At 36.7% G+C, this 60,948-nt stretch overlaps 5 protein-coding genes, 1 non-coding gene and 1 pseudogene across 6 annotated transcripts; 3 read left to right on the forward strand and 4 right to left on the reverse strand.

The window, feature by feature from the left end:
• Positions 1-7,164: 7,164 nt before the first annotated feature.
• Positions 7,165-8,302, reverse strand: LOC132310479 (probable 2' cyclic ADP-D-ribose synthase BdTIR). Its single transcript, XM_059808651.1, has 2 exons — positions 7,478-8,302; positions 7,165-7,364 (listed from the first exon to the last, which is right to left on the reverse strand). Exons 1-2 carry the CDS (start codon positions 7,927-7,929, stop codon positions 7,253-7,255), a joined length of 564 nt encoding a protein of 187 aa, XP_059664634.1. The 5' UTR covers positions 7,930-8,302; the 3' UTR covers positions 7,165-7,252.
• Positions 8,303-19,814: 11,512 nt separating this feature from the next.
• LOC132308532 (uncharacterized) lies at positions 19,815-23,177 on the forward strand. The gene is made up of 3 exons (XM_059806636.1): positions 19,815-20,030; positions 22,286-22,491; positions 22,657-23,177. The coding sequence occupies exons 1-3, from the start codon at positions 19,941-19,943 to the stop codon at positions 22,922-22,924; spliced, it is 564 nt and encodes a 187-aa protein (XP_059662619.1). The 5' UTR covers positions 19,815-19,940; the 3' UTR covers positions 22,925-23,177.
• A 196-nt stretch (positions 23,178-23,373) lies between these two features.
• LOC132310525 (U1 spliceosomal RNA) lies at positions 23,374-23,533 on the reverse strand. The gene has a single exon (XR_009482614.1). It is a non-coding gene; the product is annotated as a U1 spliceosomal RNA (small nuclear RNA).
• A 12,181-nt stretch (positions 23,534-35,714) lies between these two features.
• On the forward strand, positions 35,715-37,971 carry LOC132308534 (protochlorophyllide reductase, chloroplastic). The gene is made up of 5 exons (XM_059806638.1): positions 35,715-35,881; positions 36,025-36,123; positions 36,425-36,962; positions 37,190-37,548; positions 37,657-37,971. Exons 1-5 carry the CDS (start codon positions 35,828-35,830, stop codon positions 37,810-37,812), a joined length of 1,206 nt encoding a protein of 401 aa, XP_059662621.1. The 5' UTR covers positions 35,715-35,827; the 3' UTR covers positions 37,813-37,971.
• Positions 37,972-38,216: 245 nt separating this feature from the next.
• Positions 38,217-41,905, reverse strand: LOC132308533 (lanC-like protein GCL2; annotated as a pseudogene).
• A 2,789-nt stretch (positions 41,906-44,694) lies between these two features.
• Positions 44,695-51,447, forward strand: LOC132308535 (ribosome biogenesis protein BRX1 homolog 1-like). The gene is made up of 9 exons (XM_059806639.1): positions 44,695-44,832; positions 46,366-46,569; positions 46,667-46,808; positions 47,199-47,277; positions 47,485-47,609; positions 49,033-49,134; positions 50,224-50,292; positions 50,379-50,477; positions 51,049-51,447. Exons 2-9 carry the CDS (start codon positions 46,379-46,381, stop codon positions 51,178-51,180), a joined length of 939 nt encoding a protein of 312 aa, XP_059662622.1. The 5' UTR covers positions 44,695-44,832; positions 46,366-46,378; the 3' UTR covers positions 51,181-51,447.
• On the reverse strand, positions 51,426-52,986 carry LOC132308536 (stem-specific protein TSJT1-like). The gene is made up of 4 exons (XM_059806640.1): positions 52,530-52,986; positions 52,166-52,406; positions 51,873-51,993; positions 51,426-51,774 (listed from the first exon to the last, which is right to left on the reverse strand). Exons 1-4 carry the CDS (start codon positions 52,739-52,741, stop codon positions 51,584-51,586), a joined length of 765 nt encoding a protein of 254 aa, XP_059662623.1. The 5' UTR covers positions 52,742-52,986; the 3' UTR covers positions 51,426-51,583.
• Between the last annotated feature and the right edge of the window lie 7,962 nt (positions 52,987-60,948).

Below are 60,948 nucleotides of genomic sequence, written 5' to 3' on the forward strand. Positions count from 1 at the left end.
ACATTAATCCAACAACAGAACTAGTTATATTGGGATAGAACATATCTAATTTAACTTCTGCATCTGGTACTTAACCTCAACCAAATCAAACTCAACCACTACTCAAGAAGAAGAGAAACCTTCCTGGCACTCTCAAATCCTTGTCCAAATTCTAATTTTTAATTTAATTTGATGGTTTTCTTAATTATTTATCAAAATTCTGATTTGGGTTTTAGTTTATTCTTGGTGAAGAAGAGAAACTTTCCTGGCACTCTCAAATCCTTATCTAAATTCCAAATTTTAATTTAATTTGATGGGTTTCTTAATTATTATCAAATTTCTGATTTGGGTTTTAATTTTTTCTAGGTTTTGACTTTGAGTCAAATCTAGTGGCAAAATGATAGCTTTGTCACACAAGACTCTGATGGCAACCAACAGATTCATATGCGAGATTTGTAATGAGGAGTTTAAGAGAGATCAAAATCTACAACTACACCGAAGAGGCCATATACGCACAAATAGAGGGAGGGAGAGAGAAAGGTTTAGGTTGACAATTTTTTTTTTTTTTCTTGTAAAAAATGTGCGAAGAAGATGAACAATGGTACTAAGGATTATATTTGTGTCTGTAATAGAGGGATAAGGGCGTGTTTGTGTGTAGGAGTGAGAAGAGAGTGTCTTTGCATTTAGGTGTCAAAATAAGGAGTAATATAGTATTTTCACGTTTATAAGGGTATTATGGTCTTTAAATTAAATATTATGGGTTTAACGGCGAGTTTTAACCGGCGCCGTCGCCGGATGGGTCATCTGCAACAAAAATTATAGTTCAGGCGGTTTTTTGTAGTTTTTGTAGTTCAGGGGGGTTTGTTGCTAATTAGCCAATAGATCAGGGGGGTTTTTTTGCATTTAACCCCATATAAAATATATGTGACACAAACATGATATACATATACACATATATATATATAGAGAGAGAGAGAGAGAGAGGGAGAGAAAAGAGTTACTAGCAGTGACTGTAAGAGAAATGCAAGAAAGAGATAGATAATGAGCTTGGGGGCAGAGATAGTGGTGGCACTGGTGGGACTATGGGCGGTTTGTTTACGACCGTTGATGATACGCTATGCGGGAGAGATGATGGAAGTTATGTGGTACGCGACGCATCAGATCATGACAGGAAGGCCTTCTTTTGCTGTCTCAACTTATCTTCCTTACTCAACTTCTTTCCTTCCTGGCTTTTACTATTGAGCAGATATCAGAGGCTGCTATATATATATATATATATATATAGGTACGTAGGCTATAAAGAAGCAAATTAGAAAAAGAGCAGAAGATGCTGAAAATGAAGAAATAAGAGAAAGCCATTTTGGTGTTTTTTTCTATTATGCTTACAATTCAAGGTCTTTAATTAGCTAGCATGTTTTTATTTTCCATTTAGAAAGTTGAATTAATTAACTAACTGCAAAGTCCATGTGTTTGTGTGTGTGTTTTGATGTTTTGTTCTGTTTTTATTTTGTTTTCTGAGTAGAGAGGGAGTACAACCTATTGATAACTACATGCTACTGCTGATAAATTATGTCCTTAATTGTTAGTAATTAGTTCAAATTAAATATATCTGGTATATTATTATATGGCAAAGCAGAACCTGCTGATATATATATACTCGATGAATTATAGGAATCCTACGTTGCTGTAGTGGTATCTGTGATGTACCACATTTTTCTTTCCATGGGAATGTTTTGGATATGATTATGGTGGGACCTGTAATGCTATCAACTTATCCTCGTAATAAATAATAATACATTTGTGTTTGGAATTATTTTTTTAATTGGATATTTCCGCATACTACAGTTTCATTTTTATCGAATATTATCTTTATCTTAAAAAAAAAAATATCGCGTTTGGAGAACCGTAACTTACAAATCTTTTTGGGACTAAGGGAGTAATTCTTTTTCTTAGGACAACCGCAACTATTGTTCTCTCACCAAAAATATTGGGTGCAATGAGAGCAGGATAATCACTTAGCCCAACACGTATGATGGGGCCATATGGTCCACTACTGCAACAAATAGCATGCCTCTACTTCTATGTTAAAGACTTTATAATAAAATAAGGTATGGCCCACTACTGCAACAAATAGCATGCCTCTACTTCTATGTTAAAGACTTTATAATAAAATAAGGACAATACTTGTCTACTTATGAGTGAGTAAAAAGTACATATTTATTCCTATTTGTGACAAGTTTCCTAAAATAGAAAATAATAAAAAATTAAATACTTATCAGGTCAACCTAAATGAATGCAGCTCTCTCAAACTAAAACCTTAATCTACTAACAGGGAAATCCTTATATATACTTATCAATTATTTTTTATCTAAAAATACACTAAATTATATAAAATCTGAACAAATATTTATGTATCGTTACAGTTATAGTTAAAAAGGAGGACTGTGGATACATTAAGTTCGAATTTAATTTTGATATTTGAACCTGGTTTGACTTTTATAATCAGGTGGGATAGTGAATCATCTTGGGACTTGGCCGGCCGAGCAGCCTATGTTTCTATGTGGGTTACATTGATGCCCGTGTCTTCGGTGTTCGATGTATTTAAGTGAATTTCAATGCCCCTCAGTTTCCAAGTTAAGTTTGAACATTATTTCCGCATTTAATTTCCTTTCCTTTGTGGGTGGAAATAAAAACTACTTATAATTGCATACTGATTTTCAACATAATATGCAATCTGGAAAACTTTTTGAGTTTAATTCGTTTTACCGAGTGTTTTGATTGATACAGTGGCTAAAGATTAGGTCAACAGCCTTTTGTGCAATGATATACAATTGATAGACTTGTTTCAGTTTGTGTGGATGCTCTTAAATCTAAGTTACACAATTCATAGACTTGCATTTTCACATTTCTAGTACTTTTGAATTGCTCAGATTCTATTGCAAAAAACCAACTAATGGTGCGTTATTCGTTAGGATGTGGACATGCTTCTTGTTCAGACTTTTCAAGAGATGTAATATTCCAATGACAAGTCAAAAAACCATTAATGAAAAAGGACGACTGTATTTCATTAAATTCGAATTTGATTTTGATATTTGAATCTGGTTTGACTTTTAACCTCTCAAATTTTTTAAATTTTTATTATTTTACATTATAGGAACACGTGTTACACTAATTTTGACTCACATCAATGTAAGTATGAATTTTCTACTCACTAGTGAGTAGGTAAGTATTATCTATATAATAATTGACATTAAATTTTGCAAGAGTTTTGCTCTTAAGAGAATTCCGTCACCATGAGCTCTATATTTTAATTAATAAATTAAAACACTTATTAAATAATTTTTTATAAATTTTTAAAATTATCTCAGTGACTAAATTTAAAAATCTTCTTGTGAGGGAGCTCTCTTGACACCCTTACTCGTTCTACACATAAGATATAAATACGAATTTGAACTATGATGCAATATTAGAATTCAATTGATTCAGATTTGATCTCAAATATCGGAATTAATTAATAATCAAAATCAAATTTTGAACTGGTCAGACCCCATGGAGTCTGACTTGGTACATCTATTATATAATATATATATATACACAATGTGTTATATAGGCGTGGCCTGCATTTGCATGTGCTTTTAGCCTTTTACCCTTGGTCTGGTCAAAGCTGAATCCGCTAACGATGCACTATTCCAAAACTAATTCTTGTTTTCCAAGAAATCACCATCTGGAAATTAAAACCATTCTCGTCTTAATTCAAACTGATCATTTTTTTTTTTTTTTCGATAATTAAAAACTGATCATTTTCCTCTTGACTCAGTTGAGTAACATTAACGTCCGTCTTGAATATGTATATATGTGGGTTATAAAAAATATATGTACATATGTCCGTACAGTGCTTTAATTTTATTCATATTGCATGTTAATTTCACTTCCATCTTCTAATGAACTTTAAGGTAAAGTACAATAATATTCTTGAGGTTTGTTATATGGACAGTCATATATAAATTTGTAAGTTTTTGGACAGTGACACCTTTGTTAGAATTGTCATCCAAACAAGGCTTTAAATGATTAGAAAAGATAAAATTGCCCCTTAATATTAAATAAGTTTTATTGTAAAATATCAAACATGTTGAATGTTGAAATTACCCTTGAGTTAATATGAGTCGCAAAATGACGTCAATTTATTTTGTTGAAATTCATTAATTTCTCTAAGTTATTGTAATATTCTTATTGCTATGAAAATTTTACCAAAGGTTCCTCTGCATGTCTAGTTATTCTTTGAAAAATTTCGTATTTTTATAAAAATTCGACAACGGCTGCTGTCTAGAATTTTTTATTTTTTGAAATCAGGTTTTTAATTTATTTATTTGACAGCCTTCTGGACATCAAATCGTCACCAAAAAATTCATTTTTATACTTCTGTGAGTCTACTTTCCACATTTTGTTTGCTCCGTTTTTATTTCAAACAAATTTTCTATCAATTTTTTATTCATTGCTGTGCAAATTTTTTCTCCAATTAAGCACTTTAACTTTTTTGCATCAAATGTTAATGGTGGGTAAATTAGTCCAATTCATTGAGTTGTAAAGTTAAAAGGTCCACTATATGATTAAAGGGTAAATTAGTCAATTTCTCATTTGTCATATGTGACGGTTATATAATGCCTTTGTCAACTTTTTTTTTAACTTAAGAGATGTCATTATTCAAAAAAACAATTACCTTATATATTACTGTGGATATGATATACGTAAATTGTGTCATTTACCCTAAACTTCAGAATTCCTTTGGCTTGAATTAATCAAACCTCTCTAGTCTTGTGGTAAATTTCCTCCCAACAGACATGAAGGCCCCATTTGTACGTACTATGTTTCGTACATTATGATCTATTTTTTATTGGAAAATACTTTGGCCTTTTTATTTATTTATCTTTTTTGCAAAAATAGTTTGGCCAATTGGATGGGTTAAATTAACAAGTTCTTTTTTTTTTCTTTTTTTCTTTTTTCACAGTAATTTGCTTGAATTAGAATATCACTTGTCAGCATATTTAAGAAATGTCGATTTAACTGTCAATCTTCTGGTTGTTGTCATTCTTTAATTAATTGTATATTTCTGGATCTCACATATTATTAATAAATAAAACAGACATATTATTAGCAAATAAAACAAATACATGGTTCACAAATTATCCAAGTCCACAGTGGACTATTTTTACTTTAAAAATTGATTACACTGTTTTTTTAAATCTTCCACATCTTTATACACAAGTGTGTGACTTTCAAAATGGATTAGAAAACTCATTTCGCACGTATTAGATATGTTGGACTGGTCCAACTTCACCATAGCAACATCCTCGCACATGAATTCAAGCCACAAACCAAACAATCTTCACCTTAAGTTGAATTCGATTTTCAAGCGCTACCCCTATAGTTCCACCTTTGATCGGAAATTCCGCAACCTTGAATGTAGCATTTTCTTCCTTTTGATTCGACATTAATGTCTTGAATAATCTATGTCCGTACAAAGCTCAAACTTTAATTCATTGCGGCTTAAATTAATCAAACCGTACCACTAGTCCTAGTCCCGTCCTGTGGTAAATTTCCTCCCGAGAGACCTGTAGGCCCTAGTTGTAACATTACGAACTATTCTTAATTGGAAAATAGTTGATTTGGTCGTTTGGATGGGTTAAAATAGCAACTTCCTTTTTAATTTGCTTGAAACAGAACATCACTTATTCAGCATCTTTAAGAAATGCCATTTTAACCGTTACAATCTTCTACTATCACTGACACAGCTCACATAGGTATATCATTGATAAAATAAGTATTGTAGTATCCTATATTTAATACAATGATCCTTTGCTATAGAATTGTGTTTTAACACTTTTTTAATATATTATTTTATGTGTTGAAATACAATTTAAGTAGGTTAAAAATTTATAATCAACCTAAGATTCTTACCTTCTGTTTTTTTTTTTTTTCTCTCTTTATTTATTAACATACCTAGCTGGACCCACTCAATCCTCTCTTTATTCTTAGCCACGGTACTTTGATTTCTTTTGCCTATTCAATAGTATATCCGTGTGTGTAATTGTTGTACTCTTTCCAAAGGAATACATACTACTGTGTGTATGATGCTTCCCAGATCCATCCACATTACTTTGTTAAGAAATATATACGACTGTACCTTTCAATATATATATATATATAGACACACAACTATATATATGGTGCTTCCCAGATCCATCCACATTTCTTTGTTAATGCCTCACCAACGTGTTGGAAAAATAACTATAGAACGCTTTTGGACTTGGTATTGGTGTGTGTATATATATATATATATATATATATATATATATATATATATATATATGTTCATTGCTTTTTACCATTATCTTAATTATTTGACTAAAGGAATTAAAGTATTCCAAAAAATATTAGAACAGCTTGTAATTAATTTGTGGTTAGTTTGGTTAATTTATATATTCTTGAGAGTACAGAAAACAAGCTTGGTACAAATTAATAATGTATATAATGGAGCTTAAATTAATTGTATTGTACATAGTTCCACCATTGCCTGAGTACAGACGAGGAATAATTAATGAACAAATACGGGGGAGTTTCTGCATTCTTATTGAACAATAATCTACATCATACAACATCACTCAAAGAACTATAGAACGCTTTTGGACTTGGTATTGGTATATATATATATGTGTGTGTGTTCATTGCTTTTTACCATTATCTTAATTATTTGACTAAAGGAATTAAAGTATTCCAAAAAATATTAGAACAGCTTGTAATTAATTCGTGGTTAGTTTGGTTAATTTATATATTCTTGAGAGTACAGAAAACAAGCTTGGTACAAATTAATAATGTATATAATGGAGCTTAAATTAATTGTATTGTACATAGTACCACCATTGCCTGAGTACAGACGAGGAATAATTAATGAACAAATACGGGGGAGTTTCTGCATTCTTATTGAACAATAATCTACATCATACAACATCACTCAAAGAATTGGTAAGTACAAATTAACAATATTACAATGTGTTAGTGTGTGCTACACTTTTGTGCTTTTTGACAAAAAGAGAACACATAACTAACAATGTGATCCTAAAAGAATAATAAAAATAAAAGACATTACATGTTTATTTATTAGCAAATTGAAGAAATGGAATGAAAAGATTGAGCAAATTATAGGTGATCGATGAAAGGAATGATCAGGAGTTGGCATCTTGTATAATCCTTCATTATTAGTTGATGAATGCAGCTCTCAATTAGGGATTTGAGGAATTTGGTGTTGAATTCGGTCTTCGACGTCCTCGATCTCTATCAAGCTCTCTGTCACTATGTCTGCAGCATTTGTTACCACATCTGACCAGTTCCTACATAAAGAATGGAAAAAAAAAAAAAATTAATTAATTAATTAAGAACGAGAAATTGAGCTAGAATAACAAATAATTAAACATAAACATATACTAAGGTTGATTGATTTTACCCCTTAAGAGAGTCGAAGGCGAGTCCAACAGTGTACTTGGCTTCTTCAAGTGCCATAGTGAACTTCTCGAGGTCCTGAGGTGGACAAGTACCATTGTCCACCACTCGAAGCTCGGAGGGCTTGACATCACAGAAGATAGGTATAACCTTCTTCTTGGACTCCATCATGAGAGCCAACTCATGGAGGCAGAAGTATGACTCACAGTAGCGCGGCGAGAAGACGGCCACACCTATTTTACAGCCATGAATGGCATTGTTTATCTTCTCGAACAGCTTGTCCCCGGGTTTCATGTTCTTGTTGTCCAAGAAAGGATGGATATCGAGGCGGACAAGGTGATCATAGAGCAACGAAGCCACGGTTCGCTTCGTATCAATGCCTCTATGGTTAATGAAAACATCGCATGGTTTAATGATTTTTTTCTGTAGCATATTCATGACTGCATAGCGATGCATGGTTATGTTTTTCTTGGAAATCCTAATTAACTAGGTAGTACGAACTCTTTTGCTGATTTGTTTGGTATTGATAGTGATATATGTGGGGATATATTGTACGAAGGTAAGTGAATTGGTTTGTTGGGCGTTCTATATATAGGAGCTTTTTTTTTTATTTTATTTTTTTTTAAAATTCATGTTGTGTGTGAATCTAGAATTTTAAATTCACTAAAACTTTAACCGTTGATTTTGGAAGAATTTAAGAAAGGACCATTATTCTATGAGGAAAACCTTGAACTGATGACCGTGTGATTTGACACCCGACAATAGCGACAAAGATCTTTGACGTTTGGACCTTTTGAATTTCTTTCACCCTTCAAACACGTCCATTGAAGTCCGCCTCCTCCTCCTTCCTCTCTCTCTCCCTCCCTCTTCTCTCTCATCTCTCTTATCTCTCTCATATTACAAACCTAGTGAAATGCAACTGAGACTAATTACCGGCAAAATATATACAGACAAAACTTTAACATTTTCCAACTTACTGTCGGTGGGCTGAAATATTTGTAGAGCTCTCCAGAACTGGATTGAGTAATGTTACAAAGAGAGTTATGAACTCTTTAAATTTAATTACTGAATTTATATAATTTTTAAAATTTGTGTTATTAAAAATTAAATGAATCATTTAATATATCTTTTGATTCAATAGTTAAATATGAAGAGTTCTTGATTTCTATGACCGAGAAAACTTCCACAATAACATTACTCATGTATCATGTTTTACACTTTTGCATCACTTACATAATAATTATATTATATAATTATCTTATAATAAGAGTTCTTGATTTATATGACCGAGAAAACTTTCACAATAACATTCCTCATGTATCGTGTTTTACACTTTTGCATCACTTATATAATAATTACATTATATAATTATTTTATAATATTATGGTTTGTTATGACCAAGAGACATAATTAATCACTCAACAGGAAAGGATTCGAATTCTTCTGTGTAAATGTCTGCGAAGCACTCTCTCTTTCTAATACTACTGTAGAATTCTACAATACATAGTAAATGCAAAGACTCTGTACCGCCCCTGTTCAAAGACCAAGTCAATAAACAAAATAATATATATATCAGAAGATGCTGATATTAATATGAAATTAGAGTGAGATGAATGTGTTTACATATCGTTTTTTTCATACTACTTTCAATTAATTTAAGTATTTACTTATCCTCTGCATGCGTAAAAAGCTACAGTATATAGGAACGCACTTGAACTTTTCCCACTAAACGCTGACGGTCTGAACATTATTTAATATAATATAATATTATTTCTCTGGAAAACTATGACATCTCGTGCCTAATATATATAATTCTTTCCAGGAAATTTGCCGTGAATTAAAAGGAAAAAGGACAAGTGTGAACGTACACCCTCTTCGTTATTGATCGATTCAACCAAATATCTTACTATATTTAATTTCCGGTATGCGCCCATATATTGTTCGTGATAAAATACCAAGGGGGCAATTGTTGTTAGTAGACTTGTCAATCCAGGAAACTTTGATCACTATCTGCAGTACGTCTGATGACCAGCAGATTGAAGATAACTGATATATATAGTTGTATGTATATATATATATATCCATGTTTACAACTGGGGTAATACTTGACTTAGGGAGAAAATAAAAATCCGAGTTCCAACCCCTGAAAGAAGCAATACTTATACAAAGTTATATATATATATATATAGAGAGAGAGAGAGAGAGAGAGAGAGAGAGAGCAATAGTTACATAGGACATTTAGAAAGAGGTTCTTAAACGACCCTATTTAAAATGGGCAGGTTCACCGCATGAGTTTCCAAACATGCATCTTAACTTGTCATTTAGGAAAGAGATTTCATGATAACTGCTGGGTGGGTCATTGTCTGGGGATGATGATGGTGCTCGATCTGGTGTAGACAAGGGAGAGTTAGGAATTATTTCGTTTGAGGAGGTACCATATTAAATGGGATAAAAATAAATAAATTCAACTAACAATGCAGCAAGATATATAATAAGCCAAAGAATAAAGTGCTAATCAAAGTTCATATACACCAGTATTTAATAATTTAAAAAGTAATTGTTGTAAAAGAAATTCATAAACATATAATACAGAAATTAAAGGTCGTTTTAGCAACAAGTTCTATTTTGCATTTTCGAATTCATATGAAGCAAAAGCAGTAACTTTATTTTTTATTTTTTTGTGGTGTGATTTATTCTAAAGCAAAAAAATATTTATATTTGGTAACTAATTTTGTTACACAATATTTCAAATATATATATTTGAATTATTTTTTAAAAATTCTATTTATATAATATTGGTTTTTCTTTAAAAACCTCATTATAGTTATTCAACTGCAATAACAAAAGCAAATGAAAAATAAAATTTAAAAAAAAAAAAAACAAAGAAGAAGAAAATACAAAGGATAAAGTATGAGAGAACTTTGGAGGGAAGAAAAAAGAGTTTGATTGAATAAAGTGAATGAAATATTTTGAAAATAATATACAAAAAAATTGAAGAAGAAGAGTAAGAATGAAAAGCAAGATTAAATTAGAGAGATTTTTAGAAAAATAATAATAATTTGGGGGTCATTTTGTATTTTTTTCATAAATTATGTCTAAATATAAAAATAAATATTAATGGGCCAACATAGGCCCGGTGGAAAACTTGCCCCCACACCCATGCTGATTGCTGACTCCACCCTCCCCCTTAATGCAAATATTTTTTAAGAGAATAAAAAATAAAAATTGAAGAGGAAGAGTAATAATGATAAGAAACTTGAAATTAGAGACTTTTAGAAGAAAAAATAATAATAATTTCAAGGGGACATTTTATAATTATTTTTATAAATTATATGCTTAAATATAAAATAACTTAAAATATAAATAATGGGGGCAGCAAGGGCCCGAGGGTTAATTGATACTCAAATTTTCATTTTGGACACATTTGACCTCTAGATTGATATATCTCCGTCCTCTAAAAATTTTATGTACTGCCATCCTTATTATTACCACAAGTATTCAAGTTCTGTTGTAGCCTCTTCCTTGTGATACTACTTAAACCCAAAAATCAGTACATCAAGTGAGAAATTCTCCAGATGATGCACGTCCGACGTCTAATACATCCTGCATTAATTAATGTTGTTCTCATCCTAGATAGAGACTGCCCTTTCCTCCCTATATTTGTATGAAAAATGATATTTAAATTGATAATTTAGGCCCAAAGATAACACATTGGTTAGACGGGTTTTGACCTAAGTCAAATAAAGTGGGAGTCAGAGTAAGAGCAAATTTAAGAATAAGAGCGAGAATGTGAGAGCGGCAGAATTAAGTCATGAATAATAATAATTTAAGTCAGAGCGCGCGCGAAGCGTGAGAGTAGCAGTATGTTCGGAACGTAAAAGCGACACCCATTGAGAATGATTGTGTGACTTAGGTTTTGACTACTATGACCACTGACAATTTACCTAAAAAAGAGCAAAACCTTGACACCACAACTAAGTCACCAAACTTCGAGGGTCACCCCCATGTCACTAAATCCTGGCATCTCACCAAACCTCGAAGGTTTAACCCTCAAGTCATTAAACCTTCGCATATAAGAAGGACACAAAACTTCGAGAGTCTAACCCTAAAGTCACAAAACCTTGATATCTTGTCAGGTGACCAACCCTCGAGGATACCACTTTTAAATCTCTTGTACGGTTCAAGCAACAAATCTAACTGCCAAATTAACCTCAAGCTCATTCAGAACTCGGCTCAGCATTGTTAAACAAAAAGCGAGATAAGGGTCAGGGCTTTTCGCATGTTTACAACTTTATCATCCGGACAATTTGAAAGATCTTAGATTGGTGGATGAAAAGTCAGAAAATGCCCAACACAAGCGAAAGGGCATGACCAAGTAAAATGATGGATGTATATTATGAAGAACCTTAATTGCCATCATCATTAATACTTTGACAGAATCATTAATAACCCAACCATAATCCTCCTCATAAAGCTAAATGCATTTAATACCTAGTATCTTGCATTGTATAAGAAAATAACTCGAGGATGTGATCTCTTAAGTACTTAATAGCATTATACCTATATGCATGATATGGACCGCTGGGTAATTTCTAGATGGGCCAATTGCTATAAATACTAGATCTCATCTCTTGTACCTCAGTTTGTGTTCTTGATATCACCATATTTATTCATATTTTATTGTGTTACAAAAAGAACTCTCACAGTATGTTTCAAGGGAGACTTACAATTCTCACTTAAACATATTAAATGCATAAGAACCATTCTGTTGATATTTTAGGCCTGAATTATACTCGCTCCATCTCACAAAAAATGTTCATCTTTCTATATTTTGGCTTTCTTAAAATAATTATTTCAATTCAAAATTTAATATAATATTTTTTTAAAATATTCCTAATTTACCCTCCTTGTCTTGAAGTTACAAAAAAAATTGAAGCTTAAAATAACACTTATGTAGACCGGCCTAATTCCATAGGAAGGTATATTGGAAAATTCATTTTGTACCACTATGATTAAAAAAAAAAAAATGATATTAAAAGGTTAAACACCTAAAAGGGACACTTTTTGTGAGGCTAGGAGGGAGTAATTAAGTAAGAGTAGAGTAGCAGTGTTCTGGTTGTATAATTGTAGTATTTTGAGTACTGATCGATGAGCATTCGTGCAGAAATATCCATATGATGTAATCAAATATAGTTAGCTGAGAACCAAAATATATATTGGAAACTTTCAGTTACAGTGCTACTACCTACATATGAGATTCTGTGATCACTACTACATTGCAAAAAGAAGACGGAAGTTGCAATGAGAAACGGACATACATACATACACATGCATATATGTATAGAGAGAGAGGGAGAGTAGTGTTGATCATGGAACAGGATAAGACTTGCCATTGCACATGCATTTATAGGCCACGGGACATGTCTCTGCCTCAGCAGGCGATGTACAAGCAAATCTCACCACCACTAGTCGACATGGCGCGCATGATCCACAAGCGTGTGAGCAATCCGGTATTTTTGAACCAGCAACTCGGAGTGTTTCAGCTCTACTCAGTTTTGTAAGCCTCCTCTCTACAGGAAAATCGGCCTCAATCGTATGCTGATCATTTCTTGCTTTAGGCCATCTACTGTGTTCATGTCGACCACCACTACCTTCACCTTCAACTGTAAAAACAAAAAATAATGTCAGTGAAGGTTTCAAATATATATATATATTAACACAAGATCAGATGGATATATAGCACACTTGGATTAGGCTGGTCTGTTATTCGGCTCGCGAACATGGAGGATGGAACGAGGAGGAGGATGGATACCACAGCAGCAATGCAGGTGGAAGCTTTCATGGCTTTCATTCTGCTCGTTCAGCTTTTAACTTTAGGAGAGAGAGAGAGGGGGGGGGGGGGGGGGGGGGGGGTGAAGAGGAGAGTGGGAAGTGGATAAAATATATAGATGGTGATGTGAAGAAGAGGTATTGAAGCGAATCACAAGTAGAATATGGGAAGAGATGTAATGGTGAAGAGATCACATGAAAGGGGATGAAGACTGAAGAGAAGACTGCTCTCACATGGTTTCATACTTTGCACTGAATTGTACACATCAAATTAACATGAAAGACATTGTGTGTGTGTATATATATATATCGAATAATGAAAGACAAACTCATGACTTCGAACCAATTTAATGTGCAACAAAGATACACAGGTGGTTGTGCCTTAGAATGATTGGCCCAATGAATTGGAAGAAAGGAAAGTAAAGTGACTTAAAACTAAAAACTGTACCCAAAAAAAAAAAAAAAAAAAAATTTGTTTTAGTTAAGTTTCGTGCTAGCTCTTTTTAATTATCTTTTATAGTTTCTTGAAAAAAAAATTATGTTATTTGAATTCTTAAAAACTGTTACAAATCAGGCTCTCCTTCTCTCATGTTTGATTTAAAATTAACTAAAAATAATTACTTATTATTTTATTGAAAATAAATAATATTCTCCTTTGGTCGGATAATATAATGTTTAGATACCTAATTTTCTAAATAAGAGAACTTTACGTATAATTTCTTTTACATTGTTTTTTGAGTAAATTACACTCAGACCCACTAAGGTTAAGTCATTTCTGACATAAATGAAGATTTTGATTTTAATTATCATTTATATTTGAAAGAGTGATTTCGCATTTCACTTACATTCTAAATATCAATTTGTAGTAATGTTAGAGTACTTTTAAATATACAATGACTATGCTACCCTTTGACCTCCTTATTAACTTTTTTTTTTTTTTTACCAAACACGCCCCGCCTAATTCTCTCTCCTCTCCTCTTCTTCCCCAAATCCACCCATCCCCAAATCCACCCATCAATCATGCTCATCCCTCACCCAAATCCCACCTCACCCAATAAAATAAAAAATAAAATAAAATAAAATAAAAACTCATTTCATAGTTCATTTATTCGAACATTTTGCTTTCATCAAAATCCTGGGACACTAAAAGAACAATCCTAAACCAAGAGGTGACGTATCTACTACACATAGAAGCCAACCTGAAACACATCCTCCCTCTCCTCTTCGCTCAATATCTCATTCTTCATCTCAAAGTTGATTTCATGGATCTTGTAGAAAATGAGAGGGAGATAGAGCCTGTTGTAGAAATTAATTGTCCAAATTAATTCACTATAATACTTCCTTGTCGACCAAATTATAGAATTTCGTTTAATTTTTTTTTCATTTGTTGGAATATATATTTAGCAGTGAATCTACTAATTTTCTAAATCAGATATGATCTCTTTCAATTCTAATTCATATTCTACCTCCCAACAGTGTTATAAACTACTCTATTAGGAATCTGTGTGTTGAGCTTTAGTACATCTTTGGTACCCATGTAGTTAGAAATTATCTTTGAAAAATTCAAAGAAATCATTTGGATTATGTCAGCTTGATGGGGGACATGAAGGCGGATTGGATCTTAGAGTGCTTGGATATATACATACACACACATATGTATATATATAGGGGCTTTTTTATCATTTAAGATTACAGATGTTTTGTATTAAAAAATTGAGGATAAAATGATCAATATATTAAAAAATTAAGGATAAAATGATCAATTTGCATATATTAGTGGCCAAAATGATGTAAGTAAGAGTTAAAATCAAAATCTTTATTTACCTAAAAAATAACCTAATCTCAAGAGGTCCGAAAGTAATTTACCCTTGTTTTTTCCTGTGTGTTGGTGCCCATTTTTCTCTTCCATTGCTCTCCTACTTGCCGATGAGAGGCTTCCTTTTTATAAATTGGGTCCCATCCTCCTTGAGGTGGGCCACTAAATGGGAAGGTTGACCAAGACAAAATCTTTTTAAAGCAGGCCGCAATGTTAATTGGGCTTGGGGTATAAATACATTTATGGGCTCCAGTCCAGTGACTTTAAACACATGGTAGAAGAAAAATATCTTTGTAAAAATATTTAGAGGAGTATATACTATATACATCATCAGAATTGCCCTTGTTGTGAATCCAGCAAGGACCAATTATTTTTATTTTTTGATTAGTGCTTGAATACATACATACACACACACATTTCATAAATTATCCACAGCAAGTTTAAACCCCTCACCTCCTTTTAACCCCTTATATCCTCTTTGATTGGCTCCGGCCTAACCCTTGCTCCAACATACCATATATAAGTATATATTTTTGTTATATGCATATACTTATATGGTAATTTTAAATAGTGTCTTCCCTAAAATTTTTAAATTGCTCTAATTTTCTTTTGAAAAAAAAGAGTTACATATATCCCCCTTCTTTAAGTACACCATATATTTTTCCTTTTTCCTTTTTAAAAAAAATTCTTTTTTCACTTATATATAATTATGTATTGTACCATTTTTTCCTCTTCTTTCTTTTTTTGGATGACATTTATGATTGTATTTAATTAAAATATTATCAATCAATATTTTGATTCTTATATTTGTCAACTATATTTTTTTATACAGTACTTATTTAGCATATTATTTTACAACTATTTTTTTTTTTCTTGTTTGCCTTTTGATTTTAAAAAATTATATTTGTCATACTTGTTGATTTTTTTTTTTTTTTTTTTTCAATAAGTGCATTGTACCCCGTGAAATAAAATCCGCCCTGGTTGGGGGAATGATTGAGGAGGGATGGATGAGAATGATAAAAAATAAAAAAAAATAAAAAATTGTGTTTGGTTGGAGGGAAGGAAAAATATGAAGGAAGCAAGAAGAGATGCGTTATCTCTCATTCCTTTGTAATTTTTCATCAGCCCCAAATTAAGAAATTAGGAGAGAGAAAACATGATAACAACCAACACGTTTTAAATTTTCATTTTTAACATCCTTGTTGCATAATTTGGAACGGAGATATAAATTTTACAATTTATATAATTAGAATATTTTAGTAAAAATAAAATCTTTTTCCCTTCCTTCAAATTAAAAACAAAATGTGTCACCACATTCATCATTAGACAATACTTGGGTCCTAAACAAATTTCATCCTCCAAACTAAGGTGGTCCAGTGAAACTTGAACACCAGCTAAAAAATTTTAAAAATTAAAGTTGGATCATACCCATCTTTTACAAGTAATCTGAAAGATCGATGTGAGCGAATTCATCATCTCCGATCCTCACGTTTGATAATGAAGGATCAATGAGTGAGATTAATGAATTAATGGAATCTGTTGCAAGTTTGAATTTTTTCACCTTGGGTCTGGCGGAGTCCCGTCGGACATAAGAATGGAGATCATGTAATGGTGTTCAAACATTTTTATGTAGGACAAAATTCTGAATAGTTCGATAAATTTGTTTTGAATAAACCAATACTATTTTTTGGTAATTTATTATGAGTCCTGTTAAAATAAATAATTTATTCAATAAAAATAACATTCAATTGATGGCTCCATCACCGTCACTGCCACCACTGCCACCGCTATCCATGTAAGCATCATCCCTCGCCTCACCACCGCAGTCACAGTCCCTAAGTTTCAAATATCTCTCGTATTTATTTATGAATATACGTGTTTATGTATATTCATCCATAGAAGTTAATTTTTACACTTATTACATTCAAATCTCTCCCTCAGGGTGAGTGGGCAAAACTACTCTAATTATTAGAGTATCGGAGATTCTTTGAATTTCAAACCCTAACTTAAAGTTTAAGGTTTATTTACTCTAATGTGCACGTATTAATTATGTAAGGACAATAATAATTTTACTCGAAAACTAAAGAAACAAAATCATGGATGGTCATCTTCTCCCCTCTAAATTCACCTTCCCCACTCTCTCTCTCTACTTTCTCTCTCATAACACATTGAAGATGAAGGAGTTCTAGACCACAATGGAGATTTGGAGAAGAAGAAGAGTGAGAAGGGAAGAAGAGAGAGAAGCGGAAGAGAGAGAAGGGATGAAGAGAGAGAAGCGATCCCTATTTCTCGGATTAACATGAAAGATGGGTACTCTAATTATTTCCTAAAATTTAGACAAGTGTTTATATTTTAGTGGACACCTGAGAATGACGTTTGTCCAGGACCAAAGTATTGTTCTATTATCGATTCTATCTAGGGATGGCAACGGGGCGGGTTTGGAGCGGGTTTCCCTAAATCCCGCCCCGCCCCTTTTACTTTTTGGCAAGTCCATACCCGCCCCGAGACCCGCGACGGGTTAGATTTTCATGTCCAGCCCCACCCCGTTAAGAAATACTGTGCCCTCGTGCCCGCCCCGCTAACAAATTTTTTTCTCCCACTTTTTCGAACTTAAACTCCTGCTATTTAAATATGCAAAGCCTAGGAATGGCACAACATAAATAAATTATGTATCCCAACAAAAATAAAAAAATAACATGCACATAACATAATTCAGAAAACATAATAAACAAAAATAAAAGTTTAATACAACCAAATCACAAGAAGTTCTAAGCTCTAACTTCCACCATAACCAAAATAAAAGCAAATTTAATACCAAGTTCACATCCCAAATTAGGATTATAAGAGATGGGTAATTGGGTAAGCCACTAAAATAACTTATTAATATATATATATATATATATATATATATATATATATATATTAAATATAGTTATATGCGGGGCGGGGCGGGGCGGGGCGGGGTGGGGCCCTTAGGATATGTATATTGAACCCTTACCCGCCCCGTGACTCTCGACGGATACAAAATTTGTATCCATATCCGCCCCAACGGTATAAAAAGTGTTCGCATATCCGTTATTAACGGGGCGGGACGGGGCGGTAAAAATTGACATCCCTAATTCTATCAAACTAGATATAAAATAAATGAGACATCTTCCTTTCGTAAGGAATGTCTTATTCATTCATTTTCCTCTCATTGTTATTCAATTCCCAATCCTCCAGCCAAACGGAAAATTAAATAAGTATTGTTTAACAAATTGATAAGAATAGTATTCTTCAATTAATTATTTTATTAATTACCAGATAACAACAACCAACCGAAATTTATATCAACTTTCTTTCTTATTTATCAAGATGCAAATTGGTAATTTCAAATTTATCATTTAACTCAGCTTCACTCCACTAATTTCAATTTCAACAACCTTTACATTTACCCATCACGTCCTACCCTTTCCGGGGTGGGAAAGACCGTCCCTCCCATGGTCCCATTTGCGTCCACCGTTAGTTAAGGGTGGTCCTTGCTGATTTACACACACTCGTTCCATCTAAGTACATATTTTTGTTATATACATAGATTTATATGGTAATTTTAAATAATATATCTCCTAAATTCTACTAATTTTCTTTTAAAAAAAAAAAAAAAAAGTTACATATATCCCCCTTCTTCAAGTACACCATATATTTTTTCTTTTTAATTTTTGTTTTCTTTTTCAAAAAAAATTATTTTTTCACTTATGTATAATTATGTATTTTTTCTAATTATTTCTTTTTATCGATGAGATTTGTGATTGTATTTAATTAAAATAATAATATTTTGATTCTTATATTTTTCACTATATTATCAATGGGCTAATGGCCTAGCGGTATCAGCCTTTTCTCTTCCAAAGGGAGGTCAGGTACCAACTAAGAAAAAAAATTATTTGTCACTATAACATATTATTTTACAACTCTTTTTTTTCTTTTTGTCTTTTGATTTTAAAAATATATATATATTTGTCATATTTATTGTTTTTTTTTTTTCAACAAGTGTATTGTGCCCCTTTGAAATAAAATTTCGTTTATGTCCACCATAACATATACAATATGTTGGTGACATTTAATTAATGCCCTAAAATTGGAATAAGAAAGATTAATCTAGGATTTAAATTAATTAATCTCAATTTCGATTTCAAAGATTTTAATGGTTTCATCCAAATAGATTAGACAAACGACGACCCTAACCAATCACCATACGTGGGACAATAGCGACAGTAATAACAGGTCACCGTAGTACAGCTCATATATATAAATATGTATTTTAAATATTCTAAACAAACAAGGAACGCTAGGTTAGCTGTCGTTTTCATTCGGCCCTTCCACGCATCGCTAGGCACCGTGGGATCAACCTTCCGATCTGTTACTTTTAACAGTTGAAAGTAGGTGTTCGCACACAAATTACGCCACCGACAACTACTTTACCAACACCAATACCCGCCAGAAGTAGTTACCTTCCGCAACGAAAATACACAATAACGTAACCCTCCTAAAATCAGAACAATCCCGCTTTGTTTGCTGGTACACTATGCTTCAAATATGATACATGGACTTTTTGGTTATAAAATTATTTTACGGGGCTTTTTTGTAATAATTCGGTAGTTGTGCTGTCTCCAACGGTTGAAGCATCTTAATCGTCGTTGGTAACTCTCTCTCTCACTAACTTTTATCATTAAGTTCGTCCGCTTCCTGAATACTCGAGAGTTTCTGTATATGTAGAGAGAGAAACTGGAGCTAGAGAGAGAGCAGAGAATCACTGAGATCTAGATCTGTGTGAAACTTCATTCCAATGGCTTCGAAACTGTTGCTGAGTATAATCTTCGTCTTTGATCTCATTGCTTTTGGCTTAGCTGTTGCCGCCGAGCAGAGAAGAAGCACTGTGAGTATTCTTTCTCATCCCTTCCCTCTCAACTGTTAACTAATTTGTGTTTATTTATCTCCTCGCATATACACAGAATGTGTTTCTGATTGATGTATATAAGTCATTATTGGATAGAAGTATCAATTTTAGTAAGGATTGGTCTAGTATAGAGGGAATCGTTGAAATTTGCTGCTTGAGATCGATCCTTTTTTTCTTACCGGAAACATAATGCTCTGTTTGGTTCTTGGGAATCTGTAGGGAAGAAAATGAAATTTTGAGAATTACTAACATTTTTATCTAATTGAACATAACTTCTTTCACTAATATGTGTGTATTTATAGCCACACATATCCACAAATTTTGTCTGTTTCTGATTGATATATATAGGTGATAGGTCAGTATTGGATAGAAGTATCAATTTTAGTAAGGATTGATCTAGTATAGAGGAAATCATTGAGACTAGCTGCTTCAGATCGAACTGTTTGTCTTACCGAAACATAATGCTCTGTTTGGTTCCTGGGAATCTGTAGGGAAGAAAGTGAAAATTTGAGAATTACAAACATTTTTATCTAATTGATCATAAGGGAGCAAAACTATCCGCTCACTTGAGCTTAATTATGTTTGTAGTCCACCATAATATGGAACATAATTTTCAATTTTTTCTCCTTTTTCTTCAGCTTTCCTGGCAACCAATCAAAGAATAAGCCTAAAAAATTTGCTTGTTTGTCATGGAAGTATTGGATCTATTACTATACTCTTCCAGTAAGACAAATTATACATATCTTACAATGTATCAAAGAACTAATCTTTATTTGTGGTAAGCGCCACACAAAATACACACTTACTGAAGAAACCTGTTGATGGATATGATTACCAACATAGAATAATAATTTGAAGTGGAGCAATGGTCTTCAAGCTAAAAGTTTTAACCAACTAAACAATGCGGAAAGACCAGTAGATTTATTCATGTGGAGTCCACATGATGCCATCTCCTCAATGTCCATTGGTAACTTTTTATTGGCATTGTTTAGTTGGCTAAGTTTTTCTTTTTGAAAAGAGTTTTCCTTTGGAGTATTGTTGGTAAATTACCTAGTTCTCAAAGAATTTAGTGGTTAATTGCCACAAAATTGGTAAGATCCAGAGAAGGAATGGGAATTTGCTTTAATTCATCATATTATACTCAGAACTTCTCCAGAGATCTATATGGCCGGCAGTAATATTTATAGACTTCTTTAGCAGGCAATGAAGCTCTATATTTCTATTTTACTAACAATGGTATATGACACAATCCAGAGGTACACTTTCTTAGAACAAATACTTTGATTTGGAACTTTATTCTCGGATTTGTTTATGAAGAAATTGAAAGGAAAGAAAATAAAATGTTGGTTTTTATGTTGAATGCCATACAAATGAAAAACTCCCCTTTACTAAGCCAAATAGTTTCATTAGGCTTCAATGTGTTCTTGTATGCTAAACTGATTATTTAAGATCCGAATATAATCCGTTGCCTTATCTTATCTTATCTTACCTATTTTAAGCAACCAAACAGAGCATGAGATTTTAATTTTATTTTAAATTTCTCAAACTGATTTGGAAGAGAGAAGAGTAAGCTTTCCCAGTATGGAGGTTGTGTTTGATGCGTGGTATTGGTTTTGATTCAAGATTCTTAATTTGTAGAGAAATTTTTCACTTTGGAGCTTATCCTCTGATTGGTTGCTGAGAAATTTGAGAAGGAAAGAAAATGAAATTTTGGAGTTAATGTTTGATGCAATTCAAATGGAAGACTCCCCTTTAATAAGCCAAATAATTTTTTTGAGCTTCAACGTGTTCTTATATCCTAAATGACTGATTATTTAAGATCCAAATGTAATCCCCCATGGGCCATTGTCTTATTTTATCTATTTTTAGTAACCAAGCATAGCATGAGGTTTCAATGTTTCTTTTGAGGATGTCAATTTGGAGGAGAAAATGAGAGGGAGTAGTTCTCCCAGTAGAAAGGTTGTGTAACTTGTGTTTGGATGCATGGAATTGGTTTTTATTTTGAATTCCTTCTCTGTAAAATTGCAGAATCTTGTCTTCAGAATTGCTATTGTTTGTCTGCAGAATCCATTTTAGAATCCATTGGTATGCAAAGGAACAAAATAATGCGACTTTAACTTGCAGCACCTGTTCAAACACTAGGGCTGCATGGTCGTGGATGCAATATTGTCCACACATTATATATTATAATCCTGTGTTCCTTATAAAGTACTGAATAATGTCTTCATGTACAGGCCACGGTTAAGCAAGACAATGAAAAGGATTATAACTATTGCGTCTATGACTCAGACATCTCGACTGGTTATGGTGTTGGTGCATTTTTGTTCCTCATGGCTAGTCAAGTCCTTATAATGGCGGCAAGTCGATGCTTCTGCTGTGGGAAGCCTTTGAACCCTGGAGGTTCAAGGGCTTGTGCAATCCTTCTTTTCATAATCTGCTGGTACATTCTCATACTATGAGTTCCATTATATTGTGTGTATTGTCATAAATAGAACTCGAAAGATTAAAAAAATTGAATATCACACTCCATGATTGAAATTACCACACCCATAATCGAATGACGTGTTATTTACACTATATTCAAATTTGCAATTTTGAATTTCAGGGTGACTTTCTTCATTGCCGAAGTGTGCTTGCTTGCCGGTTCTGTGAGGAATGCCTACCACACCAAGTATAGGACCATATTCAATGAAGAACCACCCTCTTGCGAGACTGTGAGAAAGGGAGTGTTTGCAGCGGGGGCATCATTCGTATTCTTCACTCTCATAGTCTCAGAGTTCTACTACATTTGCTACTCAAAGGCCAGGGGAAGCTTCCAACCATATGGCGGAGCCGGAGAAGCTGGCGTGGGCATGGTGGGAACCTACAAATGAGCATAGTTTAGGTGGCCATGACTATCACATTGTCATATTCTGTTACTGCCTGGACTCTCTACATCAATTCGATTGCTTCATTGCCTGTTTGCATCAGATTTCACGTTTTAGGAGTTCATTCTAGTTTGAGACAGCTTGTATTCAATTACATGTCCATAAATTTTGATGTGTTCATGCTACTATGAATTTTTTTCGTTGTATGGTGTTTATGAATATCAATAATAGGGAGGCTGTTGTTTGTGTTTCTTTACAATGTATGGTTTATCGATAATAGGAGGAGGAGGCTGGTGTTTGTGTTTCTTTACAATGTATGGAATCATTAGAACTAAATTGGTCAAAATTACCAGTCAACAACCGTTCATGAAATTGATTGAAATTTTTTTTCCAAAGACCCAAAAACCTGAATAATCCAAATTATCCAAATTATGAATAAACTTGTGCTCAGATGGGAAGGGGCTGCGCGAATGCTAGCCCCATTATCACAGATTATGACGTAAACTCCACCACTTAGGCAGGCCTTAAGCGGGTACCCCTCCAAAGTGCAAAAGAGGTCGCCAACCTAGGCCATGGGCCTTTTTGATCGCCCATGGACCCCATCCAGGTAAGTAAGTTCCCATTAAGGCTTTCAATGCCTTTTATAACCCTCTCTCACCTAATTCACTCGGTCTTCTTTTCAACGTGGGACAGAAACATTTGTACAACTACACCCTAACCTTCCTGAGATTCAAAGAGGAGTTGTGTAATCATCAGCGTGGAAACAAAAAGTTCCAAGGAGGATTGGTTGGTTGTTGTCCAAGCATGTGGTTTCTTTTAAACTAGATAATCTCCTCTTCTTCGTGTTCGAAAGAAAAAATAAAATCCATAACTTTTCCTGGATTTGCCATACTCGGGATTAGGTGATTTTGAAGGCCCTGAACAATTTGAGAAATAAGTCAACAGTTGAAACACATGAAACCATTTGAATCCATTAATTTCAGCGTCTCCTTTCTACAACTTAAATACACATGGTTACTTTATAGAAAAAAATCAGTATGATATAATAATTTTGATGTTAGTGTATATTGAGGATTCTTTCTATGGGAGAAAGTAAAGAACTCGTAAGTTCACAACTAAATCTTCTATTAGTGGCTCTTTGTAAGAGTTGGGCGCTCTACCAATGCCCATACTAAATTTTCCTTTGGCTTACAAAGGAAGTGTTCTTAGAAATGGAAAATATGACGATTTGCAGACTTCCCAGCAATCCGGATTTGCGAGTATTGATCTAATTTAGCCGAGGATGTGCTGACTCTCTCTACTTGCTAAAATTGAACTAATTTAGCTTTTTGTTGGAACTATTGTTACACTGAAGAGGCCAGAAGTGATATAGGCCGGATATAACCCACGAACATGGCATTCGGTCCGAGCAGTTGGGTCCAGCCCATAAAGAAATACTGCCATATGGGCCGAACGCGAATAGCCCATCGAAGATGACCAAAGCCCACAGAGGAACGGGCCCAGATCTAGCAACCCATTAATGTTTGTAAATACCCATAAATATGAGAAGTAATGGGGAGAGAGATTCATTCTGTTGAAGTGTAAGAATTCTAGAGAGAGAAAATGGAAATGAATTCCTTGCATCTTCAATTGGCGCCGTCTGTGGGAATCGTTGAAGATTAATTGATCATTGATCAATATAGCGTGGATTCAGACCAATTCGTGAAGACGAAACTCGATCTTTGGGAGTTGGATCCAGATCTGAGAGATTGTGACCTATTCTGGAGGAATTTTAGTTCTGTTGCTTTGACGGAAGTGGCTTCAGATCTACGCAACAACGAGTTGTTCGATTGCGGCCGGATCTGACGGATTTAGAATTCGGAGAATTCAGATCTCGTCAACCGTAAGCATAACTCGGAGAATTCGAGTCCAGATCTGAAAAATTCGCGCTCACGAAGCTCAGATCTACTCAAGAACTTGAGATTAATGCCTTTACTCCGTTCAGGAATAATGATAGGTGAAAGCTCCAATCCGATGGAGGCTGTCCAGCAAACGAAGCTTGAGGAGTTGATGAACTTGATCGAAGCTCTCAAAAGAGAGAATGCAGAATTGAAAGCTGGAATGCAGCATCAGCAAATGCCGGCGGTTCCGCGTCCACTTCCGGCCGGTGAAGGAGGTATTCAATCTAATATCGCACATCAAGGCGAGCAGGACGAGAACAATCAGTCAGCTCTCCACCGTGATGAAAGGAGGATGGACGATTTGCCACCAAATGTTCGTCGAGTTGAGGATCACGAAGGATCGACTCACGTTGATCCGCGACATGAGCAGATCAGACAGAACGAAGCCATGACCTTCGATCCGCATCAGGAAAGGTTCAATCGAGAGGAAGTGATAGAGGTTGATCGCCGCTAAGTTATATCGCCTTGGCAAAGAAAGCTCATTGAGGAACGGTCATTCGATCCGTCTTACCGGCTCTCTATGGCTACACTCATTCATCGCGGTTCGGAGAGCAGATCTGTAGCTCATAGAGCTACCGCTGGGCTCCAGAGAGAGAATGAAGCACTCCGATCCGCGGCTCGGACAGTTGATTCACCATTTACTGATGAGATCCTGAATGCTCCGCATCCAAGGAAGTTTGCCATGCCAGTCTTTATTCTGTTTGACGGAACAACCGATCCGATCGATCATGTGTACCATATCCAGTTGAAGATGGCTCTGAATACGGAGAACGACTGTTTAATGTGCAAATGTTTCCCTACAAGTCTAGCCGGACCGGCGCTTAGCTGGTTCAAAAACTTGCCTAGGGGCTCGATTGATAGCTTCCGGAACCTGTGCGATCGGTTCATAAGCCAGTACTATGGGAACAAGCGTCCGCCGAAGGACATCTCAAGCCTATTCACAATGAAACAGCACAAAGATAAACGTCTCCAGGCTTTTCTCACCAGGTTTAACCTCACTAAGAGTATGGTGATTGAATGCCACCCTTCTACAGCGGTTCAAGCCTTCAAGTTGGCCATGACACGTGGCACTCCGTTCCATACCAGTCTGGTAGTGAACACGCCGACGACTATGGATGAACTCAATGAAAGAGTCGATGGCTTTGTGCGCCTGGAAGAAGAGGAGGCAGCCAATGCTCGGACAGAATTGGTCGTGTCGACCGAGGAAAAGTCCAAGGCAAAGATCAGGCAGAAGCAGGCTCAGCCACAACATCAGACCTCCTGGAAGGCAGAAAAGAGGTCCAGGGAGGAAGAGCTAATCACTCCGTTGAAGGTCACTCTGGCGAGGCTATATCAGGAGAACAAAGATAAGTTTCATCCACCACTGCCAATTAGGCAACCCCTCGAATAGAGGGATCAAACTAAACATTGTGATTTCCATTCCGATTTCAGTCATCAGACTAACGAATGCAGGAATTTGAGAAGGCAAGTGGAGATGTTGATAGCTAGAGGGGAGTTCGCGAGTTATGTCCAAGGCTCGGCGATAGAGCAGAACCGACGGATGGAGCAAGTAAAAAGAAGTCAGAAGCAAAGCTCCCACAATTCACAGCCAGTTCGTATAATCAATGCTATTTACGGTCGACCCGAGCCTAGCGAAGACTCGGATGAGCTACTCCGAACGCGCCTACGGCAGGCGCAGATGAAGAAAAGGGTCAGCAGTGTGAATACTCTGCACTAACAAATCACATCGATACAGATAAAGTTCGACAGGACAGACCTGCTGCGTGTTCAAATCCCCCATGAAGATCCGTTGGTAGTCAGCTTGACAGTGGCGAACTGCCTGGTGCGCAGAGTTCTGATCGATCCCGGAAGTAGTGCGAATGTCATGCCAAGGGACATATTTGATCGGCTCGAGATTAAGCCAGAGAGGCTCAAGCTCACTGGAAATCCCCTGTTAGGATTTGATGGTAAGAGGGTGGAGCCCATCGGTATGGTGGAAGTAGAAGTTCAAGCTGCAGAACGAGCTCTTATTGAAACTTTTATGGTTGTGAAGATTTACCCCTCGTACAATCTCCTGATGGGAAGAGGATGGATTCACAGAGTCCAAGGTGTGCCCTCAACTCTGCATCAGGTCATGAGGTGCCTCGGACCCGATGGAAATAAGGTGATAGACATTCATGGGGATCAGGTTGCAGCCAAAGAGTGTTATTCCGTCACACTAAAATATGCTGGGAAAGGGAAGGCGCACATCCGTTCGGCGAGCCCAAGATAGCAATTACAGGAACCTCCACCCAAGCAGAATAGGGTGGAGGAGCCAGTTGACTTGACCGAAGAGCCCCTTCTGGATGTGCAGATCGATCAGTCCAAGCTAAAGCAAACTACCAGAGTAGGAGTAAGACTGACCAGGGAAGAGCAGCAGGAGCTAATTGACTTCTTGTCTCACAATGCCGATGTATTTGCATGGAGTCACCTAGACATGCCTGGAATTAATCCCTCCGTATCCTGTCATTCCTTGAATGTCAATCCCAATTTCAAACCAGTAAAGCAGAAGCAACGAAGGTTTGCTCCAGAACATAACCAGATCATAGCCGAGGAGGTTGATGGGTTGCTCGATGCGGGATTCATCAGAGAAGTGCACTATCCTGATTGGTTGTCCAACGTCGTTGTCATGTAGAAGAAGAATGGGAAATGGCGAGTATGCATTGATTTCACCAATTTGAACAAAGCCTGTCCGAAGGATAGCTTCCCACTGCCTAAGATCAAATGGTGGATGCCACCACCGGGTATGAGCGTTTAACCTTTCTGGACGCTTATTCAGGTTATAATCAGATCCCTATGGACCCGGCAGATGAAGAAAAAACTTCTTTTGTTACCGAGCGAGGGACATACTATTACAAAGTTATGCATTTCGGACTGAAAAACGCGAGAGCAACTTATCAAAGGCTTGTTAGCAAAATTTTCAAGGATCAAATAGGAAAGATTGTGGAAGCCTATATTGATGATATGGTGGTAAAGAGTAGGAAGAAGGATGATCATCTGAAACATCTGCAAGATGTATTTGATGTGCTGAGGCGATATGGGATTAGGCTCAATCCAACCAAGTGCTCGTTCGGTGTGAGATCCGGTCAATTTTTGGGACACGTGGTCAATCGCAGAGGCATCGAAGCTAGCCCTGCTCAAGCAGAGGCTTTGATTAAGAATGCCGAGCCAAAGACGATCAAAGAAGTGCAAGCCCTCACAGGACGAATAGCTGCATTAAGTCGATTCATTTCTAAGTTGTCAGACCGCTACAAGCCGTTCTTTGACACGATCCGGAGTCATGGAAGACAGCTCTGGGGGGATGAACAACGACAAGCATTAACCCATTTGAAGGAATATATGCAGAATCCACCAGTCCTGTCAGCCCCAGATCCAGAAGAGAAATTATATCTATATCTCGGAGTATCTAATGTTACGACAAGTGCCGTTCTGATTCGTTGCAAGGAAGGGGTGCAACACCCGGTGTTTTATGTCAGTAAGACAATGACCGAAGCAGAACGAAGGTACTCGAAGGCCGAACGGGTGATACTTTCACTCGTAAACGCAAAAAGAAAGTTGAGGCATTATTTCGAATCCCACCCTATAGCTGTCCTAACAACTTTTCCAATCAGAGTGCTTATGCACAAGCCAGAACTCTCGGGCAGAATGACAAAATGGGCCATAGAGTTAAGCTCATTTGACATAACGTATGAGCCGAGAACGGCTGTCAAAGTACAAGCGGTAGCCGATTTCCTGCTAGAATGTGACTCTGAGGATACGGAAGAAGACCTTAGATGCGGCTCTTGGAAACTTTATGTGGATGGCTCCTCTAATCAGATGGGGGCAGGAATTGGGGTTAAACTGCAAACCCCAGAGGGTACTTCTTTGACTCAAGCACTCAGACTTGAGTTCCGAGCCACCAATAATGAAGCGGAATACGAGGCGTTGCTGAATGGGTTAAAGTTGGCCAGAGAGCTACAGGTCAGAAGTTTAACTGTTTATAGTGACTCACAGTTGATTGTTCGGCAGGTAAATGGTGAGTACGCGACCAAGGATGACACGATGGAGGCATATCGTTCTGCCGTTCTGCATAAAACCAAGGACTTTGCAAAGATTGAATTCATACAGTTACCGAGAGAACATAACGCAGATGCAGATCTGTTAGCATGTAGTGCTTCGAGCTCTGGCGAGACATTGTCGAGGGTGATTCCAATAGGAATATTGTCCCAGCCATCTATTTTTGAAGAACCTTTAGACTCTGAACCTTGGCAAGTCAATGTCATACCGTATGAACCGAGTTGGATTGACCCCATCATCACTTATATTCGAGATGGCGTTCTGCTTATGCAAAGGGATGAAGCTAGGAAAATAAAAAAGAATGCTGCAAAGTACGCCATAGTGCATAACCAGCTGTACAGAAGATCCTACTCTGGGCCATACTTGAAGTGTGTCACCCCCACAGAGGCTCGGCAGGTGTTGCGAGCTATTCATGAAAGCGTATGTGGAAATCATTCTGGGGGAAGATCGTTAGCGCACAAAGCAATGACACAAGGGTATTTCTGGCCGAACATATCAAGAGATGCGGAGGAGTTCTCTCGAAGGTGCGATAAATGCCAACGGTATGGACCATTGATCCACCAACCACCTGAGGAATTGCACGTAATGGCCTCACCATGGCCTTTCGCGCAATAGGGGATGGATGTGGTCGGTCCTCTACCAACTGCGAGAGCTCAGAACAAGTATGTGCTACTGGCCACGGATTACTTTACTAAGTGGGTGGAAGCAGAACCATATCCGAGCGTGACTCAGACTCATGTGAGACGATTTATCTGGAGCCATATTATCTGCCGTTTCGGCGTTCCAAGGTCAATAGTCATGGATAATGGCACGAACCTCGACAGTAAGCAAGTAAGAGAGTTGTTGGAGGAGTATGGAATTAATCAAAAGTTGGCTGCAGTAAGTCATCCCCAGGCCAATGGATAAGCAGAAATTACAAACAGAACAATTTTCGCCTGCATTAAGAAGAAGCTGGAGGACCATAAAGGGAAGTGGTTGGATGAACTCCCGAACGTCCTATGGGCTTACAGAACCACCCCAAGGCGGCCGACTGGGGAGAGCCCGTTTGCAATGACGTATGGTACCGAGGCAGTTATACCGGTTGAGCACCTGGTCCCAACTATCAGAAGCTTAACATGGAGTCAAAGTCAGAACGACAGAATGTTAAGATTGAACCTCGATATAATAGACGAAAAGAGGGACGTTGCAGCAATAAGGCTTGCATCATACCAGCAAGTATTGGCGAATAGTCACAATAAAAGAGTGAAACACAGAGATTTTGCCCCTGGCGATCTGGTTCTGAAAAGAAATGTGGGAATAGTCAAAAAAATGATGCCACCCTGGGAAGGCCCATACAGAATTGCAGAAGTCATAGGGAAGGGGGCATATACATTAGAAACCATGGTAGGAAGGTTGGTCAACAAGCCCTGGAATGCTACGTCTCTGAAGAGGTACTATCAATAAAAGCTAAGTTTCAGTTTTATCGGATGCTGTTTGTTTTCAATCAAATACGTATGAACGTGCAAATTCCTGAGATTTATAAAAATAGCTTTCCTTTTTAAGGGGTTAAAAAAAAAAAAATGGATGAAAAAATGAAAAAATAAAAAAGCCAAGTGGCAAGTGGTATTCTAGCCGAGCGTCAGGCACTTAAGCAAGATAAGTGGCAGCTGACACAATGAGCCGAACGCCAAACACTTGCTAAAAATAAAAAAAGCCAAGTTGCAAGTGGCATTCTAGCCGAGCGCCAGGCACTTAAGCAAGACAAGTGGCAGCTGGCACCATGAGCCGAACGCCGAACACTTGCTAAAAATAAAAAAGCCAAGTGGCAAGTGGCATTCTAGCCGAGCGCCAGGCACTTAAGCAAGATAAGTGGCAGCTGGCACAATGAGCCGAACGCCAAACACTTGCTAAAAATAAAAAACCCAAGTGGCAAGTGGCATTCTAGCCGAGCGCCAGGCACTTAAGCAAGATAAGTGGCAGCTGGCACAATGAGCCGAACGCCAAACACTTGCTAAAAATAAAAAAAGCCAAGTGGCAAGTGGCATTCTAACCGAGCGCCAGGCACTTAAGCAAGACAAGTGGCAGCTGGCACCATGAGCCGAACGCCAAACACTTGCTAAAAATAAAATAGCCAAGCGCCAGGCACTTAAGCAAGACAAGTGGCAGCTGGCACCATGAGCCGAACGCCAAACACTTGCTAAAAATAAAAAAGCCAAGTAGCAAGTGGCATCCTAGCCGAGCGCCAGGCACTTAAGTAAGACAAGTGGCAGCTGGCACCATGAGCCGAACGCCAAACACTTGCTAAAAATAAAAAAGTCAAGTGGCAAGTAGCATTCTAGCCGAGCGCCAAGCACTTAAGCAAGATAAGTGGCAGCTGGCACCATGAGCCGAACGTCAAACACTTGCTAAAAATAAAAAAGCCAAGTGGCGTGTGGCATTCAGGCCGAGCGCCAGGCACTCACTCACACAGCAAAGTCAATATGAAAAAGTATTGAAAGTGGGTTTGAACAGAGCATAGTACAAAAAGTCTTATCGTCTCATTCATAATAAGCTTCGAGGTTACAAAAAGTGAAGCATTCAAATCACATGACTACAAAAGAGTATGAAATTGAGGGATCTGAAGAGCCCTAGCTAACTGCCTCGGTACCGTCAGCTTTCTGGTTGTGCTGACTCGCCTCCTCGTTCCCATTAGCCATCTCACCCTCACGAGGTGGGGAATTGAGATGAATAACAGAGTCGTTCTGCTGGGGCCCAACATCAGCAGTGACTATGGGAGATACCATAGTTGACGAAGGAAGAGCGATTAGAGGCTGAACGGTAGAAGGAGCTGTAGTGATCCTGGAGGAAGCAATCTCCTGACACTCATCAAATATGTGCTCGGCTGCGGTGGATTCTGGGTCAACATAGACCCCCAGAAGGTCAATCCCTAGATCCTTATCAATTTCATCCGGAGTTGAACTGGTCTGGCCCTCAGCCGGAACTCGGTAAGAAAAACCATCTCGGAATCCCTGAGCATATCTAAGAGCTCCAACTCTTGAAAACCGAGCATGAAGAACCAACATGCCACCATTCACTCTGCTAATGGTGTCAATCAGAGCGTTGCGCTCGTCCAGAACTCTTTTCTCAAATGCTATCCGAGCAGACTGCTCGTCAGCTAGAAGGCGCTGGAGCTCTGCCTTTTCATCTCTGACTGAATCGCGCTCAGTCTACCAGACACTCTTCTCAAGCTGAAGGGCATCTTTTTCATCCTGAAGAGAGTCGGTTTCCTTCTTCAGAGCATCTCTCTCTTTTTCAGCTTTTTCAAGCCGAGCCAATATCTCGGTGTTCTTGTTGGCAAGAATATTGTTTTCCTTATTAGCCACATCCAGGCTATCAGAGAATTTACGGGCCCTGGCATTCCCCATTTCCACCTGTTTCTGCATAGCCATCATACCGAACAAAGTCTGCATAGATATGCATGAATACTGGTTAAACCGATCGCCTGGTCGGACGAAGGCAAGAGCAAATATTATGAGAAGATTCATGAGTTAGAAAATAAAAGTCACCTCTATGGCAGATTGGGGAAAGCGGCTGAACACATCCTTTTGTGACAGACCCTTCGCTGCCTCAAGGTCTTTTGGAGTCCACATGCTCCTATAGTACGCCATGGCGGTCTGGCCATCCTTAATCATGGTCTTGTTCGGCTTCACGAACGTCCCATCCGTTCGGGTGTATCGAGGAGCCCATGGTGGTAAAACAGAAGTAGAAGCAGAGGCAGAAGCTGAAGCAGAAGCAGAGGCAGCAGCTGCAACAGGCCCGGAGGGGGCAGAAGCTCTGACTGGGCGATGCAAGAGAGCGCTCGGCCCAGAAACTCGGGTCCTCCTTGTAAGAGATTCCTCCTCGAGGTTGACTCCACCGTCAGGATGAGATCTTTTGCCTCGCTCTTTGTCCCGAACACCCCCAGCAGCAGCAGGGGTAGTAGTGATCTGTGGAGATGTGCACGGGTTGGTAGCAGGGGTGCTAACAACAGGATCAATAGCCACCACACTCGGGATAGTGTCAGAGATGGTGGCTGAAGAAGAGGCTGATGCGGGAGAGGAGGTTGCTCCAGCAGCAGTAGTGGCTGGGGGAGGATTTTTCCTCCTACCAAAGGAAGGAATCTGAAGCCTGCTCATTGTATAGCCGAGGGATGAGAGCGCTAGAATGTTGTCTGAAGTGAGGAGGTCTGAGCAAGAAGGAATATCGTTCAGAACGTATTTCTTCAAGTAATTACTCATATCCCTGCAAACACTGTAGCTCAAGTCATCACAAGGTATGCCTAAGGAGCGACATAAGAAAGTACAAAAGCGAGGAACACATGTTTTGCAGGGACAATCGTTTTTATGAGATTTGAATTTCTTATACAAGGAGACAGAACAGACGCCAAAGGCGCTCGGGATTGGGTAATCCTCGGCAGCCGGCGAAGATCAGGCCCCACTAACACCCACAATGTTATCCCTCCAACCCTTTTCAGATTTGATTGTATCCGTACATATGGACATCTTGTCGATCGGGTAAAGGTGGTAGAATGGCTCTTCAGTTCGGATCTTACTGACCTTATAGCAAAGAAGAAGATCTATGAGGTTAAGATCCAGACCTCTGTCACGAATCAGTAGTAACATAACGGATATGATTCTAAGGAAATTTGGGTTTACCTGCAGAGGGGATATCCCCAGTCTATTGAAAACATAGTTAAAAAAGGGATGCAGAGGGAACCTAACGACATTTAGTTGAAGGTTAGTAAATAAAACCTCGCCGGGAAGAAGGCCGGCACCGGTCATAATATTAACATCCCTAGGGCAAACCCTAACTTGGATGTCGTTAGGAAGTCTAAGTCTCATACGAAGAACATCTAGATCTACAACCATGGTGAAAGCGAATGAAGGATCCAAAAGTGTAAAAGAAGTCTACTGAAAGTAAAAAGGAACAAGACTAACCTCTGGGGTAGAAAGCAGCAAAGAACGCTGCAAGATCGCTGGAAGAGTGACTCTTGAAGAATTTCACCGGATGAAACTTAGCACGGTTCTAAAAAGACAAGCGAGAGATTTGACTGATGATGGAGAGAGATGGAGACGGTAAAAAGGCATGAAGTGACATTCTAGAGCCTTGTAAAGACGAAGTAAACCCGAGGGCCGAAGCGTCAGAGAGGCGAGAAGTTTATCGAATCTCGGAACATTGATTCCGGATCCGACCGTCCATTCCCCCATAAGAGTGTCTTGAGCCGTCAACGTCATGATGAGACGCCTTTGATAATTACCCCCTTATTAAATAGGGAGTAATTATGGGGGCAGTTGAGGAGGCCAGAAGTGATATGGGCCGGATATGACCCGCGAACATGACATCCGGTCCGAGCAGCTGGGTCCAGCCCATAAAAAAATACTGTCATATGGGCCAAACGCGAATAGCCCATCGAAGATGACCAAAGCCCACAGAGGAACGGGCCCAAATCTAGCAACCCATTAATGTTTGTAAATACCTATAAATATAAGAAGTAATGGGGAGAGAGATTCATTCTGTTGAAGTGTAAGAATTCTAGAGAGATAAAATGGAAATGAATTCCTTGCATCTTCATACACTTACATGCCCTTCGAGCAAATGCTGTGAATAAGAGTCGTCTCCATTCTATCATTTTCCATCTCTTTCTCCATCTCTTTCTTGACATCATAAGGCGGTTTACATAATTCCGTAATCTTTTTTAAAACATTTAAATTATTACAACTTATCATAATTTTCATATTCAATTCCCATTTCAAGGTGTCTCAATTACCGCAAGAATAACTAGTGGAACAGCTTTCCACCATGTAAATATCCAAGTTACAACAGGGATATTAGTAAAGTATATAGGATGCTCTCTTCTAATCATTTGACCAAGGTCCTACTAGGATACCGTTACAATGACCTACTTCTTATGTTGACACCAGTGGCTATCCCTTGGCCTCATACCTACAACACATACTAGTGAGAGTTCACCATCAGCCCACTTCATGCAACCATACCATGTGCAACAATTAGTAACATTTCTTCTTTTATTCATTGAAAAGAAATTCACACATCATTGCATCGTTGCATCTATCCAATTCCAACCTTCAATATTCATTTTGAAAGGTAGAAAAGATACCAATAAAGTACATGATCCTTGATAAATAATTCCTTTTGACAAAATCTCAACAACAACACTAGCCCTCATGCTAGTGTGGACTTTTTCGATCTATCACACTAATAATGGCCTTTTATCACTCTATTATGATATATATTTGGACAGATTAGAAGTCCAGAGTACTAAACAATAATGTCTGTCTTGTGACATTCTTAAATTCATTGCATCTTGAAGGTAGGAGAGAAGAATGAAGACTGATGGTTAATTTGAAAAGGAAAACAAATAAAATAGAACTTGTTAGAGCCAAATTGGAAGAGCCCACCTCTGGCCAAGACCTACATGTGGGGTCAGGTCAGTCCAGTTATTTCAAGAACGATCTCCAAGCCAGGTTTCTCCATCAATATCCTAATCCATTGACAACGAAATGGCATCTATAATTCTAAAATTTTCCATGCCCCGGCCCATAACTATTGGGCGGCGAGCCTAGATAACCCTTTATAGGCCCATCCCAAGCGTTACGCACAAAACATAATTTCGAAAAAATCATATCGAAATCCAAACTCAAAGCCTGATTGGTTGCATGGGATTGAAGTGGCACAGGCAGATAAATCTAAAAAAAACATAATCTTATCCACTCTGCAATACCACTTTTGTCAAAAACTGCCACCACCCACACTATATATACATATACATCCCAAAACTTCTTACAAAATATCCCGTCTTTCCAGCACACACAGTCACACACACTGTAAAGAGGAACCCAACTCAAATTACTTACATAGCTTCTATTGGAAGGTTCCCATGGCTCTCCAAGCTGCGTCCCTGCTTCCCTCTGCTTTCTCCATCTCCAAAGAGGTTTGTTGCCCTTCAATTCTTCTGATTAGGATGCTTTTGTTCTCTAGTCCTGTCACCAAATAACAATCATGGGGTTCTTTAGTATTGTCAGCAATTAATTACAATTATGAGTTTCAATTTTGAGAGATGTTCCATGTTTGCAGGGCAAGACCAGTGCATCTTTGAAGGACTCTAGTCTATGTGGACTTTCATTCTCAGATCATCTAAAAGCAGACTTCAGCTGCTCTGCATTAAGGTGCAAGGTAATAACTATACAACTCTCTCTCTCTCTTCCTCTTCTTTTTTCCATAGAGAGCATATTTTTGTTCTTAATAATGTTAGCAGTTCAAGATTCTGTTAGAGACATTAATATCTCACTACAAATATACTTATTTTGGAGGGTGCTTTGGAATTTAGTTCAAAATTTTCACTAAATTTCCTTCGATTCCAAATTCAAATAGCTGATTCGGTACTCCCATGGGATTACTGAATTATAAGTGCAACTTATATACTCGAAAGGGGGGGTATCATGAGTTGCATATGCATAATGAGTGTTGATTACAGAGGGACTTCGACCAAAGAAAGCTACCTGTTGGAGGCATAAGAGCCCAGGTGATGGCTACAACTCCAGCCCTTAACACGGCTGCACCAGAAGGAAAGAAGACCTTAAGAAAGGGCAGTGTTGTGGTCACTGGAGCATCCTCTGGATTAGGTCTGGCCACAGCCAAGGCTTTGGCTGAAACAGGCAAATGGCATGTAATTATGGCCTGCAGGGACTTCCTTAAGGCTGAAAGAGCAGCAAAGTCGGCCGGCATTGCCAAGGAAAACTACACCATTATGCATCTAGACCTTTCTTCGCTCGACAGTGTCCGACAGTTTGTTGATAACTTCAAACGATCGGGTCGACCACTTGATGTGCTGGTTTGCAATGCAGCCATCTACCAACCGACTGCTAAGGAGCCTTCATTTACAGCTGAAGGGTTTGAACTCAGTGTTGGGACGAACCATCTAGGACACTTCCTGCTTTCGCGATTGATGCTCGACGACTTGAAGCAATCTGATTACCCATCAAAGCGACTCATCATTGTCGGTTCAATTACAGGTATTAGGAATTCATTATAACAGATTCACTGACAAAAACATTTTATGCATGAATACCTGTTTGCTTGGCAATTGTAATTGAATTATATTTCATACAATATATCCATTTTTTTGGGGACCTACATTGCTTCCCTACTTGAATCCAATTCTTAACTGTGAATGGTAAATGGATTCTTTCGTATCATTGAGGTGTACTAAATGGGTAATGATTTCTGTAATGAATATTAGGTAACACAAATACCTTGGCTGGGAATGTGCCTCCAAAGGCCAACCTTGGAGACTTGAGGGGACTTGCTGGAGGATTGAACGGACTAAACACCTCATCCATGATCGATGGTGGAGATTTTGATGGAGCCAAGGCATACAAGGACAGCAAGGTCTGCAACATGCTCACCATGCAAGAGTTCCACCGTCGTTACCATGAGGATACTGGGATCACATTTGCTTCCCTCTACCCAGGTTGCATTGCCACAACAGGCTTGTTCAGGGAGCACATCCCCTTGTTCAGACTTCTCTTCCCTCCATTCCAGAAGTACATCACCAAAGGCTATGTCTCCGAGGAAGAAGCTGGAAAGAGACTTGCACAGGTAAATATGGGCATTTTTAATAACACAGTGCATTGACAAATAAGTGAAGGGTGTGCTTGTATCATAATGTATGTTGTCCCTAAACTAAGTTGCTTATCTCTGACTAAGGTGGTGAGCGATCCAAGCTTGACAAAGTCAGGCGTCTACTGGAGCTGGAACAAGGACTCAGCTTCATTTGAGAACCAATTGTCTCAAGAAGCTAGTGATACAGAGAAAGCTCGTAAGGTTTGGGAACTTAGTGAGAAACTTGTTGGTTTGGCTTAGAAGAGACTAATCTCCATTGAGAGAGCAGAGGACATTTCTGTAGATCTGGTACAGAATTTGGATTTGGATGCTGTGGTTTTCTAAGCAGTTCTCTTCTAAAAATTAGATAATTCTGAGTTGAAGTTGTCAATAAAATAGCTCCCTCTGTTTCAAAGGCAATTATCGTGTCGGTTTCAGCATAGAGAAAATGAAAGATGATGTGATTACCCGGGCTAATAAAGTGAATAAATAAAAAATCAGTAGTGACAAACAAGAACCACGTGAAAAACCACAATATTCTTATATTTCAGTTCAAACTGGAAAGTGTGCCAATACCATTCGATGACCACAACATAACACATCTACAAGCTCAACTGCGATAAAGTTTGCGACATTTAAACTCATGCACTATCTACGAACTCAAATGGAAATTAAAACCAAACGGTTAAATGCCAAGTTTTCAAGGACAGCCTCCAATATATACGAAGTTGAAGTCTTTTACACAGAAGTGACATACATATGTTTAGTTTATTTCACAAGATGAGAACTAAAGTTCATAAGCAGGGAACCTAGCCATGGAAGGTTCAAGCACGTCCAGAAAGAGATAAGCCATTCCTCCAATGCCTTCAAACAGTGAATATGGACAGTCACCTCCATGCATTTGCCCTTCTGATATAAGCTTTTGAGCCTTCTCAAGTAGAAAGCAAGCAAATGCTTTTGCCCTGTATAAGAACTCCAGATTACCTGTCAAACAGTAGAGCGAAAGAAACACATACGCATTCCCACTAATGCCATGACAAATCCCAACTCGTTTCAGCAGGCCCCGATTCCATACCACCTCTGCTGCATCAACAGCTGCTTGCAGAAACTCCTCGCCTCCAAATACCTGACAATATTATAATAGCGTGCGTGCATGACACTCAGATATTATGAGAATCTTATTGCTCAATTAAAAAGAGTACGAGACTAATGCATATAATTGAGTGTTATTAAGGAATTAGATCCAGGAAATGGCTTCATGAAACTTCACTGTTCAATATTTGGACTTTTTGAACATGATAAGACCTATTTCATAGAGGAAATATTTGCTTCTCAAGATAGAACTACAGAAGACAAATGATAGAATCATAGGCTGGCTATATGCCTGCCTCCGACCCCTAAAATTTGCACTATTTAATCCCTCACCGCAACAACAATTATAAGAAATTACGGGTTCTCTTGGACTCCAGTTAAGAGTTGTGTTAGTATTCTTGAATCAATTTCCTTGGTAGAATGCAAACCCAATAAGCTTCTGCCAAGATAATACATAGTCCCTCATTTCTTGAGTACCATTTTACCTTAATAAGCTATTAACAATTTATAGTGAGAATAGCATTCCCGGAAGACTTTACCTCAGCTGCTTTGGCAAGTGTAAGAGCAACCCCAGGAGCACCATGGCACCAATGAACAAGACGGTCTGATTCATTTTCTTCGCTTGAAGGATAATTCCCACTGGGTAAACGGTTCTTGATCATGTAACGTAGTGTACCCTTGACATCCTCCAGCTCATCTGGCTTCAACTCCATGTCCATCAAAACATGCATAATCCCAGCTAGTCCATGGGCAGCTCCCCAGTACTTCTTCCCATGCCATTCATACATCAATGGGCATCTTCCCTTGTTTGCCAAACGTCTACCAACCTTGATCATTTCATCCATAACTGCTCTCTACACAAATTTAGGACAATTGCAAAAATGATTTCACAATCCGATTATGTAAATGATGCTAATGTAACAGCCCACTCCACCACATGGTATGATATTGTCTGCTTTGGGCATCGTCAGTAAGGTAGCCTATCAGTGTCTCACACCCGCCCACATGGTCATCACAATCCACCCCCCTTGAAGGCCCGACGTCCTCGTCGGCACACTTCCGGCTGGGTCAGGCTCTGATACCATTTGTAATGGCCCACTCCACCACATGATATGATATTGTCCGTTTTGGACCTGAACCAACACGGTTTTGCTCTTGAGCTTTATTCCAAAAGGCCTCATAACAATTGGAGTGACACACCTACATATAAGTACTTCACCTTTCCCTTTCCCAGGCGATGTAGGATTGTGCACCCGTAGCTCGCCAGTGTGGCAGCCTATCCGTGTTTCGCACCCGCCCACAGGGTCATCACAGCTAAAACACTATAAAAATATATTTAAAAAAAAATACGAAAAAAAAAAAGGGTTTCAAAGATCATACCATACGTGTAGAAGATATTGTGTTTTCACCAATATTCTTGTTCAAAAATGAGCATGCCCATAAGAACCCAGCTCTACCTTACGATAATTCATCTGGAAGATCTTTAGGAAGTTTAATCTGCACTTCAAAGAAGCAATACTTTCAATCTATGAATACCTGCAAGCACATACATGCCAAAAAGCTACCATTTTTATATATGCACATCAAGTACCTCCTTAAATTGGGTCAGATAGCGGTGACACAGCCCTTCATCACCACTGTGCTTTGCCACAACAGCACCTAGAGCACATACACCAGCCTGTCCGCATATAAATGTCACGCGCCTGTTATTCCACAGATTACAAAGTTAAACCTAGTTAAAGTAGATCGCTTTTCATCCTGTGGTAGAACTGCTAAAATCGAATTAACAGTTGGTTTTGATTTTTTTTTTTTTTATTGTAAATTATAAACATAACACACATTGCATAACAACTTTGGTTGAGCTAAATGGCTCATGTATGACAATAAAACTTGGATTAATCCCGCAAAAGAGTGCATAATCTCAACCAAGCAATCCAAACAAAAGATGGCCACCAAAGTTAGCTATAATATTCACTTTCAATGATTGGTTAGTTCAGATGGAACCATGAACAGGATTGTGGTTTTAACCAGTATAAGCAATCCCACACACAAAACTGCCTCCCAGTCGAGCAAACTTGGTTATTTAATCAGACTGTAGCTGGGAGTAAGTTCAATACTGGGTGCATAATTCTAACCAAATAAGCAAACCAGGTTGCCTAAGTGAGCAATTTTACTCGCCTGTAACGAAAGCAATCAAAAATTAAGCACCCAATTAAATAGTAATTGTACGTCTGTAACCATCATAAAACAATCCCATAATCATAAAAAATTAATTTGATCCAAACTGCTCATTTCCAGTCGAGAGTAAGAAGTATCAAACCCGCAGTTAGGTGCATAATTCCAAACAATTTGAGCTACCAATTGTACTCGAGAAACAATTTACACATATAGAATTTTGGGGGGAGAGAATAGATGCACCAGTGGAGAGTAGGAAGTATCAACCCGCTCTTAGGTGCATAATTCCAAACAATTTGAGCTAGCAATTTGTACTCGAGAAACAATTTACACATGTAGAATTTTGGGGAGAGAGAAATAGAAGTACCAGTGGAGAGTAAGAAGTATCAAACCCGCAGTTAGGTGCATAATTCCAAACAATTTGAGCTACCAATTGTACTCGAGAAACAATTTACACATATAGTTTTGGGGGGGAGAAATAGATGTACCCAGAACCGCGAGAGGCAGAGTCACAAGCTTTAACAATCTGGGAACACAGATTAAGATCATCCTTGTTCTTAGTAACTTGGTAAGCTTTGAAGAGCAGGAAAGCAGTCCCAAGAGCCCCTGTGTAGAGAGTGTAGTCCTGTACGCGTTTCCCACCAAGTCCCCATGTCTTCCTCACAACCTGAAACAAACCCACAACACGCCAAACACTTGGTGGGCAGTTCTCTATGTCAACAAGTAACATATGCAAAACCCATAACGGGACTCAATTCGCAACTCAACAAACAAAAAGTGTATTACCGTTTGTTTGAGTTCTAAAGCTTCCTGTTTGAGTCTCTCGGCGACGGTGTTGTAGGGAAGGGAGAGAAGCTTTGTGAGTGAATCTCCAGCTGCTGCTTCGAGTACCACCGTTTCTGGTTCGAAATCAGGCATTTCGTTGGGGAAGAAACGGTCTGCCATATCTATCTATGTACTACTTTCCCTCTCTACACGCGTGGATCACTGGATCGCGTTTCTCGTGGTAAGGGAATAGGTGACACTGATTCTTGGAGTTTTCTCGATGAAGCTTTTCGAAAGGCTTGATTGATTTTTCTAAAAATCTTTTACAAAAACTAAACATGGTACAAATATTTGTTTGATTTACTGTATAATTTTTGTGTTTTTTTTTTTTAATTTGATAAAAGTATTTTTTTTTTTTTTAGTTTTTAATAATTATTTAAAGATAAATAAAATTAGCTGTCGTACGGAATTAGAGTTCTGGAATTGGAATTTGAAGAATTAAGGAAGAGCAATTCAAAACATTGAACCTAGACATACTTGGTTTGTAATTTTGAAAATTAAAATATATATATATATATATTTGCTTGGTTAAGTTTACTAAAAACTATTTATATTGTTATTTGAAAACAGCTTTATATTCTTCAAATTATTGAGAATTATTTTCAGAGTAACAAATCAAGCAGCAGTATGTTCGGCTACATAGAATTGAAATTGGAGCCTTGAAATTGGTAAAATTTAAAAAAAAAATTGGTTCAACCAATTTTTTTTTTAAATTTCACCAATTCCTATTCCAATTCCAATTTCAATACTCCAATTTCATACAACTAAACACACTCTAAACAAATTTCCGTGTTGTTTGAAAACTCAATTCAATCACCTAATATGTTTATTCAATTAAACGAGTTTGATAACGCAATTTAAATATTACACAAAACTCATCAATAAGTGATTAAAATTCAACTCTTAAAATTTTTCAAACTTAATAATTTTTTGTTTTATCAAAGAGCTGCTTAATCTCTCTCTCCCTATTCTGTTTAGGGTGTGTTCCCTGCCTCTATTATTTTATCATTTTTCAATAGAGATTGGGGACTCGACGAATCTGCAATTTTTTTGGGGGTATTTTTCTTCTCCTCTAATCGCTCTCCTTCATGTGCTAACCATTCCCCCAAAATATTTTTTAAAATAAATAATAAAAAATTACCACCAAATTTTACTTTTCTTGTGGAAAGACGGGTAAGTTCTAAAAATTTTCTTTTGATGTTTTGTTCAATGGGAATGAATAAAATTAGATGTAAGGGGGAAAATTAGATGTGGATGAGACATCCATGTATATAAAATTGCATTCTTTCATTTTTTTTGTTAGGTAAGAAAGAAGAAATTGACAATTTATCTTGTTCTTTAAAAGGGATGATTTTAAATTATTTTTACCATTAGATCCGTATTTGTTGTTTTTTCTCATATTTTATGGAGCATTGTAATTTAAAAAATTTATAATAGTTACTTGTCTTTCCTCCTCCTTTCTATTCATGTTTGGATGGCTAAAATTTTGTGATGGAAAAATAATGACTCTCTATCATATTATTATTTATTTCCTTATATCATCTTTTATGAAATACCCCCCCCCCCCTTTCATCCTATTGAACGAAGTATAAGACTAATAAATCCTATATTTTGACAAATTTTTATTTCATTTAAGTTGTTAATCAATAAAATTTTCATTTATACCCTTACAAAATTTTCATTTATACTCTTACAAATTTATATATACTCTTGCTGCATTAGATATTAAATAAGATCCAAACTTTTATATATGAGTGTGTATATAAGGGAGGAACTAGTAATGGGCTAACCTGGGTGCCCAGGTCCAATTGAAAAAAAAAAATTAATACTATTGTTCCTATAAGCCCGTGTACTACTCTTCTTCTTCCTATCAGCTCAGTCAAATCCATAGTATTTCTATAAATAAAAAGAGTTATAAAATTTACAAAGGTCAAACCTTAAATATGAGCAAACCCAAAAACCATAGGCATGCTTAGTCACAAAATAAACCATAATAAAATATAATAGGGCCCAATCCAGTAAATCAAAACACATTGTTAGTCTATCGAAGAAGACCTAAACTCTTCGTGTGTAAAGCACTAAGGCATAAGTAAATGGATATCATGAATTATTATTGTTAATCCTGTGAAATATTGAATTTTATTTTTGTATATATATATATATATAAAGGGCTTTGTTGATGACTTAATAATTTCTTGTTAAATTGGGTAATTTAATATATAATGGATTAATAACTAGTCAAGGGCGAAGCACATAGGTTTTACTTTCTAATGTGAATTTATTGATAAGGAACATATATATCTTGCATTCTTGTAATTATTTGTTTTAATACTTGTATAAAACAAACTTCAATAGATTTTTGACTGTAAAAATACGTTATAGTTTGGAAGTGTAAATGTGTTAGAAAGTCGTAGATTATTGGGTTTAATTGAATAACTGATGCATGATAATTATGTATTTAGAGTGTAGATGACATACTAAGCAATCATGAGTTTAATTATTTTTAGCCCTCTCTCCTTTGCCATCCTAGCTCCGCCCCTGTGTGTATACAAATACATGATACAAAATTAGACATAAAATTGAATAAAGTGAAAATTATATATATATATATATATATATATTGTTAATTTTTTATGAAATTATTATTATCACGTATTGTACACATAGTTTTTGAATTGAATTTAAAATTCATTAATTTATTGTTTACACTCATAATACAATATTATTAAGAAAAATAAACCTTAAATGAATATATATATATATATAAATAATTATATATTAATTCTTGAAAAAAATAATAATTACAAAATTTGACTTATATTTAGCAAAGTATATAATTGAAAGATATAGTGATTTAGGACTTAAATGAAGAAAAAAAAACAATAATAAAATGGAACTTATTAGTCCTAAGGGAATTTTTTTTAGAACTTATTTGTCTTTCAATAAGAAAAGTAGGACTTGATGGTAATTTACTAAAACAAAATAATAATAATAATAATAATAATAATAATAATAATAAATGAGGAAACCTACATTGCGATGGGCCTGAGCCTTTGGGCGCTGTTAAACATAAAGTTCGCAGAAAGAAATAGAACCCGCTTTGGGTTTGGGGACAAAACTAAGCACCTTTCAGGGTTTAGGGTTTTTACGCAACTTCTCTGCAACCCCAATCTCCGTTGACGATTTCAGGTAAACCCCCCAACCTCCAACTTCTCTTTGTATGTTCAGCTTCAGAATCGCTTACATCATTACCTGTTTAGTTATTAGCGCGCGCACACATATATACACGCACGCGCACACACATATATATTCACAAACACGCACACACAGACCATCATCATTTGCAAGTCAATTGAACTTGAACTGCCATATTTTTGGGTCAAAATACTTGCCGGTTATTTTAATATTGCTAGCTCGTACAATTTGAGGGTAATTTGTTTTGGTTGCACGGTTTGTATAATTTCCGGTATTTTTGAGTGATTTAAATGCAATCAATTGTAAAAATACTTCGCCATTCTTGCATTTTGGAATATCGTTCTGCCGGACTGCTTCTCATGGATATGGATCCCCCTCCTAATGTTGGCGAATTAATTTTTTCTAAGGAGTTACTAACAAGAAAATGGTCCAATGATTTGTTATGACTGAAGGGTTTTGTCCTTTCAGTCAATTTGGAGAACGAGGAGGAAAAAGGAAAGGGTAGGGAAGGATAGAATAAGCTAGCAGAAAAAAGACAGAAAATGAAGGATGGTGACAACCCTTCTCTTGTTTTAGAAATTAGGGAGATAATGAATAGAAATGATAATTGTTACCAATACTCTTGTTTGGGTAAGATAGATGATGTAAAAAAAAAAGAGAGAGTTGAAGGTGCAAAATAAGGTTCACTTCCTGACTTGTTGTAAAGAAATGAGGGATATAGTTAGTAAGCAATAACTACTTTATCCCTCCCTTAATTTCCTCCCACTTTTGGAAGGAAAGGAAAACATCATTTCCTTCCTCCCTCTCTTATTTCTTGAACATCGTTTAAGCTTTCTCTCTATTCCTTTTATTTTCTCCTCCACCCCCTCCCTTCAAAAGAGGGTGAAAAAAAAAAAAAAAAAAACTCAGTCCAAGCATATTCTTAAAAGAAAATAACAGTATGTTAAAAAGGACCTGCTCTACCATGCTTTTGGTTAAAGCAATGAATACTGTCACACTAGCCATTTTGTTTTAACATGTTCCTTGAAATTAATGCTTTGATAATTTTCCTTACAATAATTGTCTCAATAAGTTCTAAAATTTTGGTTATTGTTTAATTTATCGAATAAAAAATGGTTATTTTTTATGATTTATACAGAACTTGCAAAATCTCCTGACGTGTATTGGATGGTTGTGGTCGTGTTCTGTCTAGCCATTGATATTTTTCTCGGGTTATCATTGCTTCTTTGTTTATGACATCTAGGCTACTTTAACTCTTTGTGTTGTATATTTATCAGAGAATTTGTATATATTTTTTATTATTTTCTTTTTTATTGGGGGAGGGCGAAGCAAAAGAATGTTTTAATCTTCTATGCATATGGATGCCTATCATTTACATGAGTCAATTTATTGTCTATATCTTGAGGGTTATCTAACTATTAAAGGTGCATTTGGAGATTAAACAGGTGTTTAGTTTAAAGAGTTAATTGTAGCTGACTAAGTGATTATATGCATATTCTTGTATTTTTTTCCTGTCTTGTTTGTTAGATTTTTATAGAAGATGGGGAAGAAGCGAAAACACAGTGAAACCGGGGTTGCAACCCTTGTAGGGAAGGATGAAAGTGCTCCAGAGAGACCTAAACGGACACTTTTGGGTTGGAAAGACAAGGTTGAGGATAAAGAAAGTAATTCTATGGTTTTTAGAAATAAGGAAAAGGTTTTGGTTACTTGTTCTCGCCGCATTAATTACAGGTGGAAATTGGTGTCTCTTCTCTACCTTTTTCTTTTATTGGAATTTCCATTGATCAGTTCATTTCAAAGTTGCATTTATCAATTTTGTTATTCATAGGTATCGGCATTTGATGTTGAATGTGGTATCACTTTTGCCTCATTGTAAGAAGGATAACAAAGTTGAATCGAAAGAAAGTAAAGGTGCAACTTTGAATGAGTTAGTTGAACTAAAAGGCTGTTCATCTTGTCTCTTTTTTGAGGTAAATGCTGTTTTATTTGTGCTGCTATTTTTTATGCTGGTATTTGTTATTTCTGTGGTGCTCTCTCTCTCTCTCTTTCTCTCTCTATCTCTCTCGTTCATTTGACACTGATCTTTCTATTTGTGTCATTGATGAGTTGTCAGAATTATGCCATGTCATTGATAAACATGGTATTGGATATCGATCTTCTTCGCTTATTGTGATTTATATATATATATATATATATATATATTTACTTAGATTTGGTTTGTGATTTTATATAGATTTCACTTACATGATTTCTGGGTTGATGCTTTGTGATTAAAATATTCTGGAGTTTTAAAACCAGAGGAATAGAAGTGCTGTAGCTTTCATGGAATTGATTATACCTTGTCATGTCTCATTTTTCAGTGCAGAAAACAAAAAGACCTTTATCTATGGATGGCTAGGTGCCCAAGTGGTCCATCTGTGAAGTTTTTGGTTAATGCCGGTAATATTTTGTTTTGTTTCCAAACAATATGGAGACATGAGACTTAAATTGCCTTAGATGTGTAGTTCTTGCAGTTCTGAAGCAGCTTTTGTAATCCTATGAAATTATGAGTTGGTTATTCTGACATGCGATTAGATGTTAACAATATCTTTTCTGAAGCACTGACAAAAATGGCCTAATTATTGGAAATTTTATTTGTTTATAAAGTGCATACGATGGAAGAGTTGAAGCTTACTGGAAATCATCTGAAAGGTTCACGGCCTATTTTGACTTTCTCAACCAATTTTGAAAAAGATGCCCACTGGAAACTTGTGAAAGAGATGATCATGCAGGTAATGTTGTTCTGGCTTTGTTTTTTTTAGTGGAATTGGCTTTGCAGTCTTATACTTTCTCAGCATCGATAAAAACCTGTTCATTTGCTTGTGAAAAAATTCAAATATATATATAGCAAGAGCAAATTTGGACTAAAGGTAAAAGAAGGGAAAGTTTTGAACCTAGATCCTAATGAATGCTACTTCAGTGACAAGGCATATTAATTTTTTTCAAGGCATATTAATTTTTTTCAAGTTGTAGCCCTGTTGTTGCAGTTATTTGTCATTCATCATGGGAGTTTGAATCCTCATGTGGTATATAAATTGGCTTACGATTGGGAAGGGAAAAGCTAAGATGTGAATTGTCACCAGTGCTCCGAGTCTCTGACTTTGTCTGTGATTGTAATTTTTCCAAGTTCATGTTATTGATATCGGGTGCTGGTACATGTAGAAGTGTTGGGATTACTTAATCAGTTAATCCTATGGGTTCAGAATTTCTTAGGTATGGCAACGTGGACACACACCCACACACGTCTCATGTTATGTTAGTATTAGAGGTTAGTTTACCATTGAAAACACAAAACAAAGAAGGAAAAAAATGTTGGAGAGGAATATAGAAAATAATAACATTTTAAAAAGTTTAATAAAAATAAAAAATAAAAAAAAAGTTGGGGAGGAATGTTTCCCTTTCTCTGATGAGAAGTTGAGAGCAACTAGAACAAAAGCTTTTGATGAGATCCACTAGCTGCCATTTTTGTTTCATCATTTAATTCTTCTTGATCCTATCAAATACTTCTATCAAATTTTTGCTCTGATTTTGGTGATTGTGGCCTTCAACAGCCTGGTATACTCCATCAACTAAAAATCCTAAATTTGAAGAGATCTAATAGATGTAATATTTATTTAATTTTCTCTTCTTTTTCTTCCTTTTTTCTTTTCCTTGTGTATATGGCACACAGATGCATGTGTTGGTAGGCCCATATATTGTACCCATGTGGCTATCCTGTTGTGTCGACACAGGTACCTTGAGGTAAAATAGGCGAGTCGGGGATCCAATTCATGGACATAGTATTACAGATATTTAAGATACTCAGTCTCAAAATTTTGTGCTAGATCTCCATCTTTCTAGAACTTTGTACATTTGAGAGAGCATCAAAACCTATTATTTGTCTCAGATTAAGGTAGTACAATTATGAGTTAAATCCAGCTATTGGGATACCTAGTGGTGCTCCCTAAGTTGTATGTGCTCCACATGTATTTAATTTCTATACTATATGATGACAATTTTTTTCATCTTAGGTATCATTTTCTTTAAAATGAATTTTGTTTTAATTTGATAATGTCCATCATTCTGTGAAGTAGTTGTTTCCATGAAACATATTTGTTCAAGTTTATTATAACTGATACTCCTTTGAATTTTTGCTTCAATTTTTTTATTTGTCAGATATTTGGGACTCCAAAGGATCACAGGAAATCTAAACCCTATCATGACCATATATTTGTATTCTCAATCGTTGATGATCACATATGGTTCCGGAATTACCAGGTTGGCGATAATCCTCATGAAATCTATAATTACTGTTTGTATACTTTGTAAGTTTGAAGGCATCGAACCTACCATATCTAATGCTTGTTGTTACTGTCCCTTGCTTATATTTCCATATCTATGTGCAAAAGTGTCACTTGCTCATGTATAATTGCTTACATAAATATGTGATTGTCCACAAAATGTTACCAATTGATGTGAAATATTTGAGTTTAAAATGCAAACAATTTCTTTGCTTTAGCAGTTGTTTGAGTGAACTCATTAATATAATAAGCTTGGACAGTTTCAGATAAGGAGTCTTGAGATTCACACCAACTCCAATTATAAAGTTTTTGTGGTTTATAATGTTAGCGTGATGTGGTTGTCCACAAAATGTTACCTATAGATAGTGAACTTTTTGAGTTCAAAATGCAACCAATTTCTTTGCTTTAGCACTTATTTGGGTGAACTCATTCGCATAATAATCTTGGACAGCTTTGGGTAAGGAGTGTTTAGATTGACACTGACTACTAACATAAAGTTTTAATGGTTGATGAACATTAGCTTACCACAAAAATTCTATGTAAAGTTGTATTGTTTAGTGACCTAGAATTCCCAATCATTAATCCCTTTTGGGCATGAACTAGAAGAAACTAATACCATTCCATTTGTTTGAGCTGATCTGATTTCCTGGACTAATCTTCTTTACCAAATATTAGGTTATTTGATAGTCATGGTCTTAAGTCCCTAGCCACCAGCAACCATATGGTCTGTTTATTGTGGGTTTGGACCCCATGCATATGGTTTTCAATTTGGTGACATGTTTTCAATGTTCTTGCATCATTTTACATGTATGAGATGTGGATAACACCTGATTCCCAAGAAAGCAGCCTATCATAATTGGAAATAAGAAACCAAATTCCTTCATTTCAAGTGGTTATAGATGTGATGTAATTTTGAAGTACTCTATTTTACTAAGCTGCAAGAGCAGTTGTGTGAGATTCTGGAACCAAGTTCTGCGTTCAGTTTTCTTCAATAACATACCATTCAATCTTTAATATGAAAACACAATTCATGATAGTAACAATGTTCCTTCACTTTTCAAAACAGATATCTGTTCCTCATACTGAAGCTGATAAAATGGACAGAGGGTCACTGGATAAAATGACACTCGTTGAGGTTTGCAGCAATTCCCCTTGATCAACATGTCTTATCAGGTACCTGTAAATTATTGCAAACTAATTTCATCTGTGTTTGTGGTATAGGTTGGTCCAAGATTTTGTTTGAATCCTATCAAGATATTTGGTGGCAGCTTTGGAGGCCCAACTTTATACGAGAATCCGTTTTACATTTCACCAAATGAGGTTAGGCGATTTTTATACTTCTACATTGGTCTATAAAGCTCAAGTTTTGTTGCATTGTTTCAAAGATTGTTAAATGGTTTTGCCCTTCTACCATCATGGATTGTGTCTGTTGGGATAGTGATCTTTGATGTGTTCTGGCTGGTAGCCACAGCTGCTTTTTCCTGATCTCTTTTTCATAGAATTTTTTAAACACAATTAATCCCATAAGCTGTCAGATCAACATAATGGTTCCAACAAACATTCCAACCTGATAAGTTGAGGGATCAACATTATATTAAACCAGAATTAATATCTTAAGAATCAGATAGGTGGTTGGATAATCCAGATTTTCTATATCAATTAGCTTGGTGAAAAGGGTGTTCTCTTTGACGGGAGATCAGTAGGGCTCATGTCTTTTTTTTCAGGTCCTTGGCAACCCACCTTGATGTGTGTGTATGGGCATGCACATTCATCTGATGCAATGTATTTATGACCTAATTGATATGCGTATGGACGATGGACAGACATTCATCTTATTCTACTATCTTTCATTTCATAATTTAATCTGTGATTCTTTATCTTATGGTTTCAGATTCGTGCATTGGAGAAGAGAAAGAAGGCTGGGAAGTATGCTAAGAAAGTCAAAGCCAAGAGCAGGAGGAAGATGCATGAGCGATCAAATCCTTTGAAGCCTGATGAGTTTGCAGAAATGTGGAAAGAATGATAAAAACCAAGCAGGCCAAAGTAAGGGGACCTCTTTTTATCACATTTCAATCAACCTTCCTCCTAATTACCTTTTTCCTTTTATGGCAAAAGGAAGTACATTTTGCTTGATGTTGGTAATGAACACCTATTTTGTCGAATCATTTTATCTTTTATGTATCAGCAATTCAATATATATTTGGCTATACTGAAAACACACCTTGTATGTTTTTTTTTTAATTTTCCTATGCAATTTGAAACGATGCATGTGAAAAGTGATTTTTATTTATGTATCATTCTCTCAAAACCCTGTATCCACGCTCACTGGGAAATTAGTACAAACTAAAGAGGAAACGAAAGGAAAATACAAGGAAAGTAACGCAGAAGATTGGTTGGTTGAAGCATCAATGTTGGTGTTGCGTCAGCTAATTTGTGTTCCAATCAGTCCAATTGGCTTCACTTCCAACGCGTGGGATGCTGTTAACCCTTGAGTACTTATCAACCTTGAAGTTGGCCCCACACATCACCCCTTCACTATCAATCCTAGGCATTGCTTTCATCTTGTTCATCGGGTGCTCGAAACTCATCAATCCTCCTCCACTGAGAAACATGCAACCTGCATTCACACACATCACAATGCATGTCAGTTCTATCATATCCACTCTCCTGGAATATCTTCAATAATTCAGGGCGACTAAAATACCCTTGTCATACCTGATGGGAAGGGAGCATATGATTTGGCACAGCCTGCTTTTATGACCTCCAAATCGTCACAAATTACCACAGAGCCATCAGCTGCAAGACCCCAGAACAGCTTAACTCCACCATCAGAACCCTGTATCAATCAACGTCCAAAATATCAGTATTAGCCATATACTTGTATAGACACGAAAGGTATCAAAAATACATATTTGAGTGATGAATCTTCAAATCTCTTTTAAAATATGAGATAAATATCTATCTAATAGATAAACAGCTTGAGAAAAAAACTAGTACAACCAACATACCAGTGCAGAAAAAACAGAGCCTGCCTTGCTATCATAGACAACAAAGGCAAAGCTTCCTTCAAAATCCTTGACGACCTGATCAGCCGGATAAGGTCCCCGGTCACGGAGAGTCCGGTACGCTTCGATCACGAGCATAGCTTCGTTTGTGTTCTTTGATTGCCCATATTGTTTATTCAGAGCGCACAGGTTGTTCAAGCTCCCGAAGAAGAGACAATAAATTTCATCAAACCCACAAAATAACCTGCAGTGGTAACAAGCCCATAAGATCAACTGATGCATATTAATCTATCTATATAGATGAATTACATGAATATATGTAAATACATATATATAGAGAGAGAGAGAGAGAGAAAGAGAAAAAGACCTCTGGTGGAGAGAGAAAGTCTGGTCTTGGCGGACGTAGGCGAGCACGGCGGCGTGTCCGAAGCTCATTGAGAAAGCGTTGGTGGGATGAGCAGAGAGGAACTCTTTGAGAGTCTCTTCTGGAAGCTTTGGTTTCTTGGATCCATTGACAGATGCAGGGCTATTGAGCTCTTCTGGTGGATTAGCAAAGGCCTTGTGAAATATAGCCAACATTTCTTTTTGTTATATATATGAAAAACCCACAATAAATTGAAATAGAAAGGATGAGAAACACAACACAATGAGATCTTAACAGTTTTGTTGAATGAGAAGTGGAGATGGTGATGAAGGGTATGTATGGTATTTATAAGAAAGAGAGAAAGCAATAGTCATACCCAGAAAATGAGAAGAAAGAATAAATGGGCAGGTGTAGGTGTAGATGGCGTGAGGGCAGAGTTTGTCTTTATCCAGGGCATGGATTGTTGATGGGGATGACGATGGATAAGGATTCTCGTTTTCCAATGTCTTTATCTTTCATTTCTTTTTTCTTAGTGCTACTTTTCTTTATAAAATTGCTATCTCCACGCTAGGCAGTTTGTTTGCCCTTTTTTAGACTTTGGGTCCTCTTTTTATTTTGTTTTCGCTGATGGTGTGTGTTTTGGTATTATATTGTGTTGATGAATATTTTATGATGCAAAATTAAATAAATAATTGTTTTTAGAAAAATAAAAAAGAAAAACAAGTGGGACTACTGGATAAGGTTATCATTTATTCTAAAATAACAAAAAAAATAAAATAAAAAAGGAGTGAAAGGAAAATCTGGAGTGGTATCAATTAAAACTGGAGGGAAAATAGCCTTACTAATTAATGACAATTTTCCCGTATTTGAGAAATAATACGGATGGGGTTTGGACCGTTTGGTATAAGATATTATCCACAACTAGTAACAGTGACAAAGATCCAAGTCATCTCTCGAGATCCCAATGGTTTCTTGAATATTACTGTGGGCAGTTGCCACGTCAGGCTGCGGAGAAGGTACAATGTCAAATTTGATGGCTTCGTTTCGTTAAGGTGTTAGGTGTCACCGTCTCAACGTGTCACGGTCAAATGGTGGAATCAAAATTCTATCGGGGTTATATTTTTCTGCTCTCACCGCTCAAAATTCACCTATTTTTTTCTGGCTTATAAAAATAATAAAATTTTATTTTTAAAATTTCAAAATTATAAAGTATATGATATTGAAATCCATAAAAATGGAAATTTTTTATTGGATTAATTTTATTGACATCCCCTCTATAACGACCCGAACCCGTAGGTCCGAACAATTAACGGGGTCCTTATTCGAATCCGAAGTCATCTAAGTCAATTCATGACGTATCTAGTAACCATACGTCATCATTATACTTTAAATATGTCCGAAGAAGGCTTTAGGAAACATTTCAAGGTTCAAGATTAAAACACACGAGAAAAGAAGTAAAGTGCCACAAACAGCTTTATTTCGGTCGGCTGAAATGTAGCTTCAGCCGGCTAAAATGAGGTTTGCACCGGTCGACCGAAATGGCCATTCCGGTTGGCCGATTATGGCCCCAACAGTAACTTGAGTTACTGGAAAGATCGGCCGACCGAAGTGCCAATTTCGGTCAGCCGAAATGGCCCTTCGAGCTCTGAACCTGCTACTGGACAGCTAAGAATGAGAAAATTATGAAACTTTGGTAGGGAACTTTGAAAATGCTCTAAACCTGTCCCAATGCACTACAAAATGACTTTTTCATTTCATGGTCGTGAATGTCAATAATATACTACAAAGCCATCTCGTTAACTCCATTCAAATAAGTACTATACACTGTTATTATATTTAGTTCCATTTAAATCAAAATAGAGTCAAAGCTCTAAGTTACGTTACATGGCCATGCTAAACAAACTTAATACATTTTCAAGACATTGCTTTACAAAATGAATGGCTCAAATACAAAAGATAGCAAAAGAAATGAACTCCAAGTTCCGTTCAAACTTATAGAGGATTTTCATCCGCCACCTCCTTCCCGTAACCTGAAAATGTTAAATATAAGGGGTGAGTAAATTGCTCAGTAGATGGTGCCTAAGGCACACCTCTTGTGACCCCGTAAATCCAGACAATGAATAGAACAAAAGAGAACGGGATCATGCTATGCTGAGAAATACAACATCAATTTCAAGTAAAAAATAAGCAATGTGGTGCTAAGAAATGCAATGTCGTGCTATGTCGCTCCCCATTTTCAAAACCATCCATCATTTTTCAAACCGTTAATATAACCCGTCCCTCGGTGACTCCTCAGCGACACGAGAGAATAATTGGCTACTGTCCCTGACCCTTGGTAACCCTGCGGCTTTATTTGGGGCCCAAATAGCTCAACCACGCTAGGGTAATTTCCTTAATTCCCTCTAGGTTATATAAACACCACAAACCCTCGGTACCTCCTCGGCATCCAGGTTTTCTCAAACCCTTTTTATCAAATCTTTCCCCAAAATCCCTCTTTTTCTTTCATTTCAAACCAATCCTTCCCTTTTTATGCCCAATGATATGCATGAATGTCTCATGTTTTCAATACTATGAAAATAATGAATTTTTTACTACACAATTCAATATGTTTCTATATAACAATTTCCAATGAAATTAAACACTTTAGGCATGAAATACTACCATGTAAGCATGCTCTTTCACACAAATCAACAAATACATATATTCAAATGCTTCAAACACAACAAATATATCCTAAAAAAATATCAACACAAATTAAGCATGCTAGGCAACAATTAGTGAAGAATTAACTCACAAAGGTCAAAAAATACATGGATTAGAGACTCCTACCTCTAAAGATGCAAAAATTCCTAAAATGGTTCCTAAATTCAAAATTCCTAGAGTGCACCAAACAAGGAATTACTTATATCTATGTATAGATCTCACCGTGCTCTTCGATTTGCTGCAAACGGCACCCAAAAACTCCAAGAATTGAAGAAGTAATTGGAGTTTGAAATTTGTGAAGAAAAGAAAAAAAGAAAATTGAGAAAGAGAAGGAGAGAGAGGAGACTTACGGGAGAGAGAAAGGAAATGAGGCTAAAATGGCCTCTTGGTCACTTATTCAATTAGTGGAAAGTGGGTTCCACCACAAAATTTTCATTTTTGACTTTTCTTGTTCTTTTTAACTTTAATTTTTCACCACAATATATATACACAAACTACATAAAACACATTAAATAAAATAAATGAGATGCAAATGGACCCAACTGAAATTCCCGTACGTAACAATTCCGGTAACGGGTCCCACTCGAGGTCGTCCGGTCAGAAAAACTAAAAAATTCAAAAATAACAAACCTTACATTTCAAAGAGTCATAAACTCAAGAAAACGCCCGAAACAACTCTCGGACACATCTGGCACACCCACGGTGTCTGGTACGCAAAACAAGAAAAGACGAAAATGCCCTTGCAAAGACAAAATTTTCGAAAAAATGAAAAATGGTGAAAAATGGAAACATTACACTCTCAGGTTTGGCTAAATATCACCCTTAAATATCTTTCGAAAATAACTATTACTTAGGTCTAGTTTTACTTTTTCATCAAGATCTTCGTTAAAAACATAAAAAAGACAACTTTACTCTTAATTTTTTAATCCTATTTATTCCTAAATACCAAGTTACTTAAATAACTATTATACTCTCATTGACACCCCTCAGAAAGTGTTCACCATCACAGCAGGGCCACCACCCACAAGCCTACCGCAGTCGCCAGCTGGAGCCACCATGGATGGAGGACTGGTGCGTGCCAAGGGTCACTTTAGTAAAGGGAGCTGATCCGCTGGTTCGCGGTGCAAAGTAAACAATAGAGATCAATGGCTAGGATTAAAGTCAGCTGCGGGAAGCGCTAAAGTACCGCGCGAGCATCAGTAGCCATGCACCCATGGTGTTGAGTTCGCCTAATGCTATATATATGTATGTACCATACGTATTATATAATGTATAAGGTAAATTGCAGTGACATCCCCTCATGTTTGCTTAAAAGACTGGTAGATACAACTAGAGCCATTTTTGGACAATGACACCCCCCAGGTTTGCAAACTTGGACAATAACACCCCAAATATGATGAAAGTACATATTTACCCTTTGACCATGTAAAATGACCAAAGTAGTCTCAACCAATATACACAATCACCACCACCGCAACCTCCACAACCACCATCTTCTTCGTTGTTCCACCACCATCACACAAAGCCACACAAAACTCAACAACTCAAAATTACAAATATATCCATATATATATATACACACACATACATACGTACAAAACATAGGTTTTCAAATTACACACATATACCTATAAATTACAGGATTTTCGTCTATATCAAATTATGCTCACTTTTTTTTTTGTGTATTGTTCTTCATTATTTTCTTATAAATATAATCTCTTTCCAATTGGTATACAATGAGTAAAAAAAAAAATTCAATAGCAGACACATTGTAGCAGAAACTCAGACACCCAGCCGATGTGACGATCCTGGATTTTTTATAAACCCAGTGTGTCCTGACCTGAAACGGATCCAAAAATGCGGAAGCAAGAAACAAGATAAAGGTCTCTCAAGGAACAACACACCTCTAAGACCCTAAGACGACCTTCCATGAGGTCACAGAACCTAAAGGAATAAAGTGCGGAAGTAAGAGATTGAAAAATAACAATTAAGCCCCCAGGGGCAAAATAGTCATTTTTAAAAATATGGATTCGGGTGCCACCGAGTACACCACTGAAAATATAACAAAAAAACTAAACAAGATGGACTCAAGAATCGTATGATTCGGAGTCCGGATGAAGGAGAAACGGCAAGACGAAGAAAAATGAGCACTTAAGGCTAAAAGGGTAAATTAGTAATTTCAAACTGAAATGGGTACCCCCGTGTACATCATTGGATAAATAATGAAAAATTAACAAAGTTGGACTCAAGAATCACTTGATTCGGAGTCCGGACGACAAAGATATCAAGTCTTGAAGTCGAAGGAAGGGAAACCCTATCCCGGTTCGAACCAAAAACTGATACTACTTCACTAAAACTTGAATATCTTAAGGTACAAATGGAATCTGAAGCTCTAATTAGTACCATTGGAAAGCTTATTTTGACGCGGTCAATTTAGACTTAAGAACGGACCAATTCAGAGTTAAAACAAAGAAGATACGACAACCAGAAATTGAAGGTGCAGTGCTGAACCAAACACACACACACACGAACAGTACAGACGAGCGCTCGTAGATGAGCACGCCCAAGGAAAAAACCCACTGCCCTACTTACGAGCGCTCGTACCCCATGGACGAGCGCTCGTCTTGCAGACAAGCTTAACAGCTTTTTGAGTTTAAAATGTGATTTTGAGGACTTTCTGGGTCTTTTTGAGACAAACACAAAGAAGAACCCCCCCTCCCCCGCACCCAAATCATGTTTTCTACCCATCAACGTAGACGGAAACAAAAAAAACTGCTTTGAAATGTCTATAATGCCTCTAGATCAGATTAGACTCAAAACGACGAAAACACAACTTTGCACCAAGCGTGCATTTGACCCCAAATGCATTTCTAGGCTGAAAAGAATATGCATGCAAACGTAATAAGTGATTTTGAGCGCGCAGGAACGGTCTGCGACTCCCGGAAATGGCCGAGTCAAAATCTGACCCCCCGACGGCCAAAAAGGCGAAAATGAACTTGAAATAGAAATTTTGAAATCCAAAATTAACAAATGATTATAAATTACCGTTTGGCCCTTGGCCACACTTCATACATGATTAATGAAACCCTATGAAAGGATAAAAATGGAATTCCCACACCCGATGTAACCATTATGAAACAATTATTTGTCATTTTTCAATATTTTCATAATATTTCATAAAGTCAAAAGTTACATAGGATACAAAATAATCGTCATTGGCCTTCGGTCTCATCTCATACATATCAAATACATTACAAAAGGTATACTTATGTACACATTACATATCAAATATACAAGTTTTGACATATAAAGTTACAAGTGGCATTTCAAGCCAAACTTTACAAGAATCATGAACAAGAATACACTTAAGGAACTTCAATTCATCGAAACGATCCTGGGATATTGTGCATCCCAAACCAAGGCATCCGTACCTGACAAATCACCCGGTAACTTTGGGGTGAGTAAACAAGTTTACTCGTAGGGAATGAGCATGCATAGACTCAATTTCTTTACAGATTTTTACATTCACATGAAACAATTCAAAAGGATCATGCCACCTAATGTCTATAACAAAGTGAGACTCAGGGATCATCCTAAGCTACCATACCTCATTTCTAGTATAAATCACATCATTCATGCAATTCAACAATATAAAAGCATGTTATACGAAGTAACACGATATAGATTCTCAAAGTTATCAACTTGAAATCTAGAATACGAAAACAACTAAAGTGGGTCATGCCACCTAACGTCTATGTTCCAATTGAATCTATAGGATCATTCCTAAGCCACATTAGAACAATAAAGTACAAATCACAATACCGATGCAATTTAATCAACATTGGAACTTCCAATACAACACATAAAGCATGATTTCTCAAAGTTAACATCTTGAAACTCAAAATGGAAATAAAACAAGGAACAACAAGTTACTACATCATCTAATTATCAACTTGAAATAAAATGTGAAATCAAGCAAGATGGATACTTGAACATCACGCCGGATCAGACCGACACCATAGTTACTTTAGGGTTACTAGCCCATAGGTAACCTCCCTATGTGCGCACTAGAGGGACATTCCCCCGTACTAGAACCATATCCTAACCGTAGTCAAACAACGACATCTCCAAGTTTTCAAAATCAACAAGTTGTGCAACAACGTATACATCAACATATTTATACAAGATAATCAACCATCTACCACGCACAACCAAATTTGGAAACACATACAATACATGCTCTTAGTTCACAACTACTATGGCATGAAAGATGTCAAAAACAAAGTGTGTAACTCATTACACATGACAACAATATATTCCATAAAGAAAACATACTCTCATGAATATAAATGTAACAACAATGTTATCCAATACTCAAAATGTAACCAAATGAATATACAACAAGTCCAAGTCTATGATTTAAACATATAAACAACTTTTAAAACACAATTAAATCCATGGAGCAATTAGATAGAATTTAATTAAACAAAAATAATTAAATTCTCTAGATTTCAAATCAATTCCAAATAACTTCAAATTAATATGTGTGTAACAACATAACATGGTCATTACATATATCAAATCAAAAGTGTAAAATGAGCAAGACATCATCATGCAGAATTTAATTAATTTAAATCATTTAAATCTCTAGATTTCAAAAGTTGTTCAAATGATCCAAGAGTAATATCTAACAAGGATTAAGTCATGGCCATGCCATATATCAAGTCAAAAATAAAATGCAAGCAAGGTACAATTAAGTAGAATTTAAATCAAATTAAATTCATTAAATCTCTATATTTGAAAACTCATTTAAATCATCCCAAATTAATATATAACAAAAATCAAATCATGTCCATGTCATATACCAAGTCTAAAGTGAGTTATACGCAAGTTACAATTAATCATTAATTTCTCAAATTAATATAAGACATACATACAACCTATACATCATTACAAAAGCAATTAATTCACTTAGAAAAATAAACTAGAACACCCCTTACTTCACTAGAGAAGTGTCTCTCTAGAATCAAGGTAAATCAACACAAAATGGCAAACCCTTCAAGGGTTATGTAGAAGAGGATGAGAATAACAAAAAGTATTCCAAGTTTTATGGTCTAAGGTAAGTGGAAGGCCCTCAAAAATCAAAGTCAATGCCTAAGCATCAAGCTTCTCTAATGGTAGCTAGGGTTTGTGATGAGGAAGATAATGACATAATGTGATAAAGTATGAGTGGAGGAAATAGAAATCCTCTACTTAATATGTGATCTACACCATGGTCAACACACACATCTATGGTCAATTGCACAAAAACCGTTCCTTAAAACTATAATCCCAAAGTGACCCAAAAAATAATTGCAAGACTTAATTTGGAGCATACACTTGTCACTTATCCAAGCATCCATTGTAGGCTTAATAAACCTACACTTGTCGAACCCTCCAAGCCAACAAGTGCACCTATCCTTGGTCAACAAGTGGTTGAATCTCTACTCTCCACATGTCATCATCCAAGGCATCTAAGTGCCTCCACACAAATGTCAACAAGTAGATCAATGAGAATGTGACACTTGTCACTTTCTGGAAATTACAAAAAGGTCATTTTTCAAAATATCTTTCAAATTAAATTACAAAATGGTCCCCAAGACGAAAAATAATTACTTACAGTAATTACACAAATAACCCCAAAAGAAAGAAAATTTCCAAAGAAGTGTGCATCCATACC

The sequence above is a fragment of the Cornus florida genome, unplaced genomic scaffold (assembly GCF_030987335.1).
Source record: "Cornus florida cultivar Cherokee Brave unplaced genomic scaffold, ASM3098733v1 CherokeeBrave_3.0.0_Hap2_Chr05, whole genome shotgun sequence".
Lineage (NCBI taxonomy): Eukaryota > Viridiplantae > Streptophyta > Magnoliopsida > Cornales > Cornaceae > Cornus > Cornus florida.

Bases quoted from the DNA above. Each gene is read 5' to 3' on its own strand.
- LOC132308535 (XM_059806639.1), top strand. From the start codon at position 46,379: ATGGGGAAGAAGCGAAAACACAGTGAAACCGGGGTTGCAACCCTTGTA. The intron at 47,610-49,032 runs GTAATGTTGTTC...TTTATTTGTCAG, and splicing joins TGAAAGAGATGATCATGCAG to ATATTTGGGACTCCAAAGGA. The intron at 49,135-50,223 runs GTTGGCGATAAT...TTTTCAAAACAG, and splicing joins TATGGTTCCGGAATTACCAG to ATATCTGTTCCTCATACTGA.
- LOC132308536 (XM_059806640.1), bottom strand. From the start codon at position 52,741: ATGTTGGCTATATTTCACAAGGCCTTTGCTAATCCACCAGAAGAGCTC. The intron at 52,407-52,529 runs GTCTTTTTCTCT...TTACCACTGCAG, and splicing joins ACTTTCTCTCTCCACCAGAG to GTTATTTTGTGGGTTTGATG. The intron at 51,775-51,872 runs GTATGACAAGGG...GTGTGAATGCAG, and splicing joins ATATGCTCCCTTCCCATCAG to GTTGCATGTTTCTCAGTGGA.
- LOC132308532 (XM_059806636.1), top strand. From the start codon at position 19,941: ATGGCTTCGAAACTGTTGCTGAGTATAATCTTCGTCTTTGATCTCATT. The intron at 20,031-22,285 runs GTGAGTATTCTT...CTTCATGTACAG, and splicing joins CCGAGCAGAGAAGAAGCACT to GCCACGGTTAAGCAAGACAA. The intron at 22,492-22,656 runs GTACATTCTCAT...TTTGAATTTCAG, and splicing joins CTTCTTTTCATAATCTGCTG to GGTGACTTTCTTCATTGCCG.
- LOC132310479 (XM_059808651.1), bottom strand. From the start codon at position 7,929: ATGCATCGCTATGCAGTCATGAATATGCTACAGAAAAAAATCATTAAA. The intron at 7,365-7,477 runs GTAAAATCAATC...TTCTTTATGTAG, and splicing joins GCCTTCGACTCTCTTAAGGG to GAACTGGTCAGATGTGGTAA.
- LOC132308534 (XM_059806638.1), top strand. From the start codon at position 35,828: ATGGCTCTCCAAGCTGCGTCCCTGCTTCCCTCTGCTTTCTCCATCTCC. The intron at 36,124-36,424 runs GTAATAACTATA...TGTTGATTACAG, and splicing joins GCTCTGCATTAAGGTGCAAG to AGGGACTTCGACCAAAGAAA. The intron at 37,549-37,656 runs GTAAATATGGGC...TCTCTGACTAAG, and splicing joins CTGGAAAGAGACTTGCACAG to GTGGTGAGCGATCCAAGCTT.